The following is a 72,089-nucleotide window of genomic DNA, read 5'->3' as shown; positions in this document are numbered from 1 at the left end:
ATTATCCTACTGTTCATTGGTTGCCAGATCAATTTTACTTGCTAAATCTGGCACATGAAGATGGTTTGAAGCTGGCAACTTAGATCGTGGGAAGATGGCGGCGTGCAGCTAAACGACGGCGGGCGGCTACTGTTCAGTAGATGCTGTAAACAACGGCAGAATCGTCGCGTGTGGAGCATTTCTTGTGATATGTTGCGTCGCGTACCTACTGTAACATCACATAGGTGTCCTGATTCTTCTGAGTTGTTATCGCAAGGCCGGCTATCCCTGCGATTGTTTCGCGCTTCGCATGCATTTCGTCCGTCCAGCGCACATGCATCTCCTCTGTGCACGATCACCTGAAAATATGTCAGAAATTTGCTTTGGCGCAAGACGACGACCACAGTATATTAAAAAAAAAAAAACAGTGACGAATTCCACAGCAACGGCCCTTGGTCTAACCGGGATGGCTAGTGCTGCATACAGTAAGCTACGTCTGCTACGTCTGCTCGCAAACATGGTTTCTAATTGTTCTACATCATTCCTTTATGGCCAAGAAGGTGCCTGAAAGATTATATAATATGCTTGAAACTTGAAAACAATGTATAGAAATTTCCTACAGTTGTGTTATCGGCAGCGGTTTTTAAAACTTTTGTTCAAACCTTTGTTCATTTTTGACGCAGTGAGCAGAAACTGTGCTGGCCACAATGATAAATTTGATGATGGCGGCGAACCAGTGAGAAGCTCGTTTCCCTGCCCAGCTTTCCCTCTAGAGTCTTTGTATTAACTCTATGTACAGCGCAGAAGGCACTATAGCGCAGAGTTCGCTCGCGCATCCGCCGGCATCACGCGTGTACACAGGTGCCAGGTGTTATCCGACTCCCGAAGGCTGGCCTCTCCCCGCTGGGCTTCGCTGTCCGCCCGGAGCACGCGCTGTTCGGCGAGGTTCGGTTGCACCGCAGATCCCGAGAAAGTATATATATACAGACATGAAGATAATAAAAGAGACGCTGCGAACATTGACACTCGCTCGTCTCACTGTCCATGCTTGTGGTATAGAGTTTCACGGATCGAGTTCTCCGTCGTGGAAAGATTGCCTCGTGGGCGGCAACCCCCGTTCCCTGCTAGATGTTTGCTAAGCTTAGGCCCTGGCCGAAAATGTACACGAGATGAGCGCAGGATCGTGCAAACTCCTCCCTGCTTGGAAAGCCGAGCACAAATGAAAATAGTCTGCAGTCGCATCTCGCGGTGCCGAACATCTTGGCTCGTAAGTTGGTGGCGGTCTCACAGTAACTCGACGCTTCCGGCCGGACATAGCCAATCTGGGCTAAACGACACAACCAGCCAATGGCCTTCCACGTCTCCAGATATGAGCAAGGGCTTTGCGTAAAAAAAAAAAAAAAAAAAAAAAAACATATATAAGAGAACTAGCAGCTGCTGGTAGGTCAACCGCGAGCGCCTATCGCACGACCGAGTACTGTTCGTTATACAAACATACACCCACACACGAACATGAAAGGTTTTCGGGAAAAGAAGAATTTTGTGGTCTTCACCCTAGATTTCCCGCTTGTTCCTATTGCAGCTCAGAAGCAGCGACTTACATTATCTGCGTTGGTAACTTGGTGTGTGCTTTTCATTTTTTTGTACATTACCTTGAAACAGAATTGTTGCAGAGCCCGGCTCCAGCACAGGACTTGTCCATTTTTGCCTGACGTGCACTCCAGCCAGGTCAGATCAGGCAGGTCCCTTCCTCCGCCCCTCTGGCATTCTCCTACGAAGGTCCACCACACTTGGCATTTCCTGATTATTATGAATTTATTTACAAATTGCACTCAATTTGGTACGTATCACTCAGAGCGCGGCCCAGAGGATAGTGGCCTGTTTTCATAAAGAACTTTGTCACACATACGTAACAGGTTAGCTTTTATACCGCCCACACCAGGTGCGGACACTCTTTTTCAAAACGGCTGTATGCATACTCCCTCGCTATTAGCTTCCTGGTTGCGTATAGTATTGGATATTCATTTCCTTGATCATCTCTCCGGCACAGCACAGCTAGTTTGTATTCCCCTGTTGCTCGCATGGAATTAGATTATGAAAAGCGAGCTATAATCTGGCGACTGTAACACGGGATCATTCGTTGGGCTTTCGTTCCGTGTTCGAAAGGATATTTTATTCGTGTTGTTTCATATTCGACCTGCTCAGGTTCGCGCTTGTGCAGAGCGTCGGTAAGAGCGCTAGCAATTTCCAAGTAACGCGGTATGTGTTGTCGATAGTACACATATGAAAGACCGAGAAAAGTCGTCACGCCTTTCTTTTGTTGAAATCGCGAGATGCTTTACCACCGCGGTCTCACCAATCTGACTTTCATCGACAGGGCATAGGTAGCAAAGTTCTGTGCGTCCAGTTTAACATTTTGGGGTTTTACTGTCACGCCTTCTACTTAAGCTGAGGACGACCCAGAGGGCTATGGAACGGAATATGGTAGGGGTAACATTAAGAGATAGGAAGCGTGCAGAGTGGGTCAGAGAAATAACTTAAGTTACTGACATTCTAGTGGAAATTAGGAAGAAGAAATGGGCATGGGCAGGACATGTAGTGCGAAGAGAGGATAACCGATGGTCGCCTAGGGTAACAAACTGGATTCCAAGGGAAGGAAAGCGTAGCAGGGGGCGGCAGAAAGTTAGGTGGGCGGATGAGATTAAGAAGTTCGCAGGGGTCAAGTGGATACAGCTAGCACAGAACCGGGTTAAGTGGAGAAATATGGAAGAGGCCTTCGCCCTGCAGTGGGTATAGTCAGGCTGATGATGATGATGGTGATGATGATGATGATTGTCACGTCGGCGCTTTGTATTCTAATGAGCACCTGACTCAAGTGACATATTAGTGCTCGTCCCAGCTGTCGTAAAATATGGCTACCTCCTGCCCTAACTCTTTCTACTCCCCTTCGTGGCTCTTCTGCTTCGGAGGCAAAAGCGTATTAAACCCCTGCCACAGGCTGCCAGTGATGACCGCGTTACCCAGGCGAGGACATGTCCACTTGTTGAAACGTCTTGGTTTTCGAACCTCCCCCTCTACCCTCGTTCAGTGCTCTTACACACTGTGTGCCATCTTCTTTCTCTTGTTCTATCCTCGATCGTCTGGGTAAGGCACACAAAAGGCTTCCCGACTTTTAAACACCTTGCTCATTAGGCTGGAAAAACCGAACGCCGGCGCATGCCTGAAGCCGAAACTCAGCACCGCCGCAGAACATTCCGAAAAGACTAACGAATGTTGCGTATCCCTGGGCTCTCTCCGAAAGTGGTATCTGCAACTATCCTCGCACAATTAGATCCAATGTCGAGATGAATTTTGGTGCACTGACCTACCAAATTATTTCTTCAATGGTGGGAATGGGAAACATTTGATCTTTTGGGATTGCTACCAGCTTTCTGTAGAAATATTTGATTTGGTGTATTGTGATGGCATTTAACTTTATGTAGTGAATACATAGTCAATGATCCCTTCCTGAGGCATGAACATAATCATTGCTGAGCTATAATCACTTTAAGCTTCCTTTATGACCCCCATCTCCAACATATATATTTCTTACCTCGCTGTCGAAAATGGCCCCCTTGCTCAGGCGACATTTGGTAAGGCTTTGAAGGATGAGAAATTTAGCTCCATGTCATGCGTCACTAAGATTGTTTTCCCTGGTCGCTCTGAAAATAGACTTTTGAACTATTGGATCACCTCTCGAAGGCCATGCAACTGGTGTGAATCTAGATGATCCGAATGTACAGTCATCCTCTCGATATCGTCAACTGAAAAAATTCCGAGTGGCGGTCTCCAGCTCTGGTATGTCCTCAGTAATCTCTTCGAGCAAGTTCGCAGTCATATTTACGATTGCCTCACGTTCCCTGTACGGTTTCAAAAGGTCTTCGTGATAGAATTTGCACATACCTCGCTTTCTTGGAGTTTTGACTGCATAACATGTGGCCGTAGTCTTTACAAAATGACTACCCAGGCCTCCCACTTGATTACTATTTTCCTTTCGAGGGCCTGAGGAACATGACCTTGTCACTTGAACTTAATGAGCGCTCTCTCGCATTTCAGCCATAATATACTTTAGCATTGTGTCTGCTATAGACGCAATTTTTTTCTCCGCGAGATTCTTAGCGTTGTCAATCCTTTCCAACGGTGTCAGACGTATTCCACCACTGTTGAGTCTTCGCCTCGGCCTTCCCATATCTTTCTCAGCATGACCATCGGCTAGCTAACAATCCTGCCATAAATAATCGCGGCCGGAGCAAACCCTGTAGATTCGTGAGGCACTGTTCGAAGTGCAAACAATTTAGCTGGAATACAAGCGCCCCAATCTTTGTTGTGTTCATAGCAAAGAGCATGAAGTACACGTTTCATAGTGGAGTGGCTCCTCTCGACACTGTTAGATCATTGGGTTGCCCACCAAGCTATGAATGCGCTCGGTTCGGCATCGTTGAAAAAATCTGGTTGTCAATGCGCTGGTGAATACAGAACCCTCATCATTCTGCACCTCTGATGGAAACCCTGCGCGCGCGAACACTGACAGCAAACCATCGACCACACATTCATACCGGACGACTGGAAGGTCGGGAAGGTGACTCCGTTGCGTAAGTCCGGAGATAAACATTCGCCGCATAATTATCGACCAATTTCACTAACAAGTATTCCGTGTAATATCATGGAGCATGTTATTTACTCTCATCTGGCATCATTCCTTGATTCAAATGCTTTTTTTTTTTACTGAGTCATCATGGGTTTCGAAAGTTTTTTTCTTGTGAAACGCAGCTTATCCTTCACTTATGATCTAAATTCATTTCTTGACAGGGGTTCCGTTGTTGACTGCATATTCCTCGATGTTTCGATGGCGTTTGACATCTCATCATCTGTCTTTTCTGAAACAAAGTAAGCTTAACCTTGACTAACGTTCAGAGGTGGCTGGATTCTTTTCTTACAGATCGACCACACTTTGTCACTGCAAGTAACACTTCATCCTTCCCTTCTCCAGTTGGATCTGGCGTACCCACAAGGCTCTGTGCTAGGGCCTCTGCTTTTTCTTTTATATATTGTTGCGTGGTGGCATATGGCGAGCAATCACTTACCTGATAACTTATGTTCAATAATAAATCGTACGCAGATGATTGCATTATATACTGTGAAATTAACAGTGATTCTGATGTAGCTCACCTTCAATCGGTTATCAATCATGCCCTTGAATGGACTAACAAGTGGAACATGCAGCTAAACATTAACAAATCCAAGTATATGCGTGTTTCTCGTCGTAAGACCTTATTACCCTCATACCATCTTACCAATAGTAGCCTTGAGTCTATCGCCTGTTATAAATATTGTTACGAGGCACAACACGAGGTTACAAGGTCGTAGCCGCAACAGTTCGTCGTCAGGGACACACTCGCAGGACTGTCCAGAGCCTAGCTTCAGCGTCTTCGTTCTTCACCGAGTCCAGCACTTCGTCGTCGTCAGTGACTGCGTACCTTAACAATCACCCCCCCCCCCCCCCCCCGGCACCCCCGCGGGAGATGCATAGTCCCGGTGCGTAGACTGCACAGGAGGGCGCGAAATATAAGGTTTGCGACGGGCGATAAGTACGACTTCTGGATGATGGTTTGTAGAACACCTGCGGTTCACAGGCATAATCTCGTACGTAACGTCGGTAAGTTGCCGCAAGACGCGGTAAGGGCCAACGTAGCGGGGCAGAGGTTTCACGCACATGCCTACACGTAGGGATGGGAGCCAGAGGAGTACGAGGGAGCCAGCAGGGTAGTAGGCGTCACGGTGCTTTTCAAAACGCTGATACGCATCAAGCCGGTCTCGAGCAATATGACGGGCGGCATCAGCGCGGGCGATAGAATCAGAAACGTAACTGCAGGATGAATCGTCAAGAGGCAGTAAGGTGTCGAAGGGAATTAGAGGGTCGCGGCCGAAGAGTAGATAAAAGAAAGAGTATCCGGCGACATCATGCTGTGAAGAGTTATAGGCGAATGCTATGAAGGGCCTCTCAAGTCGCGCTTCTTCATTTCGGCCAGGGCATGTGCAGCGCTGGAAAAGCCAGGGCGTTAGCGTGCATGGACGGCAGTATCCATCGAATGCGATTACTTTGGAGGCGTCTTCATCGTCAACAGCTAGAAAGTGTTGACTATACAATGCCCTCTGCCTGCAGCTAAACTCCCCGACACTTTGCTTGAGTGAGAGCAGAGCTACGTAGACGAAGTATTTGTAAATTATTCCCTCCACCACGCAGTTCGGTCGGCCGGCTTCCATGGTGTTTATATTTCGTCTTACAAGATATTTGTAGCACTGGGAAAGGCAGAGGAGCACTTGCAATTGTACTCAAAATATTCTCTCGCCCCTGCGCACTATCATAGAGAAATGTGCTCCTACTGTCACCCTCGCCGATTTTGGGGCGAACGCGTAGGAGCACAATTGCCTATTGTAGTGTGCGTGATCTTGATTGCACAGGGTACCTCTGCCTTTCGCAGTGCTGCAAACATCTTCTGAGACGAAGTATACTTTTGAATGCAGTTTCAGTTCCGCGGCAATAGAAATGGGCATTTGACAGCTTACTTTTGGGAATATAACTTTGGTTTTTTTTTTACTAGGGCTCGCGCAGACTACTAATTAGTCGTTACTGATGGGGAGCTAAAATAAAGAAACAAAAAGAATGAAGTCAAAGTGGTTCTGAAGCGGGTTTTTCGATTTACGGCGGACATTGGTTAAAAATAGGAGCGTAGGTAGCATAGACTGTCGTGAACGTTGTTCGCAAAAGAACGGTTCGTCCGCGCGGGGAACACTCGACCTACCACCCACGCTCTTTCGGACACTCGGGCAGTCTAATTTATGACCTCCTGGCCCCCTCGAGGAGGACGCTGCTCGACCCCCTGGGTCGCGCTAGGCGCTCGCTGTTCCTGGAAGGCCCCGCTCAACGCCGGAGCCTCGAGTGGGGAGAAAAGAGGGGTCTTCGGGGCGAGGACGGGGAGAGCGGGGACAATGGAGAAGACGGGAGTGGGACACAGTGGCGAGAAGTCGCTAAACGAACTTGGTGCGAAACGGACGCGTTTGAATGTGCTCCCTTTTCTATTACCAGTAAATTCAGTTGTTGTTTGTTCAATCGTTTGCTTTTCTTCCTAACGACAAAGTATTAACGAACGATTAGACATATCAGACAAAAGTTGGTGCCGAAACCCGGGAAGAAAGCGAAGACAACAAATTTAGATCAACGAACCCTGGATATTCGCCTCATTGTGGTCTTTCATCGCAACGGACAAGAAGTCTACCCAACGCGGCCGCATGAAGTCGTCTCATCCCCTGGTTAACTGAATTTCTGTGATCCTCAGCAACGCTGGTTCAACGATGGAGCGCCTATTCAAAAAACGTAAGGTACTGCGCACTCAAGTCACCAAAGTTATCAAGGAATGCCTTGAGCGACTCGATGAGCTAACACAGAGCGATGCTAATGTCGTGCACGCTCGACTAACGTCTCTTCATGCTGAGCTAAACGCTGTGAACAGTCAGCTCGAGGAGTCACTGGAAGATGAGCAGGCCGAGACAGAGTACGAACAAGTTTTTGAGTACAACGATCGAATCGTAACTGTCTTGGCCAAGCTGCAACAGTGCATCTCAAACCCGACTGGAAACTCATCGACTCAGCGGGAGAATAACGCCGCCCAGACAACGACCACCTCGAAGATTAGGGTCAAGCTGCCAAAGCTGGAGCTCACAAAATTCACCGGACGGCGTCATGACTGGCAGGCCTTCTGGGAGGTGTTCGAACAAGTTGTCGACAAAAACGAAGAACTTTCATCTGTCGACAACTTCCACTACCTCAAGGCATCTGTCACCGGGGACGCCGCCGCTGCGCTCGCCGGACTTCCATCGACGGCACGATGCTACAGCGACGCCGTGGAGCTCCTCAAAAAACGCTTCGGAAACGAAGAGCTCCTAATTCAAGAGCACATGAAGAAGCTTATTGACGTCCAGCCAGTTCGCTCCTCAGACGATGTACGCGGTCTTCGCCGCCTCTACGACACCCTGGCTGCACACATCAAGGGTTCGGAGACACTGGGCCAAAAGCAGGACTCCTACACCACGCTTCTCATGCCGATTGTACAACGAGCACTGCCAACGGACATCCTACTCTACTACAGCCGCAAATGTGTCATCGAGACTAGTTCCATGGGCGGGAACGAGGAATTGACCAACGGCACTTCGGAAAGCTCAAACGCAAGTGACAAAGGTACGGTGACGTCCTTTTCACGTCTCATTTCTTTCCTTAAAATCGAAGTCGAGAGTCGAGAAAATTTGGCTGCCTTAAAAAGCATGGATTTGGTCAAAAACTCTAAGGAAATCAGAAAAGATCAGCCGAAGCCACCTTGGAAATCTCATAAGCCCTTACCAACCGCAGCAACATTGCATCAAAACGCAACCAAGGAAAGTTGCTTCTTTTGTAACGCCGAGGAGCATCTGACACAGGAATGCGATGCCAAACAAAGCGTGGAGGAAAGGAAACGGCTTCTGCAAGCGGCAGGGAGATGCTTCAAATGCACGCGAAAAGGGCATCGATCAAGGAATTGTAATGTGCACCTAAAATGCATGAAGTGCGGGAAGAAGCACGCGACTGCAATTTGTGATCCGTCCTATGCGGTAGCGCGCCAGAGGGAAGCCACTAGCGGAGTCACCAACGCGCAAGTTAGCCTTGAAGTTGCAGCAGGAACAGAATCTGCTCCTGCGAAAACTGTCCTGCTTCAAACGGCGTCAGCTAACTGCGGTGGCCTAAAGGCCTGGGCGCAACTGCGAGTACTTTTCGACGGCGGAAGCCAACGCTCGTACCTGACATCTGAAGCATCAAAAAGACTGGGATGCAAATTTCTTGGTGAAGAAATGCTAACCGTCGGTGTCTTTGGCGGTCACCAAGAAGAACGAGTGTTCAGGAGAGTATTGGTCGAAATTAAAACTAAAAAAGGAAAAACATGCAAACTGGAGGTTCTGGAGACAGACGTCATTTGCGATCAGCATATCCCAAAACCACCCGTGGCATTGATGGACAGGCTGAGAACGCTCGGTTATGAGCCCGCCGATTCCAGCAACGACGGAGGGCCTGGAGATATTGGGCTCCTCATAGGCTCCGACCACATTTGGGATCTAACGACCGGCCGATCCACCAAGATTGGCAGTAGACTGAGAGCAGTTGAGACAGCTGTAGGTTGGACCCTTCAGGGACCAATTCAGGGCATGGACGAAGGACCCTATTGCATGCAAACGGTTGCCCTGCGAACATCGGTCACAGAAAGAAGCGCAACGGACATATTAACGAAATTCTCGACCTTAGAATCGATTGGGATAAATGAAAATGAATCAAAAACTGTAACCAATGCTGTCGTGGAGTTTTTTGAGGACACCGTGCAGATGAAGGAGGGTCGTTATGAAGTGGCCCTTCCATGGAAACCTGTGACAGCTTTGGAAGATAACAGGGAGGTTGCCCTAAAGCGCCTACATCAGCTCACAAGACGTCTTCAAAGATCCCCAGAGCTACTAGATGAGTATGACGTGGCTATAAGGCAGTACAGCGCACTTGATATGGCGGAGTTGGTTGAAACAAATGACAGTGGCGCAAGCCCTGCATTCCACATGCCGCATCAGGCTGTCATCCGCGAGGCTCACAAGCTGCGCGTGGTTTTCGACGCCTCATCCCACGATAGGTCAGCAAAATCTCTAAACGACAATCTTGAAAGTGGACCAAATTTAACGGCTGACCTCGTGGGCATGCTGCTAAACTTCCGCAGGCACAAGGTTGCTCTAGTAGCGGACATCGAACAGGCCTTTTTGCAAATTGCAGTGAGACCAGACGACAGAGACGCTTTGCGTTTCTTGTGGTTCGAAAAGAAGCCTGAGCCAGGTGGCCCTCTTCCACCAATCTTGACATGGCGTATGAAGAGAGTCCCATTCGGAACGACTGCCAGTCCGTTCTTGCTCTCTGCCACTCTCCAACATCACCTAAAGAGCGCAGAGGAGCAGTTCCCGATCACTGCAAGCCGACTACAACGCAGCCTTTATGTCGACGACATACTGATGGGAGCCGAAAACGAACAGGCCGCACTGATTTGTACAACGAATCAAACGCCATTTTCGGAGCAGCCTCGATGAAGTTGCACAAATGGGCATCTAACAGCGAGCAGCTTTGTCGAATTTTTGAGCAGGACTCAAAGGGGGCAAAGCCTCTTGGATACCTGTCAGGTGTGTTTAAGGTGTTGGGACTCACTTGGGAACCAAGTACGGACATGTTGACATTCTGCCCTTTCACCGACAGAATCGCCACGAACGAGCCACCCAGCAAACGATCCGTCCTGCAGACCACCGCGCGGATTTACGATCCCCTAGGGTGGCTATCCCCTTTCATCGTGCGAGCGAAGGTGCTATTTCAGCAACTTTGGCGCCTGAACATAGGATGGGATGATGCCCTGCCTGAAGGAATCGCAGCAAAGTGGGCAGATTGGACTGAGGAACTCTCTTACCTGCCCGAGGTCAAGGTGCCGCGATACTACAGGGCCAGGGCAGGCACAGACGCGACAGCCAGTTTGCACATTTTTGCGGATGCGAGTCCAGTGGCTTACGGGGCAGTTGCCTACTTGACGACAGATGACGAGGATGGTACCGCGACGGTAGTAATTAGCAAATCGAGAGTTGCCCCAATTAAGGAGCTTACCCTTGCCAGACTGGAGCTGATGGCATGCCTGCTGGCTGCACGGCTGGGCCGCTACATTCTCGACCAGTTAGAGGACACTCCCAAAAACGTCTATTTGTGGACAGATTCAACTATCGCATTGCACTGGATCCATGGAAACGCGGATCGCTGGCAGCAATTCGTACGCAACCGCGTTGTCGAAATTCAGACACTGACCGGAGGATTTACTTGGAGGCATTGCCCCGGAAAAGAAAATCCGGCAGATCTCCTCACCCGCGGTCTACCTGCACAGAAGTTATCGAAGAACGGGCTTTGGTGGACAGGTCCACGATGGATTTGTATGGATGAACGCCACTGGCCTCAGAGCGGAATCGCGCCGACATTCACCGAGGCGGAGCTGGAACAAAAAAAGGAAGCGAAAGCACTCGCTGCAGCCGCAGCCGCACCGACTACGGATGCCTTGACAGAAATACAACGTTTCAGTTCCTTCGCACGCTTGAATAGAGTGACCGCCTGGGTTCTGCGATTTGTCGCTAAAGCAAGACGCCAGAAAAGCGAATCCGGTCCTTTAACATCAGAAGAATTGAACAGAGCAGAAGAATACTGGATTCTGCATGAGCAGGGCGCTAGATTTGCCAACGAAGTGGAGTGCGTACGAAACAGCCGGAGAATCGCATCACACTCGCCGCTAAAGAATGTGTCCTTGCAGCTCGACAGCCACGGTATTCTTAGGGTGCACGGAAGGCTTCAACAGAGCCAACTGAATTACGACGGCAAGCACCCCATCATTCTGCCGAAGCACAGCGATTTGTCCAAGCTCATTGCCAAACAGTGCCACCGACAAGTGCTGCATGGAGGCATCCGCGATACTCTGACTCAACTCAGCGAGAAATTCTGGGTGATTGGTGCAAGACAGCTGGTGAAGAAGGTAGTCAAGGAGTGCGTCATATGTCAGCGCTACCACGCGCAACCAGCTAACGAGGTGTGTGCGCCACTTCCACGAGAAAGAATAACCGAGGCCCATCCGTTCCAAGTTACCGGGGTTGACTTCGCCGGTCCTTTGCTTGTCAAAGAGAATGGTGCGTCAAAGGGTTGCAAGTGTTACATCGCTCTGTTCACTTGTGGCGTCACCCGAGCGCTCCACCTTGAATTGGTGAGTGACATGTCAACACCGTCTTTTCTTTTGGCTTTCCGGCGATTTATCGCCCGTCGAGGTATACCTCATACCATATACAGCGATAATGCACTCACTTTTAAAAAGACCAGCAAGGACCTGGCTACCCTTTGGAACATTATCAGAAGCGATGAAGTCAAAAACTACTTCTCAAACACCCGAGTGGAGTGGAAATTCATAGTGGAACGCGCACCGTGGTGGGGTGGCTTTTACGAACGACTTGTCGGCTTGACCAAGCAAACCTTGAAAAAGGTGCTCGGAAGAAGCTGTCTCACTTTTGAACAGCTCACCACGACGCTAGCGGAAGTGGAAGCCATCCTCAATTCGCGTCCACTAACGCACGTGCACACCGAAGCGAACGAGCCTCATCCTCTTTGCCCGGCTTCGTTTCTTATCGGCAGGAGGCTCACCGCACTGCCAGATGTTCCGCTTGTTGAGCTGAATGCCATTACTGGAGCGACCCTACGGCAAATGTTCACGAACAGAGCACGACTCCTGCGCGGATTCTGGCGGCAATGGATGAACGAGTACTTGAAAGAATTCCAAACCACGCAGCTGCACCAAAGGAACCCAACCCGGAGTCTACAGGCAGGCGACATTGTGCTGCTCAGGGAGACTCTACAGCCCAGACAGCTCTGGAAGATGGCGATAGTCGATACGACCTTCCCCGGACACGACGGACGAATTCGATCCTGCACCGTAAGGCTTCCTGGAGGAACCACCCTGCGTCGTCCACTACAAGTGCTGTACCCAGTGGAGCTTGTGCAGTGAGTGCGTGTCTGTGAAATGCCTGTGCCATTTCGGGCGGGAATGTGTCGTGAACGTTGTTCGCAAAAGAACGGTTCGTCCGCGCGGGGAACACTCGACCTACCACCCACGCTCTTTCGGACACTCGGGCGGTCTAATTTATGACCTCCTGGCCCCCTCGAGGAGGACGCTGCTCGACCCCCTGGGTCGCGCTAGGCGATCGCTGTTCCTGGAAGGCCCCGCTCAACGCCGGAGCCTCGAGTGGGGAGAAAAAAGGGGTCTTCGGGGCGAGGATGGGGAGAGCGGGGACAATGGAGAAGACGGGAGTGGGACACAGTGGCGAGAAGTCGCTAAACGAACTTGGTGCGAAACGGACGCGCTTGAATGTGCTCCCTTTTCTATTACCAGTAAATTCAGTTGTTGTTTGTTCAATCGTTTGCTTTTCTTCCTAACGACAAAGTATTAACGAACGATTAGACATATCAGACATAGACCGACACATCCAGCTCCCATCCTGAGTCCCAAGCAAGGAGACGTACCAGGTGTCGAAGCAACCCCTTTGCTCTAAATCTAAACTGATCGCAGCGTACGTGCGATGAAGTACCAGGAAGGTTTTGATCGTGATCCCATGGCATGACGAAGCCACCAGCACAAGACACTCCACATAAGCGTATGACCGCATGATGTCGTCTATTACGCGCCTGCCTCTCCAGATTCATTCCAACCGCTCCCGAGACTGCACTGCGCTTTTTTATTATGTGTCTTACAATCCCGAAGTTAAAAAATAAAACATTCCTGTCCCATCCTTGCGTTCTCATATTCTGATTGCACTGACATCCTCCAGAATACGTTATTAAAGAGGGCGGTTGCTTCTGCTGCTTTCGCATTTCCCGAATTGACCGGAGATAAGGTGGTCGCCACAGGTGGCCTATATCGTCTCTTTCCACAAGTAAAGAGTTCTGTTTGTCCTTCCTAATCGCAAAACCGATAGCCTTTAGGATCATCCGTTATGTCTGCTTCGACTGTGTTGTGTACATTGATTTTTTTTTTATTTACGCTTTGTGAATGTTGGTTGTTTTATTCTGGAGGAATTCTTTTTTGTACTACTTGTATTCACTGTATTATATTCATTGTTCTGTATAATAATTAACCCACTCCCCTCTGTAATTCCTTTGGCCCTGAGGGTACAATAAATAAATAACTAAATCTGCAACCTTCGGCACATGCATCAAGGCACGCAATTGAGCAAGTTTGTGTACATTCATCCCGAGAAAACAAAAGCGCTACGAACACGAAGACAAAGGGGGAACGCAGGGATAGGCATGCATATCCATGTCAGGTCATTTATACGTCGTTCCATAGCTCTGCTGTTGTCGGCACTTCGTCACGCACACAATACTGAAAGTTGAGATGAAGAATTCACCCTACAAAGCTTTGCAGATCTCATACCGCACGGGAAACGGCACGCTCACTCACTCCGGTATAAGATGGAAAGCTGAGCTACACACGCCATAAGAGCGAGTTGGCGGACTAGTTGGTTCTGCGTGGTGATGGATCAGTGCAAGGGACGGGACACAAGGTCTGTATGCGCGTCCTTCCTCGTTTCCTTGTATTCCGTCTCTTGCGCTCCATCGGCATACTTACGCCAGCACACACGTATCACACCATATGCGTCGCCTGCTTTGACAACCATTGGTTCTTCAATCTCACTTTGATCTTTGCGATAGAAAAGGTACGGTTTCGGAAGTACACGGTGGGAAGCGAAGAGTAGATGCCACCTTCTTTCAGAGTGGTGGGTGTCTTGAAGACTGTGCACAGGCGGACGTGAACCCAAAAAACCCGGGAAAGGAAAACTGTTCACGTTCACGTTCTGAAGCTGTAATATTTGCAGTCATGTTAGAAACGTGGTCACAATAGGAAGCTTTAATATTTTCGTTTGTTTTAAGGCGCAGCTGATAATGTTAGCCTGGGAAATAATTCAGCTATGTTGGAAGATAAGGCGTTACGGCCCCGTAGCTCTCTCAGCGCGGCCAAGAAAAGCCGTACCATACGGCCTTTCACGCTTGGGCTATATTGCCACCGGGACGGCCAATTCGGATAACAAAATAAAAAAGAAAAACGGCATACAATTTCGCGCAGATGCTTCAGCGTCGGTACCTTTCTGCGTCGGAGTGTGGAACGGCGTAGCGCAAACTCCGATCGCAGCGTTATCTCGGTGTTTAGGCGTAGAAAAGAGGCTCAAAGCAGAGCTTGAGACACTCTAGCCTAAGCACTGAGACGCGGTGCAAATTTCACCTATGGTGCGTCGGTGAGATGGCGGGCTCTACATCACTGAGAGCCGCGAACGGTCTTAAAAAAAAAAAAAAAAATGTCATTCCGGGATAGTACGAGTTGCAACTGCTCATGCGTTGCGGCAAGGATCGCGGATGTTCGCGCAGACAATTTTTTTTTTTCAGTCCGTGCCGAGTTTTGCTACGGTGGCCTGGACATAAAATTAAGATTCACTTTGTGTAGAAGCAAAAAAAAAAATTACGATGCTGCAGCCATCTGGGACAAACTAATCTGTACACGTGTCTGATGCCTCCTACAGCCTAGCGCTAAATAATCAGCTGCATTTTTGAGCCTTGATTTACTGTGGGTACGCTGCATCGACAGGTCAATTACTTCAAAATAATGATCGTTGTTTTTTTTTTTTCATTCACCCTGCCTTTGCTTTGGAAGCTCTTGTAATACATGCTCACGGTGGCACGACTCGATTGAATGGAAAATTCTGCACCACACACCATTACATCGTGTCAGCACCGCTCTCTTGTAGGCATATCGTTTCCTGAGCCGAGCAGAAATTCAGCGTCGCTGTTAACCGTGAACGAAAAATCTTGATGGAAAATTCAGGAGCTGCTTTGATATGTTCTGATTGACACTAAATTTCTCAACGAGGATCCGTAACTAAAGCAAGGTAATTGAGTGGATGTCGAAACGGAGTCAACTTCCTGTAGGGGTCGAAGTCAAACCCAGCACTTCCTTGTTGCGAGACACATGCACGATCATAGGCAGCGAAGGCTCGCTGGCTTAAGCCGCATAAAGGTAAACGTGCACAAATCGCGATGCGACCGGGGTCCGACAACGCAATCGCATTCTTATCCTAATTGGCGATGCTTAAATGAGCGCCCCGATGTTTAAAGCATACCCCACGTACTTAGGCGTAACGATGGACTAGATCGCATTGATGAAATACGTTTCATAGCTTATAAAATCGGAAATGGATGAAACGCGTTAACGCGAACGCTTACGACCGTCGTTAGTAGAGCTTAATCGCCTAGGTAAAAGAACAAAATATTTAGAGAACCGCTTATTGGCCATTGAATGCATGAAGCATGCGCTTGGAGCGGTTAAGATCGATGGCTCGGCTCCCTTCCACGCGGCAGGATGTTCAAATCGAAAGGTGACGACGCGGCTGCAGCGGAGGCGGCGGCGGTGGCTGCGTCCACGGCTACTCTTTTGTCGGTAAAACCCCGGTGGGTAAAACGCGGCTGTGTAAGACAACACTTCGGTATTTCGCCGCGCGCCAGACAACCACTTCTGCACGACTACCGGTCGGTGCCTTGGTTCTCACGGCTTGGATCAAGGCCGGAGGCTGATGATGAACACGTATGGCGAGATCGGCCGAGTGAAGGTTGCGTGGGATAGCTGTATGGTTGTGCGGTGAGAATGCCGGCTCGACGTTCGGTCGAACAATTCCACTCGTGTTGTATTGCAAACCAAGGTAGTGTTTGTCCGAACTCGCGTTCTCACGGTCGAGACCTGGGACTGTGAATGCGATGCGCCCAGCCGGCGCCAAGTCTGAAGCGGCCCGTGCCTGCAAGAAGCCACAACTAGAGCACTGCACGGGCTCGGCCTTACCCAAACGTCCGGGCCAGGCCGGGTAGAGCAATACTAAGGGGGGCCTGGGCCGGGCTCGGGTTTTTGTGTCTACGGGCCTGGGCCGGGATTGGGCCCGTAATTAAGAAGTGGCAGCTGAGGGGACGGTGCCAATTTTGAACAATTTCCAGACTGTGATCTTCTTTAGGTACAGTAATGCTACGTTAATCGTTGGGATTGAAAAAGCGTTATAAGCATAAAAAAAAAAAGATGAGAAAGCACATCTTATATACTCTAGCCTTTTCCACACTTTTATTGGCGCTTCTAGGAAACGTTTTAGCTTCTGAAGCAGGGAGTGTGTAATAGATACTAGCATTTTTTTAAACGACATCGTCACTCTGTGTATACGTCGTATACGTATGTAGAGGAGTCACACAGGTCATAAGTTATTATTATTAGCTTGCCTAAATTCAGGAGCAATTGGTCTCCTGTTCTTGCATTTTGTCAAGGTTTGAGTTATTACGCATCGTACTTCTATTTTTTACTGAATGTACTTTTCTTCAAGTTGCTTTCATTCGATTTTCATGACTTTCACACTCATTTCTCAATAGTCTCATTATTCTTTTGTGAAGACGAGGCTCCGATCGTAAGCAATCTACGGCAACCTATTTAAAAAAGGTTGAAGTTTTCTTTTTTGTTTTTTAAATGTTGCCCACTGTGAGACGCCGCTACAGAATCTGATCGAAAACCCCTTTTCTTAAGCCCGTGGGCCACAATGTGCGACGCCGTAAGTGACATGTTAAGCGCGCTTGCTTCTAACATTGCTGTGCTGATGAAGGGAGTACATTTATGCAGGTCTAGGGCTGGAGGGTGCGCAATCACGTGACACGGGTGACACGACCTGTAGGCCATACGCGTCTCGTGGATTTTTTTTTCCTTTAGAAATGGGCGCGCTTGCTAAGTTAAAATGTACAATGCCCAGAAATTTAGAATGAGCACTGATTCTTTGCGCCCGGAATTATTTGATTTCGGTCTTTCTCTTCGAGTGGTTTGTAGGGTCAGATGGTATGCGAAGGGACGCAGGGACTCGGAATCATATGTAGTCAGAGTCTTCTCAGCGCGCTGCAGGGATTGTACATTTGCTTTCCTCGTTGTAATGAAAACGTGCTACTGTACTGACTGCATGCAAGGCTGCAAATATATTCAATACACACGCGCACAGATACGCACCACGCGCGCCCACACACATGCAGTTTTGCAGTGTAAGCAAAGGGCGCGTACACGTTAACGTTTTGATTTAAGCAAAGAAATTATACGAGATGTTGCCTAGCTCATAGACAAACAGTTTTCTGTGGCTGTAGCTGTGTCATATAACGGGCGCATTTTAAGGTGCAAAAGCGGCCGATGTGCTCTAACGCGCTGCACAGACAAGCAGTCATGTCTTTAGCGCTCCCTCCTCTGCCGCCGCAGAAAGTGTAGGACATACCTCCATCAAGGAAGCAAGCGTGCATAGTTCGAAAACGCACTGTCTGCATTGGCCACCCTAGGGGACTGCTAAGGAAATAAAGAAAAGCAGAAAGCATGCGGCAAATAAGAGGTGGGGGGGGGGGGGGGGGGGCTAGCGCTTCCACCGCGGCGGCGCGCATCGCCCGACTTTGGATATCGGTCTCGGATGGCGTTGTGGTTGTGTTGACGGAGAACGAAACCCCGACGAATGGTGTGGCCTTCGCAGCCACAGGTGCAGGCCGATGGCGCCACGACGTCGCCTCGCTGCGGCGGCATCGACGGCACGGCTTGCTGGGCACGCTCGGATTGCTAGCTGGGACTCGTTCGGCAAACACTAAAGAGTCACTGTCTCCGTGCACGGACATTGCATCTCTGCGGACCTACCTCTCGTGCAAGGTCATTCCAGCCCTCATTTCAAGGTACTCATACATCTTTTGATACTGTATCGTGTTCAAGGCTCCGCATAACTCTTGGAATATGAACACAGCACAACTTCTCGAGAGAATTTCTCGTACTGGTTGACTCCAATACCTCGTCACAAGTAGGACATGTGCAATACAAAGACTGAAAAGCTTCTTGAACTACGATGCAGGCAAAACAGGGGCATCCCATCTGAGTTGTCACAAATACAAATCAACGCCAGAGTGTGCTGCCATTGCTTCTTTCTTGAGTGAAAAAAAGAAAACAAAACCAGGTGTTCCTGTCACTGTGAGAGAAAACTTGACAAAAACCTGCGTTCGTTGGTGCGCGGAAGACATGAGATCATTCGACGTCGTATGTGAGGATGGAGTTTTGAAAGTTGCCGATGAACTGATCGTTGTCGGTACGCGGTATGGCAGCGTGACAGCAACAGATGTGCTTCCACATCCAGTGTCCCGTAAGGTTTGACGCGGCGGCCAGTGCACTGTGAGAAGCATTAAAGACAAGCATCGAAGCTGCAATGCAGGAAGATCCGTGTTGCTTCACTGTGGACATGTGGACTGATGATTATAAGAAGGTTTTGCACAGTACTGCAACTGCCCACTATGTCCATAGTAGCTGGAAGTTGAAAATCATGGCGTTGTTTACAGTGCGCAGAAAAAGACAGGCGAGAACATTCGGAAGGCACTTCTGCGCCGACACGCGCGATGGGTTTTGAGGAAGCCCTCTTAAAAAATTCTGTCTTTGTCACTGATTAAGGCACCAATATTATCATTGCCCTCTTCCCTTACACTAGAATGAGTTGCATCACAAACATTCTGAACACTGTACTCAAGCACACTTTGGATGATGCCTATCTTTCTGAAGATCTACCTGAGCAGCACGAGCATATGCACAAAGTGAAGGTTGTCGTCACTTTTTAAAGCAAAGCTGCCTCGTAAGCCGCCAGCTGGCACACCTGGCAAATCGTGTGCCAGGAAATGAGCACGAGATGGAATTCCAAGCTTGCAATGATAAGGTCAGTACTGACCAATACGAGGACATTGAACCCTTGCTTGAATCGAGAGGGAACTTCCTGATGGAGGATGTCAGCAAGGCGACGTTGAGGGACATCGTTGATTTCCTTGAGTGGTTCAAAGAGGCAACCGATAAGCTTGAACGAGACAAGCAGCCAACATTGCCACTTGTTCTTCTTTACAAAGCTGAAGAAACACCTTGCATTTTCTACAGCCAACTCACAAATGGCCATTCTGAAGAGGAGAGCAATGCAGGTTTTTGACAGCAAAATCTAGCTCGGCGAGCTCCTTAAAATTGCAAGGTTTCTGCGGCCCCCTTTCCGCAACCCTCGTGCGCTGGATGAAGAGCAACGCAATGCTGTTTACGGGAAAGTAAAGGAAACGCTGTTCGATATGCCATCACTTTCTGCAGGAGCAGGAGTGAAAACTAGCAGCAAGCAATCATCATGTGTGAAGAGACATATGCTGATGGATGAGCTTAAGAAGTGGCACGACGCTGCTGAAACTCAAGGTGATGAAGACAAGCTGGACAGCTACCTCCATGACGCTCACACATACAGCAACGGCAACGACAGCGTGCTGCAATGGTGGAAGACTCATGCCGAAAAGTTTCCACGCCTTTCTCTTCTGGCTAAAAAGGTTCTGTCTGTGCATACCAGTCACAAGTGCCAGCAGCGAATTAAAGTTAGTGCCGCTGCTTTCATGTCTCATGAATGAAGAACCTGGTTGTGGCCAGATGATCTGGACAACCTTTTGTTTTTGCACAAAAAACACCTTGTTTTGTAACTTTTGAATAATATTTGTGTTTAAAAGCCACATGCGTGTTGTTTGGTGCTTTGCCCTCGCTTGAGGGATAAACCATACGCATATTCACCGATGCACGTAATTTTGTAGAGTTAGAAAACGACATGTGTCCGTTAACCCACATTTCGACAGAAACAAGCAGGCCAAGTAAAGTCACCTTGTCGAAACTTGGTTAGCAGAATTGGCTTCCCGTAGTTTATGCTGCGAGAAACAAGCCCCTCCTTTCTTCTGCAGTGGATGTGCATGTGCAATTTAGTCAGCTGCAAAAGTTTACAGAATGAGAAATCAAGCAAACAAATTTAGTTTGGCATTGCCACGCAATTCTATTCTATGAAATACGTGTTGGTATTGTCCATGAACACAAGATTGTGTAAACTTTTAGTGACGACTATTAGTTTGAGAGAGCCACCATTATCATAGATTATTCATAAACAGTTGCGAGGGCATCCGTTATTTATATGTCATTTTTTATTCCTTTCGAAGGTAGAGTGTTGGGTTGAAAACAAAAATTTGCGCCGGTGAAAGCAAAGCAAAGGACACATATAAACAAAAACACCCCACACACTGTAGAATAATAGCCTGAACATATGCCTTCAGCTCGTTGTCTTGATCTATGGTCATTAGCTCGCGTTTGTTCCCTGACAAACATTGCAGTCTTGTTACCTCTTGACGGTATGCCTTTCATTTTTATTTTTCTAGCAGGCTGCACTGTCCTGAACTTCAGTTCAATCCTTTTCCACATATTCCGTATATCTGTCCCATTAATGAGCACCTGTAATATGCAACTACTATATACTTTCATCTCTACTCGTAAGCTTAAATTACTGTGCATGCATGCGAGTATTTAGCATTTAAAATGCATGCATTCCGTTCTATCCAAATTTACCTGGAGCATTATCCCCTGAAACACCGCAGCACGTACTCAACCTCCGTAGGGAGGAGAGCGCTACTCTGCAAAGATACAAGCCTCCAAATTCACAAAGGAGACGTCTATTGTAACGCCGTCCTTCAGCGCTACGCGTACAAACTCTCTCTCTCTCTCACACACAAACACACACACACACGCACACACGCACGCACGCACGCACGCACGCACACACACACACACACACACACACACACACACACACACACACACACACACACACACACACACACACACACACACACACACACACACACACACGCACACACACACACACACACAGGCAAGTAGCAGGGGTGACAGCGGCCGATGTAGCTCAGTTGGAAGAGCACCGGACGCGATATTCGGAGGTCGTGGGTTCGGTTCCCACCATCGGTACGTTGTTTTTTCTTCTACTTTGTGCTTAATTATCTTTCCCCTGTATTGATTGCATTGCTAATTTCTGTGATTATCCAAGTAAACAATAAAAAAAGACATAAAGTACCATCCCCTACGCTTTCCTTGGCCTGGCCGACTGCTGGCTTCTTTCCTTCATGTATTATAACGAGCACCCTCATTTCCCCTTAATTGATCTGCTTGTAGCTTACGGGGGTCTCGGTTCTGGCAGTCTTGAAGCCATAGGTAGCATAAGAGGGTTCTAGCACAGCTTTCGCCCTCGCTCTTGATCACGTTCTACGTGACGCTGGCGGTAGCAAAGGACGTTCCACGTCCGCCGCTATGGTTGAGGGTGGCGCTGGTGAACACTCTCAAGGTTCGTATACAGACAACATAAATACCCAGGCAAGTAGCAGGGGGATAGCGGCCGATGTTGCTCAGTTGGAAGAGTACCGGACGCGATATTCGGAGGTCTTGGGTTCGGTTCCCACCATCGGTACGTTGTTTTTTCTTCTACTTTGTGTTTAATTATCTTTCCCTTGGATTGATTACATTGCTAATTTCTGTTATTATCCAAGTAAACAATAAAAAAGGATATAAAGTACCATCCCCAACGCTTTCCTTGGCCTCGCCGACTGTTGGCTTCTTTTCTTCATGTATTATAACGAGCACCCTCATTTCCCCTTAATTTATATATATATATATATATACGTCTTTGAAAGGAGTTCCCTCATCCAACTTAGCACTACATTACAGAGATTGCAATCTTAATTATCCCGATTCATCGAAGGTGTCGAAACACGCATGCACTCCGATCCTTGATAAAGGTAAGATTATTTTCAGGAATCAAAACAAATTCACCAGAGAACTCAGTGAAGCCTATCACATGCATAAAAATAGAGACACGTGCGTTAGCACACCTTCAGTAATTATCAATGATTGTGAACTGTGGTATTTGGATCCATAGCTCTGTGTTTTGGTTTTTCGGTCAGAAGGGATAGCGCATGCGCTTCTGGTTGTCATGTGAGAATATATTTCTTTGTATGTTTCATTAAACCTTCAGTTGTTAGTCCGAGCGCTTGTCTTGTCTCTTCTTGTTCCTCGTCCCCTGTCGCCGCGCCGGTAAAATATCGAAGATGAACCAACTAGCTCTAATCTCTGTGTTACTTGTGAGGCATTGTGGTAGAACGAAAGGAAGAAGATGGTTTGCACGGTATAAAAAAGAAGAACCGAACAAGGGTAAATAGGGTACGCCTCAGGTCGCAGATGAGCCAACGTTTCGACAAGTGGACTTGTCTTCGTCTGGGCATAGCGATCATCACTGGCAGGGGTTTAAATACGCCTTTGCTTCCGAAGAAGAAAAGCTGGGGAGGGGGGAAAGTGGGTGCGAAAGAGTGGGGAGGAGAGGATGGGTGAGAAGAAAGTGGGTCATGAAGTAGAAAAAAAAAAAATCTTGAGTATGTAGTGCTTATCAGCCATGGAACCAGGGATTCTGTAGCCTGCAAAAGAAGTAACAGCGGCAGTACCAGGAAGAAAAAAAAAAAAAAAGGACTACTATGCTGGTTAGGTGATTAGTCTCCACTAAAGACGGTTTGGTGAAGATACACCTTACAAAGGGAGGCTATGCAAAGGGCCCTGAGAAGGCATATATCTAGGGGGACAATTCTTAAAAGGAGGGGGTAGGGCGGGGAGTACATGGTCCCAGGAATAATCGCATAGTAAAAAATAATAAGAACCTTAAGTGTTTAGCTCAACCTGGAACCAGAGATCCCGTGGCCTACGAAAGAAGTGAAAGCGGCAGTACCAGGGAAAAAAAAAAAATCATAGTACAGGGTAGATGATTAGTCACCACTTAGGCGGGTTTGGTGCAGATACACCTTACAAAGGGAGGGTTTGCGAAGGGCCCTGATAAGGCATATATCTAAGGAGGACAATTCTTAAAACTTTCTGCAAAGGGGGGGAGATACAGTCCCAGGATAATAAGCGCACAGGGAACCAAGACTGACATGAGAAAAAAAAAAGAGAGAAAAATAATAATGATAATAATAAAAAAAGGAAAAAAAAGAAAAAAAATATGTGAGGACAAATTCAAGCAACAAGTGATAAGAAGGAGATGTGTTTAGAGGAACATGTAGGGTTATGCTATTGCGGAACGGAATAGGGTGTACGTGCGTTGTGAATAAACTGTACAATTAAGGCTATGGGAGATTGTTTTTCCGAATAGTTATAATGGAGAGGGAATATACCTAAGGGATTCTAACGTTCCCTTAGATATATTTATTCCTGCTGGTTCCAATGTTCTAAATTTATGAATTAGATACGCCTCTCTATATTTTCTGTCCCTTGCAGATTGAAAGCCTGACTGGAGAATATATAATTTAATTTCCTCGAACTTATGGTCTTTCTGATTGAAATGCTGGGAAACTGCTTTCGGGAGGTTTTTGCCTACGTCTGCCCGATGTCCATTAAGCCGCATGTTCATTGGTTGTCCTGTCTCTCCGATGTACTGTTTATGACAAAAGAAGCATTCTAGAAGGTAGATAACGTTTGAAGATGTGCAGTTAAAGCCTGATTTTATGTGAAAAGTGAAATCGCTTGCATTGCTTTTAACCGTGGTATCTTTTCGTATATGACTGCACGTCTTATATCTAGGTCGAGAGCAAGGGTGTGGTTGTGTTGGGTGCTTGTTGTCGAGTTTAGAATGTACTAGAATATCTCTGAGGTTCGCGTTACGTTTGTATGTCAGCTTTGGTGCCTCCGGAAATATTTTCTTGAGGCGTTCATTACACGTTAGCATGGAATGGTATTTCCGCAGAATATTGTTTATGTTTGGAAGGGCAAATTGGAGTATTCAGTTACAAAAGAAGGCTGTCGTTCGGTGTTGGCCTTTGGTCGTTCTCTGCAAAGGACAGAAAATATAGAGAGGCGTATCTAATTCATAAATTTAGAACATTGGAACCAGCAGGAATAAATATATCTAAGGGAACGTTAGAATCCCTTAGGTATATTCCCTCTCCATTATAACTATTCGGAAAAACAATCTCCCATAGCCTTAATTGTACAGTTTATTCACAACGCACGTACACCCTATTCCGTTCCGCAATAGCATAACCCTACACGTTCCTCTAAACACATCTCCTCCTTATCACTTGTTGCTTGAATTTGTCCTCACACATTTTTTTCTTTTTTTTCCTTTTTTTATTATTATCATTATTATTTTTCTCTTTTTTTTTCTCATGTCAGTGTTGGTTCCCTGTGCGCTTATTATCCTGTGACTGTATCCCTCCCCCCCCCCCCCCTTTGCAGAAAGTTTTAAGAATTGTCCTCCTTAGATATATGCCTTATCAGGGCCCTTCGCAAACCCTCCCTTTGTAAGGTGTATCAGCACCAAACCCGCCTAAGTGGTGACTAATCATCTACCCTGTACTATGATTTTTTTTTTTCCCTGGTACTGCCGCTTTCACTTCTTTTGTAGGCCACGGGATCTCTGGTTCCAGGTTGAGCTAAACACTTAAGGTTATTATTATTTTTTACTATGCGATTATTCCTGGGACCATGTACTCCCCGCCCTACCCCCTCCTTTTAAGAATTGTCCCCCTAGATATCTGCCTTCTCAGCATACATGGCAAAATTACTTTTGAAAAGGAATTAAATTACATTACTAATTACTTTGCTGAAAATCGCAGAAAAGTAATTAAATTACATTACTCATTACTGCTCCCCCAAAAGTAATGAAATTACACTACAATTACTTCTACTGAGTAATTCAATTACTTTGAACTTACTTTCTAGTTTCCATAAATGCAAAAACTAAGTAAAGCTATTAAACAAAACAACAACTTGTTCTCAAGAGTATTCTAGTTGACTATAATTCTGCTCAATTCTGTCTCCTTTTGCCAATCCGTTACGCTGGCTTCGGATTGCAGCACGTCGTTCCTGCTTTCGCGCACTCTACTTTGTTGTCTATTGAAGGAGTGATGGCGCACTTTAGTCAAAGTAATTTCGAGAGGAATTAATTACTTTGTTGCGAAATTACTACTGAAAAGTAATTCCCTACATTACTAAATTACCAAACTGAAAAAGTAATTGATTACATTACAAACTACCGAAAAAAGAAATTAAATTACAGTAATTTCATTACTGTAATTCAATTACTGCCATGTCTGCTTCTCAGGGCCCTTTGCATAGCCTCCCTTTGTAAGGTGTATCTTCACCAAACCGTCTTTAGTGGAGACTAATTACCTAACCAGCATAGTAGTCCTTTTTTTTTTTTTTCTTCCTGGTACTGCCGCTGTTACTTCTTTTGCAGGCTACAGAATCCCTGGTTCCATGGCTGATAAGTACTACATACTCAAGATTTTTTTTTTTCTACTTCATGACCCACTTTCTTCTCACCCATCCTCTCCTCCCCACTCTTTCGCACCCACTTTCCCCCCTCCCCAGCTTTTCTTCTTCGGAAGCAAAGGCGTATTTAAACCCCTGCCAGTGATGATCGCTATGCCCAGACGAAGACAAGTCCACTTGTCGAAACGTTGGCTCATCTGCGACCTGAGGCGTACCCTATTTGCCCTTGTTCGGTTCTTCTTTTTTATATTGTGAGGCATTGTGTTTAACCAAAATAAAAAAACAGCGCTAAATGTTAGACAGAACACACAGAAAGACGAAAGGGACAGGCGCTGACTCCAACTAAGTTTATAAAAGATACATCTGTACAAATATATAGCCCGAAGACGGTGAACGCCTGCGCATGTCCTGAAAGGTAGAACGGAGGAAAAAAAAACGCCCTCAGGTAAAGCCTGCCATAACCTCGTATTTTTCAACAATCTATGCTCACTTTCATGCAGAGATATAGAAATCGTGCTGACACATCTGCCCCCCCCCCCCCTCCCCCTCTCTCTTCGATAAAAAAAGCTTCTGCGAGCTCGCGAGCTAATCTGTCTTTACTTCTGGTTAAAATTTTAATGTCTCCAAATCGTGGTTCAGAGCTTTTTTTATTTTCACCAAAGCAGGAGCGGCAATGGGCGGGTAGGTTTTGGAACGAATCTGATGCGTTCCCTAAAGACCTGTAATGTTCGCCAGCACGCTCATTAACACAGCGCGCGGTCTGACCGATATACACCTTGCCACACGTAAGGGGGATCTCGTCGACCACTCCCGTGGCACACCTTACGTAGGGCTTCGAGTGTTTCTTTCCACACCCCGATGTTGCTTTAGCACTACTGGTAACCTTGGGGCACATCTTAGCCAATTTGCAGGGGGCGGAGAAGACCATGGCTACTCCGTACTTGTTGCCAACTCGTTTTAAATTGTGGGACACTTTGTGGATGTAAGGTATCATCACTGGCTTGGCTCGACGAAAGGTTTCTTTCCGACGTTGGCCCTTTGGCTTGCCCTTGAGTTTTTGTAGCAATGCCTCGGTGACACCAGCGATAACATGGTCGCGGAGGGTCTGCGCATATGGAGAGCGCCGCTGGAAGGCCAGATGTGGTTTTTCCTTGCGACAGCGGACCGAGGCGTGCTGACGGGGGACGTCAGTACAAAGGAGCACGGATTTTTATCTTCCCGACAGACTAATTGAAGTCAAGCGCTTTTGTCGGCAACGGGCGTCTCTTGATCTTCGGCACCCCTCCTCTGAACAATGGACCACGGGCGACCCAGGAGCCGCGGCACGCCGTCGTGTTGTGACCCAGCTACTGTTGACTCAAAGATGCTGCTGCACGTGCCGCTCGATGGCCATTAGTATTGTGCTGCTGAGGAGAAGTGCCCATCGCCTGACCGGCGCCATTGCAAAGATGGCTGAAACCAGATAGGACATCGCCGCTTAGAGAACAACGGGGACGGCCTGGCTGTTGTGCAGTGGTATGCCATGTTCCCTGCACAAGAGCGAGGAGGTGTGTGTATGTGTGCGCGTTTGTGCGTGAGGTGCCGGTGGAACAATTGGGCGGAGCCAAGGAGTCCATGGGTGGAGCTAAAAGAAGCGGCTCAGCGCCTATTGGACGTTCGGGCAGCTGCGGGTTCAACAGTGGGACTGAAAGGTGATTTAAGCAGCCTACGAGGGCTGCTTCGGTGTGACTCGCCGGTGCGCTCAGTTGATTATGAGCCACCTCGGTCCTTTAACGTGCTTGCACGTTTATGTTTTGTAAATATGTAAAATACATCTTCAGTTTGCTCTTCTCCTAACAACTCCTGCCGTCTTCTGCCTTCTTCAACGCCTTGCGGTGAAGTCCCTATCGACCCCGGTCTTCCGATCATATCCTCCCCTCACCCTGGAAGCTCGCCCTCATCATGCGAGAGCACGACTTGAGTGCAGATTCCATAGAGAGGGCGGCAATAGCCCTCTTAACAGTTTCTGACTGGACTGAATCTAATTTCAAGAAATCGTACTTGAAACGCCCTAAGTACGAGCGCCAGCACACACTTCACTGTCCTAAAGATTTTTAGAATGTCGATGATCTTTTAGTTATTTTAAACTGACATGACACAGTGCGAACTTTTTCATTTTTAATCTAGTCCTTCGTCACGGTGCCCCTGCGATCGTTTTAACTGACAGAGGCACGGCATTTACTTCTGCTCTAACCCAGGAAGTGATGCGGCTCAGTGGCACTTGTCATCGCAGAACAACAGCTTACCTACCTGTGACGAAGATTATAACGTCGAGTATCTTTACCTTGCTGTGTCCGGACTATCACTCTAGCCAGCTGGCGAGCGGCCTCGGCATGCTGCACGAATTGGTCGGCACCGACAATCGATGGGTGGGCAACATCTGGCAGTAGCATTGCGTCCAGCATAGTGACAGCCTCGCGACCGTACACCACGCGAAATGGTGTAAAGCGGGTCGTTTCCTCGGCTGCGTTATACGCAGATACGGTAGTATCTGGTCCCAGTTCTTATGGCCTTCGTCGACGTATATTGAGTCGCTTAGTAAGGCCATTCGTCTGAGGGTCCAAACTGGAATATGCTTCATTCATCTCGGACCCCTACCATGAGACACTTATCTATCAAATCGAATCTATTCAGAACCGTGCGGCCCGTTTCATTCTCTCTAACTATCATGGTAATTCTAGTGTCACTGCTACGAAATCAAGCTTATAACTGCCACTACTGTCTCAACGTAGAAATATATTCCATCGTTGCCTATTTCATAAGATATACTATGATAACACCATCCTTAAGCACAAATTCATAACGCCACGTTGCTACATTTCTGCTCGGATCGATCACCATCATAAAGTTGGTATTCCTTCGTGCCAAACAAATCACTTCTATAACTCATTCATTACCAGCACATCGGCACAATGGAATCGCCTTCCCCTATCGGTTGTCAAAATAAGTAACCATTCTGCGTTTAAATCTGCTTTAGCTAATCTGATGTTAACGTAGTACATTGAATTCTTCCACACTGCCATTTGTTTATTGTCTCTGCTGTTTTCAATAAACATTTTTCCCTCTTTTTGTTTCCACCAAATTGTACTGCTGATTAGGCGTATGATGGCATACTTCAGCAACTGTTTTTCCTGCCGGCTCGTATAATTATTTCTATGTTTTGTTTACGTGATATAATTCTGTGCTTATATATTTTCCTCATAATTATGTGCTAGTAGCTATTAATGTGTATTATTATATTGTTGTAACTTGCTTATTTGAGCCAGCCATACTATTGCTCACATTGGTATTAATACTGACTGCTGTTCTTTTTTTTTTTGCTTTTATTGTACCGCACTCCCGTCTGTAGTGCCTTCGGGCCACTGAAATAAATAAATAGAGGTGAACTCCTTCAGCGGCACTACCTGAGAATTTAGTAGCTGGGCAGAGTATTATCAACAAATACTTATTTCCCTGATTAGTCAGCGGCACAGGCGAGTATTGCCGTTCCCCGAAAACTACAGCTAAGGAAGCGCCAGGCACGTCCCTAAAGAGCAAAATACAAGAAAAAGCAAGTAAATGAAGTTTTACGCTTTGTTCGAGCATACAGCGCCGTACACAAACTGACATGTACTAATAATAAAATAGTTTAGTTTTCTGGATTAAAATTACAGTAGAGAGCTTAATAAATTGGTTGCGTCCGTATAGGGCCACCTATGCTACGTTCAACAAGTTAGCCAAATATTTAGGGAAAACTCCCAAGGTGGAGTAGATCTCTAAATAGGGAGTATTTGCTCATTGCTATCCACCCGAGCGCAGCCAAACGGCTACAAAGGAAAGCTATACAGCTTCGTCAGAATCTTCGTAGTTAAAGAAAAATCCGTCCTGATCCGGGGATCGAACCTGGCACCACCGCCTTCCGGGGCAGTCGTGCTACCGAATGAGCTAATCAGGACGGCCAGCAGAACAGATGGTAGGGAGACAGCGAATTGATCTATAATTCGAAGTGGGAATGGTGTTGGTCAAATATTTTAGGGGAATCCCCCAAGATGATGATGATGATGATGGACTGATTTTTTTTCGCGCAAGGGCATCTTTGGCCAAAGAGCGCCAAAACACAAGGTGAAGTGACAACTGAAGTTAATAAAATGTCCGAGGTGAGGTGTTTAATGAAGTACTTAAATACGGTGGTGTATAGGGCCTAAAAGATTTCCGGAGTGTGTAGTCTAAAAGCACTGCTGTATAGGGCCTAAAAACGTTGCGTTAAGGTGTTTAGTGGTCTGAGTAAAACTGAAAGGGTGAGATGTACGTGTTAAAAGAATAAGTTGCATCAGCAACAATTTCTTTAAAAGAAAGCCATTTAATTAAAAGAAACGGGCTGACGCCCATGGTGATAAATGACTCCATATACAAAGCCTACTTTTAATAAATATTTAAAAAGTCTTTCTAAAGGAAACATTGGATGATCGCCAAGAAAGATGGATGGATGTGTGGGTATTTGTTTCGTGTATAATTCAGGAAAGTGACGTCTCCTATGCTGTTCAAGTCTTTGACATTCAATTAAAATATGGAGTACTGTGAGCTGGCAACCGCATCTCGAGCAACGTGGTGCAGGAGAGTTCGTTAAAAGGTATGAATGTGTTGTGTATGTGTGACCTATTCTCATCCTGCACAGAGCTACTTCTTTGAATCTGTTTTGTTTTTCTGTAGTGAATCTGCCTATCCTTGGTTTTATTGTGTGTAGTTTATTCTCCGTTGTCATGTCCCACTCCTCTTGCCATTGTTGTCTGATCGTGTTTTTGATGTGTGGCTTGAGATCCTGATATGATATGTTGTCAGTGTCTGTAGTGTTTCGAAGGGCAGCTGATGCAGCAATTGCAGCAAGCCTATCAGCTGCCTCGTTACCTGGTATACAGCGGTGGCCTGGCACCCAACACAGTGTAATATTAAGTTCTAGCTTATGGGCAGACATAAGGGAGTTATAAAGGGAATTCAGGACTGGGTTCTTATTGTGCCACTTGCGAAAGGATAGGGACATTAAAACTCTGAGGGAGTCTGTGTAGATGATCGATGTCTGTATTTTCTTTTCTATAATGTGTCTCACAGCTAGCAGGATTCCATGGCATTCAGCGGTAAATATATTTGTATGTCTGTTCAGTGTTTTTGAAAGTGAAAAGTCCGGTCCATGTGCGGCACAGGGCACTTGAGCAGAATTCGAAGCATCGGTGTAATATTAATCAGAAGTGTACTTCGCCTGAAGTAACATGAAGTGCCGCTGTATGGCAATAGAGGATGCGTGCTTCCCCACTGCAAGAAACGAGAGGTCACAATTAACAGCATGCATTTCCCAAGGAGCAATTAAGTCTTTTGGTGAAGTTGTATGAAGGCTGTTAATCGGAACGTCCAGTTGTTCAATATGCGTGGCAACTCTGATTGGATATGGTGGTGTTAGAGATGGTTTTCTTGAGGAAAGTGCTGTGCTATTTTTGTCAAGCAGGAGCTGGCAACATGGATGATCCAGTTGGCATAGTACCTTCATAGCATAAGTTACACAAGTAAATTCTCTCCTTCGTTGCAGTGACCATCGGTTCGCCTCCACATAAAGGCTAGCAATTGGGCTAGTTCGAAAAGCGTCCGTAGCGAGGCGAAGGCGTAGGTGGTGCACGGGATCGAGTAATTTTAGTGCAGAGGATGATGCTGACCCATAGACCATCGAGCCATAGTCTATGCGTGATAGAACACTATTCAGAAGGCTCAGAAGGCAGTTGCGGTCTGTACCCCATGGCCGGTGAGAGAGAATTTTTAGCAGATTCATTGCTTTGAGACACTTCAGTCGCAACTGTTTTATGTGGGCAATGAAGGAAAGTTTTCGTCAACAACTACGCCAAGAAATTTATGTTCCTTTTTAAAGGCAAGGCTCTGACCATTCAGTGTAATGTTGGAGTCGGATCTGACGCCACGCTGCTTAGAGAAAATTACACAAACACTTTTTTCAGAGTTAAATTTAAACCCATTGTCATCAGCTCACCTGGACAATTTGTTAACACCTAGCTGAATCTGTCTTTCACAGATGGCCAAGTTCCAAGATTTGAAGCTTATCTGGATGTCATCAACATATACAGAGCAAGAAATGGTTTTTGGCAACACACTTTTTAAAGAGTTCATTTTGACTATGAAAAGTGTGCAACTGAGAACACCACCTTCAGGGACACCATTTTCCTGTATGTACTGCTTTGAGTATGCATTGCCAACACGAACTTTGAAGGTCCGTTCAGACAAGTAACTTCGTATTGTATTCAACATGTTCCCTGTTATGCCAAGAGAGAAGAGGTCGCGGATGATACCATAGCGCCAAGTGGTATCATATGCTTTTTCAAGATCGAAAAAGACAGATAAACAATGTTGTTTATGTACAAAAGCATCCCTTGCATAAGACTCGAATGCAATGAGCTGATCACCTGTTGACCGCCCAGCTCTAAAACCAGCTTGGTTTGGATGAAGAAGACCATTGTATTCAAGGAAATGTAGAAGGCGGCGATTTACCATTTTTTCTAAAAGCTTGCATAAGCAGCTGGTTAGAGCAATAGGCCGATAACTGGCAGCAAGAGTGGGTTATTTTCCGGGTTTTAATATCGGGATAATGATCGCTTCCTTCCATGCTTTAGGAAAGCGTCCTGTGGCTCATATTTTATTATACAGGCAAAGTAGGGTTTCATGCGTGTCCGTATGCAGGTGCTTGAGCATTCCGTATGTGATCCTGTCAGGACCTGGTGCTGTGTTCCCACATGTGCCAAGTGCAATCTTCAGCTCCTGCATGGTGAAAGGGCTATTGTACCCTCCTGTGCACGGTCTTTTATCACATATAGGCTTCCTCTCCTCAGTCACCTTGTGCCGCAAAAAAGAATCTGTATAGTGCGCTGAGCTGAATACGTATTCGAAGTATTGCCCTAGTGTGTCTGCTTGGTGTTCAAGAGAGTCACCACTAGTGCTGACAAGGGGTGTTGGGAGAGTGCTATATCCTTTGAGTGCTCTTATTCTGTTGATATTTTGTGAGCATCAGAATAAGAATTCACAGAAGAAAGGAATGATGACCAGCTTTCTCGCTTGGAGATGCGTCGAACACGTTTGCCATTTGCCTTTGCGCGCTTAAAACCTATTAGGTCTTCAGCCGTGGGGTATCGGCGCAACTTCGACCATGCCTTGTTTTGTGTTTCACGGGCAGTCTTACATTCTGCATTCCACCACGGCCTTCGTTTGTTTCGTGGCTTACTTGATATTTGTGGAATGTGTTTTTCTCCAGCATCTATAATGTGCAGCGTGATCAAGAGTTGAGATTCGTCAATGCCTAAGGCAGTAACTGATGAACAGGACAGAGCTGAGTGTTCCCTGAACATCTCCCAGTTGGCCCCATATTCTCTAAATTTCCTGGGACTAGATGCATTTGCATTTTTATTGCCTGTGTACGTCACAGAGATGGGAAAATGGTCGCTTCGATATAGATTGTCAATAACAACCCACTCTGTAGCTGCCAAGAGCATCGGAGAGCCTATGGCTAAGTCAATGGCTGTGTACGAGCTGAGCTGTAGTATGTTGGCTGTTTTGAGTTGAGTAAACATGATCCTGAGGACAAGAACTTTTTAATTAGTGCACCTCGGAAGTCCGTTCTTGTACATCCCCATAATGGGTGGTGGGCATTAAAGTCTCCGACCAGCAGCCAATGGTTCTGGGAGCTGGTCAATCAGCTTTTCAAAATTTTTGTTGCATAGTCTATGATCTGGCGGAACATCGAACATACCGTTATTTTACCGAATATTAAGGCTTGTATTGCCACTGCCTCTACGTCTGTGTTAATTGGGATGTGTCGACAAGCGATTGACTTTTGTGTTATAATGGCAACGCCACCGGAGGGATGAGTACTGCCTTGCCTATCTTTCCTGAATACGCGATACTGCTTGAGAAAACTTGTGTCTGTTGGTTTCAGATGCGTTTCTTGCAGACAAACTATGTTTGGTTAGTGTTCGGCGAGGATTTCATATACGTCATCCAGATTTTTTAGGAGTCCTCGACAGTTCCAATAAATGATGCTCTCGGCAGCCCTTTTGGTAGGTGTGGAAAGAATATAGAATAGGGTTAAGACTCGCCGCCCTTATCAGGGGGCTTAACTGGTGTATGTTTTTTTTATTTGAGGCGGTCTAGCAGGCCCCGCCTCTCACTGGCGGACTCCCTAGGCGCCGCTGACGCTGCGGAGTCCATGCTCACCTCCATCGCCTCTGGCGAAGGCATGGAGGCAGGAGGTTTTTCAAGAGAAACCAAGTCCCTCTCAAATGTCTTTGGTGTCCCGGACGTCTGAGGGAAAGTGACCTCCGGGATTGCAAAGATTGGTGCAGCCGGTGGCTGCTTAGTGAAGAGCCGTGGTAGGAGCACGTCAGCAGCATTACACTGCGTGTCCACCGTTACTTGACGCGGCCTGGCTCCTCTGCCGGCTGCGTCAGCATAGGGATCGGAGGAAAGCATTCTGTGCTTTTTTCGCGCCTCTCCGTATGTTATCTTCTCAGTTATCTTTATATTCATTACTTCCTTTTCGGCCTGAAAGGCTGCACAGGACCGTGAGTATGCAGGGTGGGTGCCCTCACAGTTCACACATTTGTAGTCAGTTGCACTGCATTTATCGGTTGCATGGTCATGTGCGCTGCATTTTGCACATGTAAGGCGTCCTCGACATGTCTGGCTACTATGCCCGTACCGCTGACACTTGAAGCACCTGCGGAGGCTTGGTATGTACGGGCTAACTTTGCATCGGATGAATTCCACATTGATAAATTCAAGAAGTGTGCTCCGGTTGAAGGTGAGAACAATATGTTTCGTTTTTATTTCTTCGTTCTTTCGCCTGATTGTTATTCTTCGTACTGCTGTTACAGCTTGGTTCTGTAGGCCCTCAAGGAGATCTGATTCTGTTTCGTTTAGGAGGTCTCGCTCAGAAACAACACCCTGGCAGCTGTTAAGACTGCGGTGGGGTGATACCTGAACGTCAAGGTGAGCAAATGTTTTTGTTATAAAGAGGTTGTCAGACTGACTTTTGTCTGATACCTCTATTAGCAGGTCACCAGATCCTAGTTTTTTCGCTTTATAGTTCGCCCTAATGATGGCCTTCAGAGAGTTGGCAATCAGAAAGACTGACAGTTCATTTACTGGTTGAGATTCGGTTCTAGAGCGCAAGAGAAGAAATTTTGGAAAGTTCTCAGTTAGTGTCGTGATTTTTTGCGTCACTTCGGTGCGACTCCTTTTCGGGGGTCGATCAGGTTATTTTAAAGGTAGTTTTTCCATGCAGTATGGATAGTTTAAGGGGTCTTAATATATGTCGCCTCTGGTTCACCCTTATACGCAGAGGAAGGTCCCGGAGCCCCTCGCCTGGTGGACAGGCGAGGAGCCCATCGGCCGAGACTTGACAACGGCCTCGACCGCCACCGTTCAAGGATTCTTCCCTCCACCTCTCAACCTTTCGCCACGGTACGGATGACAGCTTCAGTATGGGGGCTCAGGGTCCGTGGTGGCACCAAGCACCAACACCTAGTTTACACAAGGTGCCCCTGCGGAAGGGGAATCCCCCCAAGCTGGAGCAGGTTTGTAATAAGGCAGTAATTATTCATTGGCATCCACCCATGCGCAGCCATACGGCTACAAAGGAAAGATATACCGCTCCCCCACCCCTACATCCATCAAGCAACTTAGTTCTGCCGCAAGGTAAACGCCTACCGTAAGCAGAAATAAAGACGTAATAAAAAAAAAGATATAAAGCGTTGTCAGAAACATCGTAGTTAAAGAAACATTCGTCCTGATCCGGCTTTTCTTTGTAGCCGTACGGCTGCGCTGGGGTGGATTACAATGAGTAATTACTCCCTTATTTGTTGAATAAGTTAACGTGGATATCGGCGTAGAACAATGCTGTTTTTTTCAACGGTAGGGACCCGCAACTTCTTGCACCGCACTGGTTGTCTCTCAGCAAGCTTAAAGGTCAACTCCGGTGGTTTTTCCATCATTCTGTGTTTTTGGTTGAATTAAAATCCTCGGCACGTCCTGACTCGAACACAAAAAACCGTTTTTCGAAATTCCAATTAGAAGTATTTTTAAAAAGAAAGAACAGCAAATCGAAACCGAAACTGCTTTCACGGCCAGAAATGACGTCCCAGGTGACGAAATGGTGACGTCACACTCAGTATTAGAGAAACACTCGTACGTGCGTTGGGTGGTGAAAATAAAGCATGGACATCATGAAGCATTGCATAAAATGTCTGAGGTAGTTCAATATAAGCCTCAAAATTTCATAATCATGCGGGAAGTGTACAGTAACGCCGGTATACTGTTTGTGACGTCAGAAACTCAGTGTTGCCGGCAGAAATAGTCTCAATATAAGCCATAAAAACAGCATGTTTTAAAGTCGTGTTGCGCGCGAACGGAATATCGTACGGAGCCCAAATTTTGTAGAATGCGTCAGGACGGAGAGGAGAATCTACAGTAAAATTTTTATTAGAATATTCGAATGTCAAAAAACCCCCGGAGTTGCCCTTTAAGGGCGATTGTTGCTGAGAGATGCCTCTGAACGCAACCTAAAGATAATATACACTCACTGAAGGCAGGAATTGATTACAGTGAAGGTAATTGCACAGTGTAACCGTTGTCATACCGTCACCTCCTGGCTGAGTTCACGCTTCACGTCTGGTTCTGCCGCTATTAAAAATAAAAACAAAAAATTTTGCAGCCTCAAACACACCGCAGGAAAGATGTTGGTAATCTATTTGCATGTTATGAATTAAAAAAGAATATAAAGTTGCGCTCATAGGATTCGAAATCATGTTTTAATGCTGAGATAAGTAATGTTAATCCATTGCGCCGCACATAACATATGGCTTTATTGATTTGCTTTTGTTGCGTTTCAATTTTTAGTGACGAACCCGGCACTTCAGTTGCTGGAGTTTTCGGGGAATGGCAGTACGCGGCAAAAGCCCAATGATGCATGTAGATGACAATCCGTTTGAATGGCTCCGTTAACACAGATACTTTTGCATGGAGCTCTGACATTGTCTGCTGCTTTCTTAGTCGTTGACAATAGTGAAAAGAATGCACCAAGGAACGCACAGAACCCTTCCGCGTCGCGGAAACAATTTGGCCAGTAGAACTCCCGGAAGCGACGCGCCTTATTTCTTTTACTCCTCCTAGGTAACCCGTCCAGCCGCTGCCATGACAGAGATTCATCAAGTCCTGCATGTACTTCGTTGGCACTACGAAAAGTGCCCCTTTTTTATCCTGGTAACGACAAAACAAACAGGCCTTTTTTTTTACTACCTTGTCTCTCTATACTGACACTCGTTGTCTGGCCGAATCATGAAGCCTTTTTATTGTCTCATCTGTTCCTTTCCCACAGAGAGTAATCACTCGAAACGGTAAGGACACGACAGTAAAAGAGGCCTAAATTCCATCGCCTCAACCTCTTCGCGCCCCTTCTCTGACTCTGTAATGGTGTCACCGTCTTTGCCTATAGGTCTTCGTGACACCCCTTCATTTGCTCCCCCGCCACGTGGCCCTGTGCTGCGGCTCCCAGACGGCGCAAAATGCACGACTGTAAGTGCAGCGCTCTAGGCCGGCCATTAAGCGCTACCTTCCTCCCTGTAACGACTGTTTTTGGTTTTGTAAACAATCGGCGAAAGAAACATTTTGAAGTGATTGTTCCCATTGCACATCTTTGTCTCGCATCGACATGTGCGGAAAAGAAAATTGGTGCTACGACTGATATTGGATAAATGGTAGGTGTTAGGAATGTAGTGACTGCAAAGAGGTTTGTATTCTTGATTGGGGTCCCGACTTTTTTTCCAAATTTTCGATTGGTGGAGGGAATTGCAGAGAGATTAGTTTTTTCTCCGATCATTGACTACTTGATATCCTCTCCCTAGGCTCACATTTAGCGGAAACATTTTTTTTTCTTTCCCTAACTGTTAACAGTTTCCTGAAGTAAATTGGTTCCCCTCGTCTGCAATCATCTCACAATTTGAAGCACTGAAAATATTACAGGCGGGGGGGGGGGGGGGGGGGGGGGGGGAATGGATGGCCCCCAGTGGTAGGTACTCTGGGGGGAAACAGTTCTAACCTCTCTGCTTTAATAAACTTATCAACGTGTTCATGAAATAACACGGCTCAAAGATTCAAACATGGCATCGGCCAATATTCATCTCCAAAAGAGACCTAAAAACTGTTCCAGACATCCTACTTTTGTTTTCAGCTCTGCAAGAAACGGACACGACAATCAGCGTACGAGTTCATCAGCAGGCGATTTGAAGAAAAATCTCCATTAATCGACCTTAGAACATCTGATAGACTATAAAATTTCCTTAGCGCGAGAAATAGCCCCTACGAAGATGACACCGTGATAGACAAATCTTCACAAGAGTATACGTGCACAGGAGGCTTTAAGGAACAACTGCCCCATAAGAACGTGTACAGCACGAAACCTCTACACTTCGCCACAGTTGAATAACTGCGCTTTGAAGCGCACATTCTTAGGCACGTTTGCTTTGTTGTTCAGCGGTGGAGATGTCTAAACACATTTTATGAGAACTGGTGTTCATGTTTATCGCGTGACATTGAGCGGCTCCATATTTAATATTTTCACAGGAGGACACCGCAATAACATCTGAGACCAACGGTGTTGTGTTCTTTGATAATTGTAGCTTACTCACAGAATAATTGAAGCTCATATCACAATAACTGAGGACTTATTAACTATAGGCGCGTAGAAGTGAGAAACACATTATATTATTAGAATAATCTGCCAGACCCCATGTGAGGCTGTGACTGAAACGTTTGATGTACTAGGTTCATATATCATCATCATCAGCAGCCTGACTATACCCACTGCAGGGCGAAGGCCTCTCCCATATTTCTCCACTTAACCCGGTTCTGTGCTAGCTGCATCCACTTGACCCCTCCGAACTTCTTAATCTCATCCGCCCACCTAACTTTCTGCCGCCCCCTGCTACGCTTTCCTTCCCTTGGAATCCAGTTTGTTATCCTAAGCGACCATCGGTTATCCTCTCTTCGCACTACATGTCCTGCCCATGCCCATTTCTTCTTCCTAATTTCCACTAGAATGTCGGTAACTTGAGTTATTTCTCTGACCCACTCTCCACGTTTCCTATCTCTTAATGTTACCCCTACCATATTTCGTTCCATAGCCCTCTGGGTTGTCCTCAACTTAAGTAGAACACTCTTGGTTAGCCTCCACGTTTCAGCGCCATAGGTGAGTACAGGTAAGATGCAACTGTTATATACTTTCCGCTTTAGCGATACCGGTAAGCTGCTAGTCATAATCTGCGAGTGCTTGCCAAATGCGCTCCATTCCAATCTTATTCTTCTTGTTATTTCTTTTTCATGGTCCGGATCTGCAGTTAGTACCTGTCCTAAGTAGACATATTCGCCTACTACTTCCAGTACTTCGCTACCTAATGTAAACTGTTGTTCCTTTCTTAGGCTGTTGAACATTACCTTAGTTTTTTGCATATTGATTTTCAAGCCTACCTTTCTACTTTTCCTGTCTAGGTCACCAATCATTATTTGCAGTTCATCCCCCGAGTTGCTTAGCAAGGCAATGTCATCAGCAAATCGTAGATTACTGAGGTATTCTCCATCTACCATTATCCCTAACTGCTCCCATTCCAATCTTTGATTACTTCCTCTAAGGAAGCTATGAATAGTACTGGGGAGATTGTGTCTCCTGCCTAACACCTTTCTTTATGGGAATATTGTTACTTTCTTTATGCAGAACTATGGTTGCTGTGCAGCTGCGAGGGTCAGTTTCCAGGGCCAGTATATATATATATATATGTGTGTCACGCACTCGGTAATCACCGGAGGTCATCACCGAGGCATGACAAAAGGGTAACGACAATTTCGATGCCCGGCGTAGCCGGTAAGCAAACGTGGAGAATGCGACGAAGACGCGTTGACTTGAAACAACAATAAGCATAGGTTTATAGGCTCAGAATGAGGAATACACAAAACATTTAGAGGGCAGCAGTTAACATTCTAAAAGGCAACGACATGAGTGAAGAAACAATCTAAATAAATACTTCGAATTACGTATACAGAGTAATGCTTTTCCGGGATGGAAGTAACGATTCAAGTAACAGTAAGGGAAAGAAAGTTCAGAGCAGTTTCGGACATACAATTGACCGGGGAGCGCGGCGGCAGTCCATCACTGAGACGACGCAGACGGGCGACACTCGAAGGCGATGGTCCTTCCGGTGCAGCGTGCGGTCTGAGGATGCTGTGCCGGCGGCGGCGCTCGGTACCCCCCGGGAGCACGCGGCAGTTCGGGTTTCCTTCTTCAGGAGCGAACTGGGTGGACTGACTTTGGGGCTTTGGCGGCTCCTTTTTAAACCCTTGTCGACGATGCCTTGTGCGCAGGGTTCGGGTCCGAACAAAACACACACATAGAGCGCACAAAGTAGTTACCTCACAGAGGAAGACGCACGTAGACACACCACACTTCAGCAGTGCATGGCCGCCATCTTATGTTCGAAAAACATAACCCACAACAAAAACAACAGTCACGTACGCCCCTAACTTCGGTTCTTCTGGGGGTCATAATGCCAGGGGAAAAAGAATATACGGATATACAAAGGAAGTAGTAGGGGTGACTGAGTGGGGAACGTACGACTCAGCCAGCACGTACTCTTCTGCTCGAGCATGGAGAGTGTTGTAGCTAACACAGGGAAAGCTAGACTGTTCCGAGGCAGCGCGCACGTACGCGTTCTAGCGCGCGACCGACCGATGGTCACATATACAGGTCCCGTGATCATATGGGGTTTACAGAACAATTCCGCGCGTGTATAAATGCAACATGGGCAAATTAATGGATGCCGCCTATTCTGTGACACGCCCCCCCCCCCCCCCCCCCCCCCCTTTCGGAATATTATCGCATAATATTCTAGACACAGAAGGTGGTACACGGGCATATACTATACGCAAGTAAACTTGAGGGACAATAACACCCGTTATATAAAATTAGCACATAAGTCAACCTACACGTATGATACAGCATTTGAACGTCAATACAGTGAATATCATGCGAAAGAATCTATAACCTGCTAAGATAATCGGCTCCCACGTTTTCCTTGCCCTTAATATGCTCGGTTCTGAACTGATACCTTTGGAGCAGCAAGCTCCAGCGCAGCACCCTGCTGTTCAGTTGCTTGGCTCGTTGCATTTAGCTCAGCGGTTGGTGGTCCGTTTGAACAAGGAAGGGCACCCCGTACACATAGGTGGAAAACTTCTGAATCCCCCAAACAAATTCCAAGCACTCGCTCTCGATTGTGCTGTATGCTGCTCTTCTGGGGAGCAACTTTCTACTAGCGTAAGCCACCGGGTGAAGCGTCCCGCCATGCTCCTGCATTAGCACCGGGCCGAGGCTGGTGTCAGAGGCGTGCGTGCGCAGCAAAAACTGCTTGGAAAAGTCCGGGAGTCGTAGTATGAGAGGGGTCGAAATTTGGCGCTTGAGTTCTTCAAAAGCTTCCTGGTGGACCGGGGTCCACTTTACGACGTTACTCTCACCCTTCCTCGTGGGCTGGGTGAGGGGTTCGCTTATTCGAGCATAGTCTGGAATGAAGTCGCGGTAATATCCACTCAAACCGAGGAATGCTAGTACCTGACGCTCTGTTCGAGGGGTTGGTGCCGCCTGAATCTTTTCCAGCGTTTTTCCAAGTGGCGCGAGTTCACCACTACCGATGCGATGCCCGAGGAACTCGATGTTCTCCATCCCGAACTCGCATTTGCTGGGTACTACGCATTTGCAGTACTACGTGGGAAGAGAGATGCTCTTCCCACGTAGTACTGGCAACCAGGACATCGTCATAATAGTGTGCACTCCCGGAATTCCTTCCACAACTCTGCATCAACTTGGAAAATACTGCGGGGCTGTCTTTATGCCAAACGGCATAAAACAAAATTGGAAGAGCCCCACAGTTGTTGAAAACGCAGTCTTGGGCTTCGACTCTTTGGTCAACGGAATTTACCAATATCCTTTGACGAAGTCCACCTTGGAGAAGTATCTCTTCTCTCCGGCTGTAGCGAAGACCGCGTCAGCTCTGGACATGGGTTCCGAATCGGTGACCAAGACGTCGTTCAGGCGCCGGAAATCGATGCAAAGCCGGTTCGTGCCGTCCGGCTTCTTCACCAAAATGACTGGAGAATTGTAAGGGGACTGCGACTTCTCGACTATTCCGAGTTTCTCGATCTGCTGCACCTCTCTTTCGACACCATGTCTCGTCGCGAATGGACGGGGATATTTGCCTTACGTGCACCGGAGTGCTGGTGGTGAGCTGTAACCGACATTCAGCCCAGTCCGTTTTTCCCGTGTTCTGAAATTACACCTCGAAGCTGCTGTCGTTCATCCACCGTCAAACTATCAGAAAGCTTCACGTCTTGTTCGCCCTCTGTCTTCTGACAAGCCGGAATAGGAAAAGCCCCATCGCTGTCCGATTCAGTGATGCCGCAGACCGCGTGGCACACCCTTTCTCTTGGCTGGCTTTCACGCTCCTCGTATCTTTTAAGCAGGTTGGCGTGAAAAATCTTTCTCCCTCATGCTGTCTCGATTACGTAGTTTGCTTTACCTTTCTTTTCCCTGATCTCGAAGGGCCCCTTCCACTGTAGTAGTAGCTTTTTGTTGTCGATAGGCCGCAGAATCAGGACCTTGTCTCCAGGATCGAACATCCCTCCTTTGGTTTTTTGCGCGCTAAAATGCACGGCCATTATTCCGTCGTGTGCGGTTTTCATTACCGCCTCGCGGTGGCATTTTGGGACAACCGGCTGACGCAGCACCTGCCCAGTTTTCTCTGTGTAGCTTCTGTATAATTGCCCATCTTCCCGTCTGAATTCTATCTTGCGCTCAGCGTCCCGGCACGTGAGCTTCTTGCCAATTTGGGAAACACAAGGCTCGAGCGACTTGTCCTCCGCTTGTTGATCCACGTAACTCTTTCCTTTCAGCTCCTCCGCGACATCGGGCGTTTTGAGCGCTTGGAACTCTCTTGGCTGCTTCCTGGTTTGTGCGCGAGTTACAACTGCTGCTACAGCTTCCTCGTCGACGGGCTCGCTACAAACTGGTTCTTCAACCACCTCCTTCGGGTCATCAGGTGCCCTTGCTCCTTCTACAGTTCCCAGAATTAAGTCGTAAAGAGGTTCCTCCATGCAGAGAGCGGTGATGATCCCCGAACTATAGGGGTGTCAACCTCAACTCGCGCCTCGGGCAGCAGTTTCGCTGCTCCGTCGACTAAGTAAAGAGGCCTGTTCTTTCCAGTCAGCTGATCGTAGTGGACAAGCTCTTTCCTCATGATGGCTGTATTGCATCCGGTATCCCGTAATACGGAAATTTATTTACCTTCATACGTGCCCGCCGCCACCGGCAGTCCTTCGACCAGAAACTTTGGTCGCGTCATCATAACTGCATTCACTACAGGGATTCTCTCCCCGTTTTTGAGCTCCACATAGCCGTCTCGAATGCTTTCCCCGATTTACTTTCTGGGCGGACGAATAAACACATGACGCCTGTGTCCCATCGTTTGGCCCTGCACGGCACGCGTTCGCCTTGTGACCCCTTCGCCCGCACTTGAAGCAGGCGGGGCTCTAGTTAGTGGCGTGAGTCCGGCATTGTGAAGCCTGATGCGCAGCATGCGGGTGCAAAGATAACATCGGGGAGCGGTCCTTTGACTTCCTCTTTTATCGTCTGCTCGGGCCTCCTGGTATCATCACGGCTGTCTTTCTTTTATTTAGCGAGATTTAGACTTCCCTGAGCCTCTAAAAACTGGTCAGCTAAATCCAGCATCTCTTCCAGCGTATTCGCCTTTCTTTCCTTCAGGTACAGCGCCATGTGGGAATGACATCCATGCAGAAACGTTTCCCTAATCAGGAGCTCTCGCAGGTCTTTGAATTCCGTTTTCGTACCTGACAGCTCGATCCAGCGATCAAAATAGTGGCTGAGACGGGCTGAGAACTGAGCTGCGGTTTCGCCATCTGCCGGTTTTCCGGAATTGAATTTGTCTCTGAAGCCGTCCGCCGTGAAACGAAATCTCTTCAAAAGGACCGTTTTAAATGTGGTGCAGTCGGCTGCATCCCCCGGTGGCAAACGCCCGTAAACGCTGAGTGCTTCCCCACTCAAACAAGTAGCCAGAACCGTCGACCACTGGCTCCCTGGCCAATTCTGGCTTTTCGAAAGGCTTTCAAAACGTCTTATCTATGCGTCTAAATCTTTTCTTTTCTCATATATATGTCACGCACTCGGTAATCACCGGAGGTCATCACCGAGGCATGACAAAAGGGGGGGGGGGGGGGGGGGGGCGGTCGTTCGATGCCCGGCGTAGCCGGTAACCAAACGTGGAGAATGAGACGAAGACGCGTTGACTTGAAACAACAATAAGAAGAGGAGAAGGCAACGACATGAGTGAAGGAACAATCTAATTAAATACTTCGAATTACGTATACAGAGTCATGCTTTCACGGAATGGAAGTAACGATTCAAGTAACAGTAAGGAAAATAAAGTTCAGAGCAGTTTCGAACATACAATTGACCGGGGAGCGCGGCGGCAGTCCATCACTGAGACGACGCAGACGGGCGACACTCGAATACGATGGTCCTTCCGAAGCAGTGTGCGGCCTGAGAATGCGGTGCCGGCGGCGGGGCTCGGTACCCCCCGGGAGCACGCGGCAGCTCGGGTTTCCTTCTTCAGGAGCGAACTCGGCGGACTGACTTTGGGGCTTTGGCGGCTCCTTTTTAAACCCTTGTCGACGATGCCTTGTGCGCAGAGTTCGGGTCCGAACAAAACACACACATAGAGCGCACAAAGTAGTTAACTCACAGAGGAAGACGCACGTAGACACACCACACTTCATCACTGCATGGCCGCGATCTTAGGTTCGAAAAACATAACGCACAACAAAAACAACAGTCACGTACGCCCCTAACTTCGGTTCTTCTGGGGGTCACATTGCCAGGGGAAAAAGAATATACGGATATACAAAGGAAGTAGGAGGGGTGACTTTGAGTGGAGAACGTACGACACAGGCAGCACGTACTCTTCTGCTCGAGCATGGAGAGAGTTGTAGCTAACACAGGGAAAGCTATACTTTTCCGCGGCAACGTGCACGTACGCGTTCTTGTGCGCCCGACCGATGGTCACATATGCAGGTCCCGTGAACATATGGGGTTTACAGAACAACAATTCCGCGTGTGTATAAATGCAACATGGGCAAATTAATGGATGCCGCCTATTCTGTGACAATGTACATTGTAAACACTGAAACTGAGACGCGCTGAGCTGAGCGTCCACTCGATTGCCTAGCCCTTTTATTTCTACTTTCTCGTCCTCTTCCGCTTCTCTCATCTGTATTTCATCTTTATTGTTTCGGCATTACAATATATATATATATATATATATATATATATATATATATATATATATATATATATATATATATTGTAGTGTTGTAATCTTCATCGATATAACCACTGACATGCGTTGCGTGCTGCCGCTCTCAAGGACGAAGAAGTTGTTCGCTGCCTTGCTCTTTCGCCACGCCTGACGCTTCGCTGCGAGTCTCCCCTGAGCGGCTGGAATCATCTGGGTTCACCGAATAAACACACCCCTACAATTGGTGGAGGTGCTGGGTACGTTCCCGTCCACCCTGGAACTAAGAAGCCGCACGTTACCCTCTGCTTCCAGCATGCCGGACGACACTGCCACGACATCGTCGCCCCTCCCAACCACCGTGCTGTGTTCTGGAGCTCTACGGCAGCGTGATCCGTGCTTCTTCAGTGGCACAGCCGACCAGGACGTCGACGATTGGTTGGCGGCATATGAGCGCGTCAGTAGCTACAACAGATGGGACGACGCTATCAAGCTAAGCAATGTAATCTTATATCTGACTGACGTGGCGAACCTCTGGTTTCGCAACCATGAGGCAGACCTGCCATCTTGGTCTGCATTTAAAAAGAATTTTGCAGAAGTGTTCGGCCGCCCTGCAGTTCGCAAGCTCCGGGCAGAACAACGCTTACGTGAGCGCACTCAGCAAGTCGATGAGTCGTTCACTAGTTATATAGAGGACATCGTGGACCTATGCAAGCGTGTCGATCCGCTAATGACTGAAGCGGATAAGATCGAGAACATCATGAAAGGCATCTCTGACGACGCGTGCCAAATGCTCTGGGTAAAAAATCCTGCCACGGTGAGTGACGTGATCAAGCTTTGCCAGAGCTACGACGTGCTTCGTAAGAAGCGCGCTTCTACCCGGCGGTCCGGTGTTAGAGACGACGCCATCTCTACACTTGCGCTGGGCGGTTCTACCCCATCAGAGGACAGCCCTTTACTTCAGCAAATCAAAGCCTTCGTTCGAGAAGAGGTCGCCCGCCAGCTATCGCTGGTCCCTCAGTTACAGGATAGTGGCCGCCTTGTTCCTGACATGGCTCCGTCTTTGGCCCCTACCATACGGCGTGCCGTTCAAGATCACATCGCTGACGTCCTTCCGCCCAGCTCCATGCTCCCGCCCAGCCCTGTGCTGCCGCCCAGCCCCGTGCCAGCGCAAGTAACGGCACCACTGACTTACGCCCAAGTTGCGGCCAGGCCGCTCATGCCATCAGCATCTCTTTCCTACCAGGCCGCTCCTTCCAACCTTCCTTCGCCTTTGCCTGGGTCTGCATTCCATGTCCCTATTCCAAGGGTACGCCAACGCCCTACGAACCCTTGGCGTACCGCGGACAACCGACCAATCTGCTACTCTTGCGGGCTGCCGGGCCATGTCGCACGCCTTTGCCGCCAACGCCTTCCACCTTCTCGACCTGAACTATGGAACTACTCCTACAATACAGACCAGCCCTCGCCGAGAAATCCGCCCAGTTCCGAATTTGTATCTCGTGACAATCAAGCGTACACAACTCGCCGATCACCTTCCCCTCGTCGCTGTTCCCCGTCCCCACTCCGACGTTCTACCGGCACCGTTGAGGGAAACTAACAGTCGCAGTTCCCGGGGCAAGAACTGCGCTTGGTTCGAACTCTTCAAGTCCTCGGTGTTCTCCCACTAACGTAATTCAAGTGTTTGTCGACGGCGTCGCAGTACTCGCTCTAGTCGACACGGGCGCTGCCGTATCAGTCATCAGTGAAGCTCTTTGCCGTCGTCTTCGTAAGGTGACCACCGCACTTTCCGACTTTTCGCTTCGCACCGCCTCATCACAGCGCATTCATCCCTCAGCGGCGTGCGCGGCCCGTGTTCTCATCGAAGACGTCTTATACACCATCGAGTTTATTGTACTGTCTCGCTGCTCACACGACATCATCCTGGGCTACGATTTCCTTTCCACTCATCATGCCGTTATTGACTGCGCCCGCGCGGAAGTTTCCTTTTTACCTCTTTGTGATACCGTCTCGTGTGACGTCCCTACCCGGCCTGCAAAACTCCTCGTCGCCAGTGACACAGACATTCCTCCATTTTCTGCTGCCCTCGTTCCACTCTCCTGTGAAAGCGTTATTAGTTCGACTGTCACGCCGCTTCACGCCATCCCTGCCTCCTGCTTCCATTTGCGGTCCTCAAGTTCGAAGATGGCCTTAGTGCAATGTACGTCTCAAATCTATTTTCGTGCCCGTCCGTCCTGCTATGCGGCGAGTGTCTCGGTCGTATTGAAGAACTTGATCCCGCGCTTGTAAATACTCTTCCTGCAACGCCTACTTCATTAGACGTTCTGCCCGGGGGGAAACTGTAGTGTGGTAATCTTCATCGATATAACCACTGACATGCGTTGCGTGCTGCCGCTCTCAAGGACGAAGAAGTTGTTCGCTGCCTTGCTCTTTCGCCACGCCTGACGCTTCGCTGCGAGTCTCCCCTGAGCGGCTGGAATCATCTGGGTTCACCGAATAAACACACCCCTACAATATATATATATATATATATATATATATATATATATATATATATATATATATATATATATATATATATATATATATATATATATATATATATATATATATATATATACACTTCTCAGTTCAAAATCGATGCGCCGATAGAGCTCACAGTATCACGCCAAAGAAGCCTGCGGATCCTCTTCTCAGTTAGAAGTCTGCTCTGTGGATTTCGGAGCGTGTATATATATATATATATATATATATATATATATATATATATATATATATATATATATATATATATATATATATATATATATATATATATATACTGAGGAGACGCCTGCGGAGCGTCTCCTCAGTTGGACATCTGCTCTGCGGATGTCGTTGCGTGTGTATATATATATATATATACACACGCAACGACATCCGCAGAGCAGATGTCCAACTGAGGAGACGCTCCGCAGGCGTCTTTGGCGTGATACTGTGAGCTCTAGCAGCGAAACGATTTTGAACTCAGACGTTTCACATATTCTTTAAAAATTTGTACGAACCACTTGAGAACTGAAACCCACTTATGACAGCATTAATTTCGGGAAATTCGCATCAGTGGATCCAAGCCACTGTGCTAACATAGAAACAATAACAATGCCATCAGAACTAGGAATTAGAGTTTCGCCCACGGTTATAAAAACGAGGGCCTCTTTTCAGGGAAATAGAAATAACAACAGCCTATACATTTGAACCGCGCTTAGCTCATGAATGCTTTTTTCGGGCCTCTGCCAGGCCCTTGGCGTGTCGGGCCAGGCAGAATAGGTCGTAGTTTCCACGGGCTCTGGCCAGGCCGTGTTTGTATTGGGAGAAGCCGGGCCGGGCTCGGTCTGGTAGCGCAAAAGGTAGCCTGGCCCGGGCCAATAATTACGCTCTGTGCAGTGCTCTAGCTTGAACCACGATTTTCCTGTAAGGCGCGGCGTGACGCATACTTTTCAGCGAGTTCAGCGGCCTTCTGCACATTGCTTAGCTCAGCCCTGTCGAGGATCCACAAGTTCATTCCATCTGGAATATTTGTCATACAATTGCTCCAGACACATGCATCTCACAAGCGTGTCTGCGTCTCCGTGTACACTAGCGCCCTTTAACATTTCCTTTAGGCTTGTTTTCAAGTTCGAAGTGTCTAAAGATACATCCGACGTATCCATTTGATTCTCGTCAAGATACGGCGGGCGCCGATATAGGCTCACGGCTAAATGCACGTCGAATGTAGTACATATGTCCGCATTCCGCTTGCTACGTGTGAATGAACCTTGCTAGCCTTGGCGACTCACGATGAGATGCCACGAAAGGTTCGTCCGTTCTAACACAGTAGCAGAACACTGTCTTCACTCAGTGCGGCGAGCACCGCTTGTAATTTGTCAGCACACAGTTCACCAGTCGAAACTACCCAACTCTCCCGTAACAGCGGCGACCCGAGAGTGCGTGCTTACGCCACGCGGAACCGCACGAAGGGCACGGGCGCTCGGTCGGTCGGTTCATCTATCCACCTCCGTTACGACCGCGCCGGGACTTCCCGGCCCTTAAACCCCGCCTGAGTTAGGTCTCCCTGGGAACTTTGCGCTTTGAAGGAGAAGCGCGGGGACTCGACTCCTCGGGGAGAGGCAGTCGGAGCTGAGACGAGATGAAGCGCAGACGCGCACGAAGGCGCACCACACTCAGCCAGGCGACCCTCTGCAGTCTGACCGAATCTTTTTTTAAGTATCAATAAACAGTTCGATTTTAATTCCTCGCCTGGCCTCACTGCTATCAAATGCACGCAGCTATAAGCCAGTGATGAGTTGACGCGACGTACTGCACCACCTGGCATCGAGATGCGCACGTTCACGAGCAGCTTTCGCTTCGCACTAAACTATTACCTCGATGTGGCCGTAATGTAAGCGAGCTATTCCTAGCATTTACGCTGTCTTTGATCCTGCGCAGACCTCCGAAGTTCAAGCGCCGTCACAACACACTCATCTAGCCGTGCATAACAAAGCATATATCATGCGCTAATCTATATGGAATGCTATGCTCGTTCCTCACATTCAGACAGTGGAAATTGGATGTTTCTTGAGGCGAGCCAGTCGAGGCGAAGAGCCGCTGCACCGCAGTACAGGAGTGCACAACCGGAAAGCCGGAAGCGCGAATGACCCGCTTGCCTTCGAACAGCAATATGTTTTGGTATTAGAGGAAGAGAAGGCAAGTGATCGGCCTGCGTCTTTCTCTCATCGTTGAATTTTGCGTACATAGAATTTACACCCCCGCCTGTTCGAGGTTGGCATTGGCTAGAACATGTGGATTCCTTCGATTGCGTAATTTTCTAAGACAGCTTTACGACAGAGAATGTTTCGGTGGCTCAGATGTATCTTAACACAAACTTTTATTCGGCAGTACAAGAACTGTGTGTTGCGCATTTCGGGTAGCTTTGTAAATTGTGTTTACTTCACTGCATTTGACAATGCATGGGCTTTTGCCGTTTCGTAAACACCATTTTTACATGCCGAATTCCTTGTCATGGCTAAAGCATTCTCGTTGGGGTCTAAAAAGCGCTGCTGCCTTTTCGTGGCCTGTATTTTGACATCTACTGCTATTAGTCGCTAACAGTGGACTCCCTGTAATACCTTTACCATACGGGCAGAGGGCAATTTTGTCTTCGATCATGAGTATATTAGTATATAGTATATATTGGGTTACTATTTTGTATTCAGTGTGGTGTGTTTAAATTGCTGAACAGCCTACTTACTGATCAGCTGATTTATAAAAATTCCGCGTAGGCTGTGCCTCCTCCTCCTTACTTCCTCCTTACTTATGTCTATCAGTTCGCAACTCCTTTTCCGTTCTCATGGGTGATGTTTTAAAGGAAAGACACACAGTCGTTATGTGAAATTTCTTCATCGTGGCACTCTTCCGCGTGCTTCATCATACCTTCCGTCTTGTTGCTCTTTGTAATATGATGTATTTTATAAAGTGTGTGATCCAGTATTCTTTCTGTGCCAAGCAAGAAAAACTTTTTTGTATGGAACCAATGTCTCCTTGTGTGCCACTGAGAAAAGCTGCCCAATAACTGCGAAAAATTACAATAAAAACAGCTCATATCGCATTATTGTAATCTGCATGAACTAAGTCAGCCACGCTTATGATCTGCGAGAACCTTGCCCGGTATTTCCAGTGAAGAGGTTGCAATCCACGACTTTAATATGTCCGTATGCATGGCATCGTTGAAGCACTTGCGCGCAACTCTAGACTCTGTAGGTGATATTTTAACAGCTAAAGGTAAGTCAGAATTGAACCGAAACTAAAACAGAGCAAATGACGTGCCGAAAATCTCGGAGGACATAATTAGCGGTCGGACCAGCCGCTCGGGGCGCTGGCGCTGCTCGGCCGCAGGGCCCTATGGGAGTGTCCGCTCATTACGTAAGTATGTTTCTCTATGGGGTCCGTCTGACGTACCTTTAGCCACAGTCTTTCCAGTTATAAACGAACTCTAGGTAGCCCCACCGGGGTGGCGCAGTGGTTACGGAGCTCCACTACTGGGCCCAAGGAAGCGGGATCGAATCCCGGCATCGGCGGCTGCGTTTCGATGGAGACGAAAACGGAGTTGCGTCCGTGTGCTATGCGATGTCAGTGCATGTTAAAGAACCCCAGGTGGTAGAAATTTCCGTAGGCCTCCACTACGGCGTCTCTCATAGCCTGAGTCGCTTTGGGACGTTAAACCCCACAAACCAAACCAAACCAAACCGAGCTCTAGGTAGGATTCGTCTTTAGTTTTTGTGCATTTTCTGAAACCTTTTCGAAAAGTCTCGGCAGACACACGATACTTCTATAAGAGACTTGCCTTTAAGACATCGGAGTCATCAGATTCTCGTTCTCTGAGTCTCCTAATTGCGCCTGCTCCCTTACACGACACCAAGGTCAGTAGTTGCTGCGGCCACACATTTTTCTTAAGCTTGGAATTTTTTCAAGCCCTTTCGAAGTTCACGAAAAATATACCAATGTCCTCGCATAATTGGAGGGGTAGTATGAAATCCTTGATTTTGATTGTTTCTCTCCTTAATGGGCTGGATAACTGGGGCTGAGCGTAACCAGCTTCGGCTTTCTTTGACTCTGCGTCGAGCCTCTTCAACTCGATCTCCTGTTGCAGGCGTGCTGAAGCTCAAGCTGGCGATCGCATTGCTTTTGTTCCAGCAGACTCTTTTTGTTATCAGCCGTTCTCCTTTCTTAGATTAGCTCCTGTCATTCGCTCACTTCTTCCTCGTCCACTCTGGTAGTTATAACTTTTACGATATGCGGTTTTCGCGCAATCGTGCAAAGTTCAATTCCTGATATTTGGCAGATCACTACTATATCTGACTGCTTTAAAGATTCGAGGTCCATCCGGGGCGGAGGAAAGGACACTGGCATTGGGACTGGCTCGGTGTAGTCGCTGCGGTGCTCACGGGGCGTTTCGGCGCAAACCGTTCAGCGAACTGCTCAGCTAGTTGCTGGTTTGTTTGGCCGCTTGACATGGCAAGAACGGCGAGGGACTGAGGGTTCGCCTGAGGTGTAGTGATGCGCCCCAGGGTGGTGAAGAGCCGCTGCGAGCTGCAATCCTCCATCGTGTTGCACAGAGAAGCCCACTGCCGGCGGTAGGGGTTATTGGCGTGCCGCCTTGCTGCCGCGTCCAGCGATTGTAAACCGTCCAGTCTTCCGGTCTGTCAATCCGTCGCGCCCTGAGCTCTTCCTTACATATGTCGCGCAGATCGAGCAGCTTCTTGTGGGGTGTTGGCTAACCAGCTCTCACCACTGCGTGACGCGTGGCTGCGGCAGCGCTCCGGACGAGACTGGTGAAGTATCGCCAACAGATGTAGCGGCGGAGTCTACCTCGCGGCGAATGCGACCCCAATCTACTATTGAGTAGGTACGCATAAGCCGCGCTTTTTTAGCAGTGGGCTCTATGGTGATGGAGAAGTGGTCCGAGCCCCAGAGAGAGATGGTGCACGACGCCAGATCACCTCGATGCCACTGGACGCGAACGCAACGTCGATACAGGAGCCGGGTGAACCGCGTCGTCGCAAGGTGGGCTGGCCAGTGTTGAGGGCGGCGAGTCCCAGCTCTGTTGCCGTGTTGTGCATGCCGCTGCCGCGTCGAACGTTGCATGCACTTCCCCACGCAAAATGGTGAGCACTGAAGTCACAAACATACCCGCATCGTCTTCGTCCAAATTTCACAGGGGGTCTGTAAAAAAAAAATACTGCAAGTCTGCATACAGCGCAAGACATGGATAACAGTTCCAAAAGCAGCTAAAAAATCGACAAAACGAGACTACCAGCAACGACTGGTAAATACAAGCTTGCTGCTGCGATAACCAGACAGTGACGCCCTAAAAGTCTTCAAGTTCTTGCCAATAACGAGTTTGACGAGTGGTGATGGGGATAGAGGAATAGCGGAGTGCGAGAGGACATGCTCTGAATTAAGGCCACACCATTCGACCTGATGAATTTATTAAATGCGCATACAGAGAATGCGAGAAGCTGGGTCACAAACAGTTAAGAGCTAGCGTTAGGCAAAGAGTGATTGGAAACAATATGAAATTTAGGATATGCTACAGTCAGTGTTAACATATTAATTTTAGTCATATGAAATTTAGATAGATAATTTAAGAGTCCGGGTCTCTCTCCTCTTTTGTATTGCATTCAGTACGCATTCTAAATTATACGATGTTGTGACCATGCATGGTGCGCGCTTGCGCGCACTATTGTCCGCTGTGGACATGGAATTGATATGTGCTGTTGGTGCAAGAACTCTAAGTGAGCGTGTTCACATGAATCTTTTTGTGTGATCATGCTTTTCTTTGTCGTGACCCTACAACTGCCAAGTTACAAAATACAAAGAAACGTCGCTCTGTGAGAAATAGCCGGAAGTGCTTTTGTTCAACTGTTCCCCCTTCCCATCGAGAGGCGCTATTGTCAAGTGAGTAATGCCTATTGCTCAAAGGAGACGATCGGAGTGATACGCCCGCTGACGTACAGGAGAAGAAAGGAGCATGAGGATTACGGCCATTAGAGGATTTCCCGTGAATGCGGGAAAGAGTTGTAACTGCCGAAAAGGGACAATGCTGAGAGGAGTATTCGTGGCGCGCATGTACACTTGGGTTTCTGAGAAGGAAATCCACTTGCCGGAACCAACATAGCGGATCTTTGCAGAAGAGTCGAGATTTACCTCCTCGCCGTTCCCAAGCTCTACCCGACAACAAGTGACCACGCCCGACGAAACAATACTGGACCAGTAAGTGCATCAGACCATCAGTGCAGTGATGTGTTCGATTGGTTGACGATATCTGAGGGGTGTGCCCTGGAACTGGTTGGTCAGCATCTTCAGAGAGGGGCTGGACATATGGGATTTAAGGACGTTGCAGAGCACGAAATGACGCTCTGAGCCCTGGGTAAACGGCTCATCCAGACGCTTCTCGCTATGAACTCCTAACGCTTGCCATTTTGCTAACATACCTTTTTTTCATGTAAATAAGTTTTCTCAAAGTGCCATTAAACCTGCTTGTATATATTTTACCAACCTCGAAGATTCAATCTTTCATCAACCCGGAGTCTCTGCACGCTACCAAGTTAAGGCCGGGTCGACTTAGTCCCAGCGTCACGACAACTGGTGACCAGCGGTGGGATCTGAATCTACAAGCCACAACATCTGGTGATTGGAGGTGGATCGAAATCTACAAGCCACAACATCTGGTGATCGGAGTTGGCACCTGAAGCTACAAGCCACAACATCTGGTTATCGGAGGTGGCATCTCAAGCAACAAGCAGGAGCAACAATCGGCCAGCAAGAGAGCAGCTCGGAAAATCGATCGCATGTGTGGATGAGTGCTTGGCTTTTCTTCTGATGTGGACTAGATTCTAGAACAGGGTTAGATTTCAGAACTGGTAAAGAGTGTTGAAACGCCTTTAGGTTTGGTAGTTTGCACAGTTGTTTTGGAAGTAGCCGACACTCGGAGCGATCATGGACCTACAGAAGCTGCAGAAACCTGAACTGTTGCTATTGTGTGAAGAATTGGGAATTGATACCAGTGGTTTGGCACGAAAACCCTTGATTTTAAAGGCAGTCACTGATTTGAGAACCGATGATGAGGAGCTCAATGAAGCATGGAATCGCATTGGACAAAAAAAAAAAAGGAGGAGCAGCTCAGACAGCAGAAAGCGCGGGAAAAAGAGGAAAAGAGGCGTGAGCGTGAAATTGAGAGAGAAGCAAAAAGGCTGGAGCAAGAAATTGAGCTCCGGAAATTAGAAGTAGAGTTGAGCAAGAGGTTGGGCAATCGTCCCCAGCTAGCGGTACCTCTTCTCAACAAGGAGGCAGATTTCAAGATGTCAAAGTACATGCAGCCATATGTTATATCAGGGGATATCGGTCTGTATCTGGCTAACTTTGAGCGAACCTGCGAAAAACTGTCCTTCCAGGGAGACACTTGGTCTCAGAGATTATTGACGGTTCTGCCCTGCGAGCCAGCGGAGGTTGTCGCGCGGCTAAGCAAGGAGGACGCGGACAACTACGAGAAGGTCAAGGCTTGCCTTCTGAAAAAGTAAAGGCTTAGCGCCGAGGCGTTCAGACAACGTTTTCGGAATGCTACTAAATCCAGGGACGAGAGTTACCTTGATATCCTGTACAATTTAAGAGTCAATTTGGGCGAGTGGCTAAAGAGCACTGATTCCTACAGTGATAGGGACGCTGTAGTCGAGCGATTTATTTTGGAGCAGTTTTATAACTGCTTCCCAGAAAAAGAAAGAAATTGGGTACAGGACCGAGGCGACATTAAGTCGGCAACTGAAGCTGCCGAACGTATTGAGGAGTACGCTTCGCGCCGACAATTCAGCAACCCAGCAGTGGATAGGCCCCGCAATCCCAAGTTGAGTGTGAATAACCGTGAGGAAAGGCACTTTGCTAGAGTTGCAAACGAAGAAAAGAAGGCTTCTTCAGGCAAACTCCCTAGAAAGGACGGCAGTGAGAAAAGTGGGGAAGTGACCAACGCGCAGAACACAAAGAACAAGCTTGAGGCTAGGAAGCCACTCACATGTTTTAAGTGTAATGAGCAGGGTCACATTGCCGTCAACTGCCGGAAAGAAAAGATTGCTTTCTCGTATGTCAGTGACTGCGATGAAAACATGAAGCTTTTGGAACCTATACATGCATGACCTAGTAGTCAACGGGAAGCCTTGCAAGGTACTGCGCGATTCGGCCGCAACGATGGATGTTGTCCATCCGGCGTATGTGTCGCCTTTCGACTATACAGGACAGTGTGCATGGATCCGCCAGGTAGTGGAGGAACAGAGTGTGTGCTTGCCAATCGCGAATGTGGTCATCGAGGGCCCTTTCGGCGAGTTAACAACCGAGGCTGCCGTTTCAGGAAAGCTTTCTAAGTGCTATCCGTATTTGTTTTCCAACAAATCGGACATGCTGCTGCGAAAGAGGGGCATCCTTTTCGGAAACAGAGTTGTGCAAGCCTTAACACGTTCAAAGGCGCGAGAACTAGCTACACTGCTCATTCCAGAAATTTCCACAGCGGAGGAAACGGCAGTTAAAACAGGGGTCGATGCGGAAGATAGCGGGTCAGAAAACTTTGAGCGTGAGGCATCTCAGATAAGTCAACTTGAAAGTGAGCTTGATGAGACGCGGAATGAGGACGTTCTTGAGAGTTAACCTCTTGCCGCCAGTGTCTAGTAATCTCACGAGACTTGCAAGTGGAACCCGAGAGGACTTAGCTATGGAGCAAGCCAATGATCTCAAGATATAGGAGATAAGGGAGCGCCACCGCGCCGCTAAGACAGCAAAAGAATATTTCTTTCGAGATGAGAAAGGGAGTGCTGTATCGCTTATTCAAGGATAAGCGCGGAGTAGAGTGGGACAAATTAGTCGTTCCCCAAAAGTACCGCGAAGACTTACTGCGACTTTCCCATGGCAGCTCGTGGTTATGTCACCTTGGAATAAGGAAAACAAAGCAGAGGCTGTTGCAAGAATACTATTGGCCTGGATGTTTTAAGGACACGGAAAATTTTGTACGGTCATGCGACACGTGCCAGCGGGTTCCAAAGGCGCTAGATAAGTGGAAAGCTCCGATGGTGTTAGTACCAATCATTATCGAGCCGTTTCACCTGTTAGTAATAGATGTAGTTGGGCCACTTCCTGTGACAGAGTCAGGGTACCGTTATATCTTCACTATTTTATGCCCAGCCACAAAGTTTCCAGAAGCTGTTCCGCTGCGCGAGGTGACGTCCGAGAGTGTAGTGGAATCGCTGCTGTCAGTGTTTGTACGAGTTGGATTCCCTTCCGAGGTCCAAAGTGATCAGGTAGCGTTTTCGCAAGTGTCCTCACCACCTCATTTCTCGAGCGATGTGGCATTAAGGTAGTGCACAGCTCGATCCATCATCCGCAGAGCAACATCGTAGAAAGATGACATTCTGTTCTCAAACGCGTCCTGAGGGGACTGTGCTATGAAAACAAGCGCGAATGGGATACCTGCCTGCCTACAGCACTTTTCGCTTTGCGGTCAGTGCCGCACGAATCCACTGGATTTAGCCCAGCCGAGGTGGTGTACGGAAGGCACTGCGCTCACCTTTGCGAATGGTGCGCGAAGCCTGGGAGGGGCGCGGAGAAGACCCAACAGTAGTAGAATTCATTCTGAACCTTCTGAATTGCTTACATAACACTAAGGAACTCGTTGAGGCCAGCATGAAGTCAGTCCAGGCTCGTTCCAAAGTGTACTATGATAACTCAGCCCGTCAAAGGACGTTTCGTATCGGGGACCAGGTGATGTTGCTGAGAGGTTCAAGGCAGAATAAGCTCAAAGTACAGTGGGAAGGACCTGCTGAAGTCGTTGAAGAGCTTTCTAACACTAACTACGCAGTGAAAATCGCCGGTAGGCATAAAGAAGAGTGCGCTTGCATTGTATGGGCCATTCAAAAATTGCAGTGCTATCTTGAAGGGGCCAAATTCACTGTAGAGACGGACCATTGTCCCCTGGCTTGGTTGCAAACTGGGACATCGAAGAACAGTCGCCTTCTGAGGTGGAGCTTGATTTTACAGCAGTACAATTTTGAAATAGGATACAAAAAGGGGAAGTTAAATGGGAATGCGGACGCACTTAGCCGCTGTTTCTAAGCGGTCCGAGGTGCTCCTCACCATGTATCCAAATTGATACTCAGGTTCATTTTTTTTTCGTGCGCTTGTATATATGTGACTGTGTAAAACAGCACGTTTACGTTTCTAGGCATACGTGGGTCCTGAGCGTCTTGAGTGCGGGCTTTTCTCGGACAACGATGGCAGTTTTCTTTTGACCTGGTCTCTTCAGACGGGAGCAGAGTGCTTGCTTAGACATGTGGTTAAGTTTCAAAGACAGCTCAAGCAATTTGGCCTAAGACAATCAAGACAACATGACAAGCGACAGCAAGCTTCAAGCGTTCATGTGCAGGCCATTAAGTCGTCTCTTCATGCAGCAGCTGCTACTGCTGCCCTCCGTGACTCTTCTGGCGGGGGAGGAGGCTGTTCTGACTGTGCATGGTCCGAAAAGGATTAAGGATAAGTTAGCAAGGGCACTTTTTGAAGCAGGTGCAATCAGGGACTCGGGGAACCAATGTGTCAGTATGCCTTGAGTGGTATTGTTGAAAAAAAAGATAAAGAAGAAGTTGGCTGCAGACGTGAAGTGAAGGGAGAAGTGCGGGTTCTGGGTAAATATAGTTTTAAGTGCGGCGTTGGCCTTGTGTTTGTGCGTGCTTCTTATGTTTTGTTTTGTCACCTGCTCTGCTGCCTTCTTCCAAGAGAGGTGCAGTGGTGCTTTAGAAATGAATGAGAAGGTGTTTTAGAAGCAGCGATAAAAGGAAAATTAATAAGGCTAAGTTGCCAGCAAAAGTGGGTCGGAAGAATACCGTGAACCGGTTTGGAACGGTTCCTCCTTTTTATTGCGGTTCGAGTTCGGTTCCTGTTTTCGGTTCGGTTCCGGTTCCGGTTCGACACCCTGGTGTCGCCTGTGGCTAAGAGTGGCGTTTGAGGCCCCAGTATATTCCGACGTTCTCGACGTGACTTACAGAGCCGGTGACGTCGGCCATAGTACGTCGGCTACGACGGGCGCGTCAAAACCTTGCCGCCTCTACAGCCTGACGCGGCTGGTGTGCACGGTGCCGCGGCGCGCATGCGCACAAGATGCCCTCGAGGGCTGGTACGTTTTCGGTGTGCGTTTTCGAGCAGACAACAGGGCACCTGCAGGGAGGAACTGGATGCCTATCGAGGAACTAATTAACGTTGTGATCACGGCAATGATTGCGATGTGTTTACTGCGAATGTTCAAATGGCACAAAACATTTACAGCCAGCCGTAGAGACGTCCAGCCCAGCAACGGCTTGAGCCCGCGTCGACGACGGCTATGGACGAACGATGATTGTGTACGTGCGCGTTTTACTGAAAGCTAATCCTAATTTAGGTACCTGTACGAGTACAGAACAGTCAGAGATTACACAGTAATGAGGGTCACTTTCTCTGTCGGCCGCAGTTGCTGTTGAATTCCGTCAATTTCGCGAGTTCCCTGGTTGTTGAGCCGCTGACGTTCCGTGTGATCAAATCGAGTACGGCCTTCGATTCCGGCGTGTACCGGTCATAACTCAATGCGAGGCTTCCGCAGTTTCTGCTATTCTTCCACTGAATGTACTGCAGGTAAGTGAAAGAACACCATCGTTACACCTCCTAGAGCACTGTAATAAAATGGGTATGGCACACGCACTGCAGGGAAGAACTCACAGCTGTGCCCGGCAGCACTGCTGACAAACTGCATCCCAGGAATTTCGTTTTTTTCTCTGAATGTCTCTGTAGTCAATCCGCTTGCTATCATAGACGCAGGGCTGCCCTCGAATGCCTTCTAGCAGCTTTTCCGCAAAAGTGTCTGAAACGTGCGCGCGGTCGCTGTCTACATAGCAGGCCGCCATCTTCACTTCGTCTGAGGAATGCTGGGATACGTGGCCGACGCGGCAGAAGTGGTCGGCGAGAAATAGGCGAGATTCTATTTGCGCGTCGGCGACGTTGGGCCGCGTCGGCGACGTTGGGCCGCGTCTGCTCGCGCTCGCTACGTCCATCACGCCGTGACGTTGGAGTATAGACCTCTGTTTTTCACCGACGTAACGTCGCGGAGGCCGACGAGCGCGCGCGCGTGTGTTACGTCGGATTGTATTGGGGCCTTTACAAACGTCTATTCCCATCTCATCGGAATGGCAGACTCTCCATCGTGTGAGCAGTGCGGGTGTGTTGAAACGACTGCGCACATGCTTTGTGACTGCCCTCAGTTTGAGCGTGAGCGTATGCCCTCCTGGCTACTACATTCCGCCGCTTGCATTCTCGCCCTCTTACACAAGCTAAGATTCTGGGCTCTTGGACGATGCCGTCATCACAAAGGAAAGCAGTGAGAAGGCGCTCCTCAAGTTTTTAAAGGACTCTGGGTTGAGTTCAAGACTCTAAGTGTGCTCTCTCTACCCCCTTTTACTATAGATCTCTGGACATGTGATAGGCTCCTTTCCTTGGCGCGCTTTCTTTTCTTTCTCTCCTTGTGTTCTCCTCCCCATGTGTAGGGTTGCCTACTGATCATCGCCTAGTTAACCATCCTGCCTTCCTATTCTATTCTCTCTGTCTCTGTAAACTTGAATATTTTACACTTCGATTGACACACGCGGCTTTGATTCCTTCATGCAATGAGACTGACGCTCGGAAGCGTTGACTCTGGCTATTCACGTCTGCATACAATTAGGCGTAGTGTCGAAACCTCCTGAACTCGCCAATCGCCACCTCGAATGAAGGTGTCACGTGACACCCGCACTTTCATTCGAACCTATTGCGTAATCTTACCACATCAAACACGCCGACGACCAATTAGTGCTCGGGCATTGCACAGAGCCTACAGCCACTGTAACCAAAAGACGTGATTGTCACGGTTCGTGGCCGGATTTTTGGACACATAAAATGTGCCTTATAGGTGTCAAAATTGGCCAGCAAAATTTCATTGTAAGCAAAGAACGCTGAAAAATGTGCACTGTAAATTTTGTCGAAAGTACACCTTCATGAGTTCTGACGATTTGGGCTCAATAGCAGCCGCAAAATAAAATCACAACAAAAGGGACGATTCGGAATTTTAACAAAGGCGGAAACCATAGACGTAGTTTTTCAAGGCTCTCCAGCAACTCTCCAGGCTCCCCAGAAGAGTGAGAGGCGGCCGCTTTCTGCCGTGAGCAATCGTTTTGGAAAATATCACCCCTTTTCAAATGCATATGAAACGCCCTAAAGCAAATATATAAACGCGAATACAACTGCTGGAAACTGCAAAAACTTAAAAAGAAGTGTTCCGAGTTGAGGACGATCATTGGCATTTCGTGCTATAAAAGTAAAACCAAACATACAACGCCATTAGTGTGTCCATGCATTTATACATCAATACAGATGGCAATTTAAATAGTGTGGTATGTGGCTCCAATTATTCATTCCTTGAAGAATTCATATTATTTTACTGGGGACATAGAAGTTGCTTCGGCATTAATAAATTAGTTCTAATTTATGTACACAGTGTTTGTAGTTAGTGACTTCAAGTGTATGGAGCCACGTCACCTGCTAATGGTGCTTGGCTATAGAGCAGTCGGGACACCCGAAATATGTGACTCCAGAATGCCTGGCCATAATAGGCACAAATAAATTGTTCTGATGGGGCTTACTCATAAATCTACTGACGACCGATGATAAATTATTGCCGTTCATAAACAATTACTGCCAAAGTTATGAAATCAGTGAAACACAAGCCCCATCTCCGAGTTAATGGGCTCCTTGGCGTGCTTCTTCTCCCTCAGAACAAAGTTATAAGCTGGAAAATAAAAGAACGTTTGCTGTCAACGATGCTATACGAGCGTGTTCGCACTTCCAAACATAATGGGCTTACATTCGTCCATATCCTAGACATTTGACTGGCATGATCTCCAGAAACACTTTGAGCTCTGAAAAACCCTCGTGTTTGTTCAAGACGGACACGAACATTACCCATTTATATCCTTACTGTACCGCTTCGAAGAGGAGAGCCACCGAAGTAGCCGACGCCAACCTACGCCAGAGACTCCGCGCAGCCGGCGCTGTTGCTGCAGGTGCGCCGTTTTTGGGAACGGTGCTCTGACTGACGTCATGAGAACGGGCAACGTGACTAGATATCGGTACGCTCAGTGGCCAGAGGCGCGTCTGGAAGAGTCCATTTTGGTCGGAGCGGAGGTGGCGGTAGTGCTCACAGGTAGTCAGTCCAAGGTTAGTCGCATCTCAGCGTTTGGCGGTTTGAGGCGCGATGCTCGGTAGTATGTGCCGCACGCCGCCCAGCCTGTTGACTGTCTTCGGTCAGCTGCCCCATTTCCAACGTCGCTCGCTGTGGTCAGCGCCTCTTACCGATTCCTCGCGCTGCTCTTCTTGCTGCACTTCCCACCTGGAAGGAATCTAGATGCTCCGTCGGCAACAGCGGTGTCTAGCTTCAGATGACGCTCTGCTTCTCCATCAACGGTCCTCTCCTACTTCCGGCTTACTTCGTCGCCGCAGTCCTCCCGCGTCCCACCCGGACGTCGTTTCAGGCCCTTCCTGGCGCTCACCAGACCGTCCCGGCTTCTTCCCGGAGTCGTGACGCCCATTGAGAAAGCCCACCCGTGCTCGCCGAGGAGCCACGCTTGCAACAAGCGTCGCTGTGCCAGGCCCCACGGGTTACCTTGCTTTGGGACTCGTCATTGGGACTGTGCCCCACCACATGTTTTCGTCGCGTCAACACGTTTCGCGTCCCCCCTCGCTTCTCAGCATCCTCAGCCAGGGGCCCCCTGGTCGCCAACAGTGATGCCAACATATGTCACGACCAGGTGTCTCCTCCCCACAAAACACCCCAAGCGATCCACCACCATCACCGCTTTCTGCAGCCGATCCAGACATCATTTTTGAAAGCTTTTATTATGAGGCCTTTGCGTTTGTGTTCTGTGGACGTATCCAGAAAGTAGGAGCATGCACTTTACGATTGAATGGTGCGGACAGTGTGCATATAGGGGTTGTCGCAATAGTGACATGCCACTCTGTCTAGATTCTTGAACTCATCGGTCAAGACGCGCCCTCTGCGTTCGGGAGGCTTCCGCAGACGGCGCAACTCGGGATTTTGGCCGAAAGCGGTGGAAGATAGCGTCGCTTTCACATTTGACATTTGCAAGGTGGCTGCCCGAATGTAGACTCTCGGAACTTGCAATAGAGTAAAGTGCTGCTCTGCTGTGGAACTATGACTTTTGTTGAATGTGGTGTGCGTGTGAAAACGGTTTCCTGGATTACGTGCTCCTAGCCGTAGTGTCGAAATGTGAGCGGCTGGAGATTGTGGATATTTCCAGGACGCCAATTTGCAGTTGCACGATAATCTAAGAGCATCACACTCACGATGACCGCGCTGGACGTCTCAAGTGTAAGGTGAGTTTTCTGATGCCTTCATTGAAACTAACTTTATTCTATTTTTCAGGCGTTAGATTTGGTTGAGGCGTTAGATTTAGTTTGGTGTTATTGTCGCCTAGAGCCTGCCCTAAGCAGTACTGGTAGGAAACTATTTGGCTAGACAAAATGCACGCAGAGAAAGTATCCCTTATTAAGGGATTACCCCGCAGCGCTTAAAGGCGGTACAGCAGGGGGTTTACAGAGAAAAAAAAAAGACGTCTTCATCCACACAGCATACTTGCATTTCAGTTAAGCGATTCCACTCTCTAATAGATGTAACAAAGAAGGAATTTGCGTAAGCACCTGTGCGGGGATGATATTTTCGAATTTTAAACGTGTGGTCTATGCGCCTGGAGACATAGTGTAGCTCATTAAAATAGGCGTCTTTGTTAGTGCCGGTGTTATTATGGTAAATCATAAATAACAGTTTAAGCCTTGATTTTCTTCGGCGGGAGGCAAGCACTTTCCATTTGAGTTCATCCTTCATGGCACTTCAACTGTCATTTCTTCTGAATTGTCCCAAGACGAATCTGGCTGCGCGGTTTTGAATTTTTTCAGTGTGCTCGATGAGGGTCCCAAAACCACATCCATAATTCAAAACAGGTCTTACGCAACTCACATAGGCCGTATTTTTTAGATCCTTATGAGAACATCTCAAATTCCTTTGAATAAAATTTAGTACCCTACTAGCCCTACGTACCAAGTCGTCAACATGCGCATTCAATGAACAATACGATCACAGCGGTACTCCTAAATACTTACATGCAGCTTCCTTACGTATTAGGTCGTTATTAATCATATACCGAGAATCAATGGGCTTTTTCGTTTTGATAAAACAGACATGAACGCACATTTTGACATCTAAATTCATCCTCCAAGTGGCACACCAGTGCTGAATTCGTGATAAATCTGTTTGCAAACATAAAATATAATGATCGATGAGAATTGTCCGATACACAACCATGTCGAACGCAAATAACAGCGTACTGAGGATACAATGCCTTCAGAGATGTTTGTATTAACCAAGAACAAGAGTGGTCCCAAACCCGAGCCTTACGGAACGCCTGACGTAACATTGGCCTACCCTGAGCTCTTCCCATTTAATAAAACCCACCGTCGCCGCTGAGACAAGTAATCTGATATCCATTTTAGTACAGAATAGTTAGTTTTTTACTCGCAGCATGTTAACAAGGGGTTAATGTGAAACTGTATCAAAGGCTTTTTGAAATAAACAAAATGCAGTTAATCTGTCCTCCTTCATCGACACCTGATGCCAAGTGGTTATAAAATACGACCAATTGGGTTGTGCAGGACCCTTGCGGAATCCGTCCTGTTCTCTAAATAACAATTTGTTATGTGCCTCATTATCGCTGTATAGAAAATATGTTCAAGGTATTTACATGGTATTTGGGTCTATAATTGCTGGCATCTTTTTTGGGACCATCCTTGTGAGCAGGAACGACATATGCAATTTTCCAGTCTTCAGACGGCATTCTTAGCGCAGAAAAACACACGCACACGAGAGAAGAGGAAGAACACGGGACAGCGCCTGTCTTGTGTTCTTCCTCTTCTCTCGTGCGCGTGTGTTTTTCTGCGCTAAGAATGCCGTCTGAAGCTTAAAACCATCTAGCCCGTCTACAAGTTCTTTTAAAACAATTTTCCAGTCATCCGGTAATGTGCCATCTGGTAAAGATGTCGTATAAATCGAATATAGGTAACGAGAATTGGTACCGAGCATCGTTTCAAAGCACGAGGTGAAATACCGTCGAGCCCTATAGCTTTACTTTCATCAACGTTTTCCAGCAGTCGCTGAATACCGCCTACACTAATTTCTAGCGGTTGCATCGCAGGGACATTGCTCACACGTGGTACAGAACTCAAGTCGTGTTTGTGTAAATAGACAAAGGGAAAATAGTTATTGAGACCTTGCTTTTACTCTCATCATCATTGAGGACCTTACCACTGTGAACTAATTCACTGATTGTTTCAGATCCACACCCTCGAATATACTTCCAAATTAACTTGGGGTTTTCTTTCCTGTTATCGTTCAGCTTAGGAAAGATGAAGCGATTTTGTTTTCTTGAATTCTTGGAGCGCACACCTTCTCTTTCGAATAAGCGTTAGGATTCGTGCGATCACCCATGGTTTTCTTCTTCTTTTTTAACCTTGAGGATTTCATATTCGGTGCAAACATATCTGTCAGTTCGAGTAGAGTTTTTTTAAACATAAACAACAACTCATGCACATCACATTCTTCAGACAAGCATTCAAACACAGGCAAGTGGAGAACTAGCTTTTCGGACATGCTGGAATAAGCGTTCTTTCTGCACACGCTTTCCGGCGGTGCACTTCAGAATTGATATTTGTGACGACAGCAAGGTGGTCACATATACCCGGAATCACGTTCACAAAAGTAACAAGATTAGATGAATTGGAGAACAAGAGATCCAAGATATTGTTATCACGGGTTGGTTCATCTACATATTGCAACAATTCAAACGCATCAGCTATATTTTTAATTTCAGAGTTAACACGACCATGAACTCCGCCCACGCATGAGCCATAGAGATGGGAGGGCTCGGGGAAAAAAACCATGAAATTTTGGAAAAAATTTGTTTTCTCTCGTTTTTTTCCCGAAGCATGGAAGGCCGAAAAAAAAAAGCCACAAAGTAAGATTCCCTTCAAAAACAATTTCTAATTGATAAATGGCTACTTTAAATAGGAAAGAACACTGAAAAGGCTGCAGAAAGAATGTAATTGATCTATTGTCATTTAGTTTGGTTGCACAAATAAGGCTTACTTCAGAACGTTCGTGATAAATGCTTAGCCTATTAAAACAACTTCAGATGCCGAAATACTGCATTTTTCCCTCTTCCGCTAAGTGTGGAAACGCGAGCATATGAAATGGTCTTGATTTGTTTATTTGTATTTCCAATAAAGTACAAAGAAAATCTAGTCAGACTGAAGTCTCATTTGTGAGATGGTTTTGTTCGGGGGCCAATGCCGGTCCACCAGCGGAGGCCGATCAAGTCATCGACCATAAGTGCAGCAGCTGGCAGTTGTCGCGCGTCGTAGCGCCTTTGATAGTACGTCACGTGCTGTGATGTGATAACTTTATTTTTCCACCAGATAAGGAGGCCTCCAATCCCCGCCCCAGGCACGCAGGCCTAAGGGACGGGAGCCGAGACCTCCGCGATCAGAAGGAGGCAAAGAGGTCTTGGGTCTTCGCGGCTTCATCCGCCAGGCGGATGGCTTGTCGCTGTGGAGCAGGCACCTCGCTCCGCAGCAGGGCTTCCGAGGCTTCTCTACAATTTTTATTTGTTTTAACCCCAAAGGAGCTAGCACATGGCACATGGCTAGCAAGATTATATGGTCCAGGGTCCCTCTCTCCCCACAGTGCTTGCATTTATAGTTTCTCCTATCGTCCATTTGGACATAATATGCCCAAACCGGGTTTACAAAGTTCCCAGCTTGCAGGCGCCGCCATGCGACTGCCTCCCTATTGTTTAGACTTTTACCCGGTGTTGGCACCAGTGGTCTGCTTAACCTTTTGATGAATCTCCGTAGAATTTTGCAGACGCTCTTCCATGTTCCGGCAGTCGGGCATCTCCTGAGTTACTCGGAAGTAGAGAGCTCGGGCTAACTCGTGCGCCGCTTCGTTGCCAGGAACGGACGTGCGTGAAGGGGTCCAAATTAGGTGAATTTTCCTGTTTAGTCGTCTACTGGCCCAAATCCTTGCCGCGGAGGCTGTCAGAGTTTCGCAGCTGGAAAGATTAAGTCGAACGACCACGGGCAGAACTCTACTCGAAATGATAGTACGTCACGTTACTGTGATCTGACTTCAGTAGTATTCACTGATACATTTCTGAGCTTCATGCGTCATTATATAAACGGCGCTAACAATGTGCCTCTATCGGGCGAAATAGCATTTCAGGCATTTTTGGAGCTGAGTTAAAATATATATAAAAGGTTTGTTGTGTGCAGATTTGAGCTGTGGGCGACCTCCCATACAGAGAAAACTCACAACATGCTTATAAATCCTCAGAACACGGTGTCCTAACCCCTTTAAAAACAGCATGATAAACCTTGAATGCGTACAAATCGAATTGGAAGAAAGAAAGGTCTGAAACTCAACATCAAGAGATTATAACAGTCTAGGAAGAAGCGAGCACAAACACATCGCCAGTTCTAGAGCGCCTCGGTATGCCAATGATGTAATTAAATATGCGATGAATTTTAATCTGTCTATTAAACATTATAAGAAATGAACATAACTAGCAGTTCACGTGCATGTATTGTATTCACTAGAGCGAAATGAGAACACAAGCAAAGTAGCATATTTTTGTCAGAAGGCTTACTGTACTACCGAGAAATGTTGTTAACTTTAAATTAATTAATGCACTAGAGTATAGCTCAAACTGCAGAAATGTCCGGTATTTATTTACGCATTATTTGGGGATACATATGGTAAACTTTGAACTGCATGTTAACATTTGTACGAGAAAAATAAAGGCACGAGAAAGAGTAAGCATATATAAAGATACAATGAACGTACATAATTGTTGCATGTAGATATGGTGGCGAGATGTAAGCAAACATGAGATAAACCTCGAACAGTACAAAATAACTCAGGAATATCAAAAGCACATTCGAATATAAATGTAGAAATACTAGACTAGTACCAGGAAGGTCAGAACACGGAAACGTGATCAGACCTTACTGCCGCGTGACTGATTCTACAGAAAATTCAGATATAGATCGAACTCCGCATAAGATTTCGCCAGAAAAAAAAAAAGCAAATCGCAAGTGAATTATGTATGAGACGAAAAAAAAAAAAGAACGCATAAGGAAAGGGAGGCACGGAAACAAACACAGAACTTTGCCTACCTCCAATACTGCGAAGTGCTGCTCGTCTCATTTCAAGCGCCGCTCATCAAACTAGACACTTTAGGCTGCATGTTGGAATCTATGAACACAGCTTCTTCACTCTATGTCCCCTGGGCCTATTCCTGCACCAGATGTGCACACAGACCAAATTTGACCACTTCTTTTGACACGCAATAGTGGAGGCTGCAACACACATGGCAGCAATCTTCTAGAACCAAGAAAAGTGTCATTTGTCTTTTTATAACCACCTAAAAGCGGCGCGATATTTTCACGACGAGCAGCACTCTGCTCGAAAAAAAGACTGTTTGGAGTTTTATTGCTGCTATACTTCTTGATAACTACAAATAACTGATATTTTTTCAAAATGTTAAGGAAAAAAAACAATTTTTTGTTGTTTTTTTTTTTCAACCTTCCAAATTTCCTCACGTTTTACACCCCTAATGAGCCATCGTGCCAGAGCACATCGGAAAGAATAAAGTCACCACCAAGCAGCAAGGTGTGAACAGATGTCTCGGAAACGATGTCGCACAAGGACTTTGTAAGGCCGCGATAAACGGCAGTTTTTCTTTTTTTTTTTTTTTTGGTTTAGGGGAAACTGACCGTGTGAGAACTCGCGAAGATGTTCGCTCCCACGCATCTTCGTTACTAACCCGTCGGACCAGCCGCCGACGAGGCCTGTCTCATTCGCTGACCGATTCAAGCTCCCATCACAGTGGGGGATTAAGGCGCCAGCTTACCCCGCAGCCGCTTCGGCTTCTGTTGTAGGGGCAATGGACGCCCCCGCGCGCCTCTTGACGATCCCTTTCTGGCCCCCGGTGGTTAGCAAAATAGCATCCTCGACTTTATTGCTCTAAAATCTAAATTCGGTGGGCGATAAACCGACCCCACAATTAGTCTGGTCGTATCAGATAAGACCACTCTGCATCAGACAAATTCGATATCATCATGGTCAAAATTTAATGTTGATGATGACAGAGCTGTATGTACAGGCAGGAAAATGCCCCCGCCTAATCGTGGTCTATCTTTGCGATGAACGGCTTATTCCTTCGGGAACACTTCACTTTCAGCAATATCTGGCTCCAACCAAGATTCTGTGCCGAAAATAATGTCAGCCTTTGCTGATTCTGTAAGTCCAGCCTATTCGTCAGCTTTGCTCACTACGCTTCGGCAATTACCAATTGAAGCAACAAGACCACGGCGTATATATTTGAGGTTTTCATTACGGTGGCATGCCTTTTTGACAGGCACAACCTTTTGTTCCTTTGCGTCCCACACCAAGGCCCGATTGTTAACGGTAAGCTTGTCATAGCTGAGCTTCACCTTGTCTTTATCATTCGCTTTTTCTTTGCAATATTCCCATAGTTGCTTCCGCACCTTACGGGTCTCTGCTGAGTAGTCTTAAACTACACTATACTGTGTATGGTTGAATTTCCTAGCTTTTAGCAAGATGCTCTGCTGCCTTTTGTATGATGCAAACCTTGCAATAAGTGATCGTTTTGTCTTCTCATCGTAACGGCCGACTCGGTATGCTCTTTCTATATACTTTGGTTCAATCTGTAGATTTGTTTCGCAAATTTTTTTATCAAAACCTCTGATTCCTCCCACGTTTCAGAGGCAGTTTTGTCGTCTACTCCATAGAAGACAAGATTCTGCCTACGGTTTCGATTTTCCAGGTCACTAATCTTGCTTTGCAAAGTCTTCACATGCTGCGTGGGGTGTATAAATATATCAGCGTGATGAGTTACCAGTTTGTTAATATCTTCAATCCGTTCTTGAGTTAAGCTTAGTTTATCACTGACCTCTTTTATTTCAGCCTGTGTAGAAAACCTTGTCTCAATACTGTCCGGTTTACTTATCAATATTGCTTCAACTTGCTGTAGCTTTTGCAACAAATATATTTCAGCTGTATTAAGAGGACCGGGGTTAACCTCTACGTCACCCGTAAGCAATCGCAATAAGACGAAATAAATAAAGCACACGATTCCCAAACCAATGCGAACATCTTAGGCGCGGCCTTGCGCGTGTTATGCTGCGATTTGAAGCACACGCCATCAGGGGAGGAGCCGGCAATGTGCATAATGGTTTAAAAACATGCAAAGGAAAGTAAGCACAAACCTGCAGTAACAAGAGTGCTGTAAGCCTTATGTCGACCAATGTGCCGGCTCCGAATCCCACATGTCTCTCGCATATATAAATTTCCTTGGTGTCACATGAACTTTCTTGGCTGAAAATGATTGGCTGGCGGTCGAGTCTTGTCATCCTCGGCGAGCTTGACCAAAGTGATGCTAGGTGATCGCTGATAACCGACGATAGCGGTCACTTTCCACTAGGTTCCCGTTGTTGACGAAGGCTCAGGCGAATGGGACACCGCCGCCCCTCTAGCTGCTGGATTGAAAAAAAAAACACTCTTTTCCAAAGCCGGAAATGAATCCGGATGGTGCGGTCAGCGACTCCTATTTCGAAGAGGCGCACTCCGAGGTCGAGTTGCAGCTTCTCGAGCGCCGTGTCGCGGTCCCAGCTCTGCAGCGACCACAAGGAGGAACTGATCAGCTCCCATCCGCCCACTTTCCGCAGTCGGTAGTTAAGTAGCGCTAACGCGTCCTGGCTTAGGCTGCGCGGCTCCATGCACGTCTCATAGAAGAGCATCGCCTCGACCGACTGCTGGTCGCCGTCCTCCAGGTCTATCAGGTTCCGTACAGCGTGGTGCGACTGGCGCTGCAACGCCGTTGCTGCACCTTTCTCGGCTCGGCGAAGGCAAGCGAACGCGTACGGGTCGTCGCAGGGCGCGGCGGCGCCCACCTCAAGGCCTTCCAACACGGCCCGCAGAGCACAAACAGGACGCAGTCAGGCAGCGCGCTTCGGGCCCCCCGGCTCCCGAGTGTGCCTTGACCTTGACCGAGAGGGCGACAATGATCACGAAAAAGACGAACAGAAGCACGCACAGAAGCATGATCACCAACGACGGGATGTTGGCCACGGCCAAGGTCACCTGGGCACGGAGCTTGGACATGGCCGCCTGCAGGCTCCGCCGACTCGGGCTCCATCCACTTGTCGTTCTCTCGCGGTTCACTCTTGTTGTCCATGTCGCCAGAGACCCACTTGTTGCGCGCCACCGCAGCACAAAATAGCCCGTGCAAACTTTCAAAGCGCGCACAAAAAGTATGTGGCTGATTGGACGAAGGTGACTTAATGGTGCATTGACGACTCCAGCAAGCCACGCCAGGAGGCAGAGAAGGGGGAGAATTTTGCGTTTTAACATAACCCAGGTACAGCTTCGAAGTCCGGACACAAAAGAGACGCGCCGAGGTGGTGAGAACGTTTTACACTTTACGGAGGACACACAATTCAATAGGACAGAGACAACGCCGCCGCGCTGAACTCGGCAGGAAGTCTAGTTACGAGCGGCACGGCTAGTTGCTGTGGGCTTTCTGCGCTTTGGTGCATGACAGCAACAATTCGTACAGAGAAGCTGATGTTTCAGGCAGTAATGTGTTTGTTATTGCCTGAAATGTCTGAGGAAGGAAAATACATATTTTGCTTCATTTGTGGTCGTTACTGCTTTATTAAGCAAGTCCATGTTCTTTAAATTTGTTTCCGGTTTCGTCTGCTTGTCACTGTATATTAACGTTTTATTGTGGTGATGAAACTGTTCCAATTTTTTATTATTCATTTTAAGGCCATATTTCCGAACTGTTTTCGTTATGCGATGATAGAACAATGACGGTCAATATTAACCAAACAGCCCATGTGGTTTCCGCGCACATCGCAAGAAATTTCTTCGTTGTTGTGGCTTACGTTTTTGTTGGTCCGCTGCTGCCAGAATCGTGCATTTGTTATAATCTGTGCACGTGTCGTA

The sequence above is a fragment of the Amblyomma maculatum genome, chromosome 2 (genome assembly GCF_055883805.1).
Source record: "Amblyomma maculatum isolate TAMU_Amacu chromosome 2, ASM5588380v1, whole genome shotgun sequence".
Taxonomy (NCBI): domain Eukaryota; kingdom Metazoa; phylum Arthropoda; class Arachnida; order Ixodida; family Ixodidae; genus Amblyomma; species Amblyomma maculatum.
The sequence above is the reverse complement of the archived record's forward strand: the minus strand, read 5'-3'. Positions refer to the sequence as shown.